The sequence below is a fragment of the Natrix helvetica genome, assembly GCF_964273705.1.
Source record: "Natrix helvetica genome assembly, chromosome: 6".
NCBI lineage: Eukaryota > Metazoa > Chordata > Lepidosauria > Squamata > Natricidae > Natrix > Natrix helvetica.
The window spans coordinates 17,255,172-17,316,119 of record NC_138553.1 but is presented as its reverse complement, the minus strand read 5'-3'; the positions used below and the strand labels follow the sequence as shown (position 1 = coordinate 17,316,119).

Here is a 60,948-nt window from a genome sequence, read left to right as displayed (position 1 = left end):
TGCCTTTCCCAGTGGGTGCCTTCCCATCACAACCTTGCCCCTGTCTGTTTTTCTATGTTACCAATATCACATAATTATAATACTCACAGTTAAAAGGAAGAGATTCAATCCGTATTGTTTGATTATATTAACTCGTGTCTCTGGGTCAACACGTATGCCAAAAATAAACAAAATAAACAAATTAAGAAATAGACTAAGAATGCTATAAATATTGTTACTGCAATGAGCCCCGATTATCGGGGTTTTTTTGGTCTTCAGTTTCGTTTCCACAATATTTATGAGTAATGGAAATGAGAAATGTAATTGTCTTATACAAGTAGCGCTCAACATACGACCACAATTAAGCACAAGATTTATGTTGTTAAGTGAAAAATTTGTTAAGTGAGTTTTGCCCCATTTTATGACTTTTCTTGCCACAGTTCTTAAGTGAATCATCAAAGTTGTTAAGTTAATAACACAGTTGTTAAGTGAATCTGGTTTCCCCATTTCCATTTTATTATATAAAGGCAGTTCATAGCTTAACTATTTAAATATCTGATCAACACTCCTATGCAACAGCAAAACATGTCTAGGTTTATGTAATGAATCAATTATGAGTTTGCAATAGCTTTATTCATTCAATATACTCTGTTTTAGGTATTTTTTTTTAATTCTTCAATTACACTGAATAAGATGGCATAAACTTTCTGACTTTTTGTTTACTGGTCTTTCAAAACACAGGGTGAGGTAAATTCTTCTTGATGTATAGGGATTTATTTGGAGATATAATAACTTTACTTAGCAAATCTTGAAATATCAATCTAAAACACAACAATGATCTCTTCATCCCACATCTCAACATTTATCTATAAGCAAATCCATAAAATAACATCATTTTAGTCTTGATGCCAAAAGTCTGTTAAGGGCTGCCAGAAACAATAAATTATCAAATGAATCAACTTTCTATTCCTTATTTTTATTTCTAACAATTTTAATTTTTAGACAATTTAAATAATAGAACTTGATTTCTTTTCTTTTTTATTTTAACCCATTCTCATAGGATTCCAAATGTTAACTAAATTATTTTGTGAATACAATATATAAGTATTATTCAGGTCACTCTCTTGATTTATTATTTGCAATTCCCTCTTGATTTTTAAAGCTTCAACCAATTTCTTTTGTTATGTCCAATGACACACCTTTTTCCATGTCATTTTGTAGATGTCATTTGTAGATCCACTTTTAATGTCAATTCTCTATCTTATCGGGTAAAATGTGTTGCTCTTCTTCCAAAGCAACTTTTTGACACATTCTATCCTTAGAAGCAAACTTCACTATTGATACCATTGATATTAATTTCTGATTCCATTTTTCAAAAGCATCCTTCAGTATTTCCAATGTTATATTATTTTGTATGAGTGGCTAACCAGGTTTGTGTATTCTTCTCCTTTAATTAAATATTTAGTTCCCTCTAGTGTCCAATTTTTAAAATTACTTATCTCTATTATGTCTTAGAAAAAGAAATGTTCAAAACAACTCTACTTTCCCATGGAAGAGATACTTTATGATTAATCCATTTATAACGTTCTAAAAATCAAAATCTTAACAAACCTTTTGCTGTTTGTTGCATTTTTAAAGCTCTTAAGCTTGTAGTTAATTTTTTCTTCGGTTGGGGATTAAAGGCAGATTCATTCGGTGTTTTCACACTTAATCCAACAATAACTAAATAATAACTGAAAAGTAGTTCACAAAACTTTTCTGAATAAGATTAGAAAAAGAAATTTGTGAACTTGGTGCCTTGTTAATGGCACCAACTGAAGATCAAGCAAGATGGCTCTTTTCCCATTTTTTTTTAAAGTAATACATAAAATGTTTATTAGTGTGCCACATTAAAATGACAAGTACAATTCAGTATTGACATTACATGCAATTAAGGACAGTCTCATTGTCTTCAGTATGAAAGATGTAATCCACAAGGAAATCTTTCATTGAATCCATTTGAAAAAAGTAAACATGATAGAAAAACACCATGCTCTTTCTTTTCCCATTTCTTATTGCTCAAAACCTACTGGAAAGTATTGCCCTGTGGTATCCTTGCAAAGAATAACTGGAGTACTTGTCGGTGATTTCCCTTCTTTTCTTTATCTGGGAAGATTTAAAGGGCTTTTGTACTCACCAGCTCTTCGTTCTTTATTACAAAAAGGGAAAATATATAAAGGAGTAATTTCCAACTTTCATCACAACATCTCGAAATAAATTGATCAACCCTTAAGGATTTCCAAAAAAAGAAATTGCAGATTGAAAAATGTGAGGTCCTTGGTGTTCTCTGAGTTGATGTTAGGTCTGCAAGAAAGCAATCTCGGAGAGCAATAAGGAACTCATAGTTCAACCCTGAGCCACCAATACATGGGGCTTCCCTTGAGATGCACCCAAGGACTGCAGTTGGTCCAGAACGCGGCCGCGCGGGCAGTGATGGGGAGTACGAGGTACTCCCATGTGACACCTCTCCTGCGCGAGCTGCACTGGCTCCCTGTAGTCTTTCGGGTGCGTTTCAAGGTCTTGATTACTATCTTTAAAGCGCTCCATGGCACAGGACCTAGCTACTTGCGGGATCGTATCCTGCCCCATACATCCCTGCAACCAATTCGCTCTCACAGGGAGGGACTTCTCCGGGTGCCATCCACCAAGCAATGCCAGAGGGCGGCACCGAGGGGCAGGGCCTTCTCTGTGATGGGCCCAGCCCTCTGGAATGACCTGCCCCCCCCGACATTAGGACAACAACCGATCTCCGCTCCTTCTGCACGAAACTCAAGACCCACCTGTTCCAACTAGCTGGCCTGGCCTGAATTATAGCTATTCTAATCCCTCTGGATAAAAATTTTAAATTAGGTTTGACTTTGGGTGTTTTAATTGTTTTTTAATTGCTTTTTGCTGTTTTTAATTAATTGATTATTTATTTATTATGTGTTGTATAATGCTTTTTGTATATCTCCTCCTTGTTATTTATTTGTTGTGTAGTAAATTGTACGCCACCCCGAGTCCCTTGGTGGAGAGGGTGCGGCATATAAAATGGATTAATAAATAATAAATAAATAAAATATTCTCTTCTTTCAATACAGGTAGTCCCCAACTTACAACAGTTGATTTATTGACTGTTCAAAGTTACAATAGCACTGAAAAAACTGACTTATGACCATTTTCACAACATTTGCAGCACCCCCATGGTCATGTGATCAAACTTCAGATGCCTGGCAACTGGTTCATGTTTATGACCATTGCTGTGTCCTAGCATCATGTGATCCCCTTTGGAGATTTTCTGACAAGCAAAGTCAATGGGGAAGCCAGATTCACTTAACAAATGGGTTACTAATGAAGGGGAATAGTAATAAGGATACAAACTTGTTGGTTTTAGTAGAAACATTTGTTTTCTGTAACACACATATATTATGCCTTGAATTTGTAAGGTATCTGGCAAATGTCAGATCCTTGCCATTTGAACTCTTATCAATCTGCAATCTTTGGGCATAGAACTTATCCCGGAATGGAGCTGTGAAGAGCTGTAAAACTGACACCTTTGATATGTCCCCCTTCTGCCTGAGAAAGTATCTCACCTTTGATCTGTGCCCTTCACAACAGGGGGCCAAATGGCCAATCCTGGGAACAGAGGAAAGAGATCATGCTGATAAGGCTAGTGAGGAGTATTGTAAAGCCAGGATGTTATTCTATGATGTCTCTAACTGTATAAAAAGGAGCTACACCTTCTCTGAAGGGTAGTTCTTCCCTGCATATCCTTGGGGTATGTTGGGAACAACTGACCATCATGTCTTTAAACTTTGTTCAAAGATTAAATGCTGATTGTTATTCAAGCCGCCGTTTAAGCCTTGTGTTTGGCTCATTGTGACTTGGATGTGTTCTCAAACTTCTGTGGGTCTCAACATATTCTCAAACCTTACATTATTATTACTTATGAGCTAGCCAGATCCTTTGGAAATGGAGCAACAGACACCAAGGTAATCAGTCAGATTTACCACTGGCTAATGCAAAATAAATAAATAAACTGTTGTAAAGAAAACCCAATTTAAAAATCAGAATTCTGCTAATGGCAATGGAAGGAAATGGCTCTTCTTTTCAGGTGCGTCATTTCCAAGCTGTGAAGAATCAAAGATACCAGAAGCGTAATGTAAAGTTTAGGAGGTAATTTATTTTGCCGATGAAGGATATCAGATTGCAGGTGCACAGAGCACTCCTTTGTTACCTCCTTTACTGGTTGTTGCTTCAAAAGCTTAAGCTAATAGGAACAATGCAGGCATAACAAACTACATTGTTTCGTTTGTTGACATTCCTTTAGAGTCACCACCTCATAGCAATAGCACTTAGACTTCCTGTTCAGAATGCCTGACTCCTACGATGATGGAGGAGATCCTGGTACCAAGTTGCTTAGGAATGTTTTTACTGCTAAGGGATGTGATTGATAAGACAGAGATCTTGACCTACCTTGTAACCTCTACCTGCAGTTACTATGACTACTGAAGATGTAGCAATAGCAATAGGACTTAGAAGACTCAACCACTTCACGGTGCTTAACAGCCCTCTCTAAGCGGTTTGCAAAGTCAGCCTATTGCTCCCAACAATTTGGGTCTTCGTTTTACCAACCTTGAGCCAGTGAGGATCAAATTGCTGACAGTCAGCATGCTGCTCTTGTGAGCACAAGGTAGCTGTTGCAAGTGTATTTCCTCTGCAACACTCCAGGAAATATTGGTGGTCAACTATAACGTCTAAAATGTCTGCAATAGCACCTGCAATTTCCAACAAAAAGCAGCACGTTTAGCTAACCACAACCTCAAGAGTGATATGATCAAGTAGGAACAAAATGTCTTAAAAAGAAGAGATCATCTAAGAAATTTGATTTCCAATCTTCTAGACTTTTTTCCCCCTTAAACTTTACCCTATCAGAATCTTAGGCTAAAGTAGAAACAATGGTTTTTGTTTAGAGTGAGTTTCATCTCTTGTAAGTCATTTCTCATATCCATTGTCTGTCCCGGTGTATAGTTTGGCTGTAATTTACTTGTGCCAAAAAAGGAAGTATATTCTTCGTTTAAGGATAAATGACTGTAGTAGTGGTAGGATTCACTTACCTTCCCTACCTGTTGGCAAATGTTGACAGTGCACGCACTGCATCTGTGCATGCGCACCACCTGCGCATGCGCAATGCTTGTGCATTACATCAGGGCGGGTGGGTGGAGCCTCCCGCAGCTGCCGCTACTGGCTCGCCTGAACCAGAGAGAACCAGCTGAATACCACCTCTGGACTGTAGAGAGACAAGGAGTAACCATTGCTATGCGGACTTTATTAGGCAGACTTTATTATCAGTGCATAAGGCTAGTGTGTGGTTAAAATAAATGAGTTGAACAGCTGAACGGCTTGTGAAACCCAGGGTGTGGTTAAACTGCAAAGCTTTGCTTCTTCGGTATGGAACTAGGGCAACCAGATCGAAGCTTAAAATGTCAACTGTGTTAACATAAGGGGAATTAGATCTCCTCTAGGCACCATCTGATAGGAAAAAGAAGCAAAACATCTGGTTTAGCAAACACCTACCTGGAAATCCCAAAACTACCCACAGAAGGTTGCCATAGCAATATTGATATTTTGTTAAGCATGCACAGAGAAGACTGTCATCGGAATTTCCTTGGTTGCTTAGAAACACAAGTACAGGAGGCCAAATATGGAGTACTGCATGTAACAGTCAGCGCGATGGAAACACCTGGCATTTAAACTGACAATAAAAACGTTATTGTGTGTGTGCTCCAGGTCTCGTTCTGTGTGCTTGACCAAATCTCTGCAGACTCTTCATATAAACATTTTGGAGACTTTCAAACCATGTCCCCAATAGGGGGAATAGTCCAGAATCTCATCACAGTGACCAAGAAGGGAGAAAGGTGCTCCTAAATTTAATCATAAATTAGCTGATAACCTGGTGTTGCCTGGGTATTTATCCTAATCCTGTATTAGACAGGAAAATCCCTGATTTTTGTTGAAAATGTCCGGACCAAACATAATTTCTAATGTTGGATTTTCTCCCTTACCAGAGGGAGCCCCCTTATTGAGTATTGTGAAGCTGTTACCATGGCAACTCAACTGTGCTATACAGTAGTAGTGGTGAGATTCAAATTTTTTTACTACCGGTTCTGTGAGCGTGGCTTTGTGGGCGTGGCAGAAGGATACTGCAAAATCCCCATTCCCTCCCCACTCTCAAAATTTCCGCTACCGGTTCTCCAGAACCTGGCTGACAATAAAACACCTCTGAGTAGAAACCATTTTACGGCAGTACAGTAGAAGCTATTTTAAGGTACAACAGGCTATATCTTAACAGAACACACACACACCGGAGGGGTGTTAGGAGGTGTCTTACCCCCACAGTATTTGTTTCCGGAGAGTAAGTCATCTGTGTACCAAGTTTGGTTGAGATTGCTCAAGGCATTCTAAAGTTATGCTGGAACACACACACACACACACACACACACACACACACACACACACAGATTAGTGAATACACTTCAAAAGTTGCCTGTACTATTCTTGCCACCATGATTAAATGAATCACTGCAGTTGTTTACGTTAGTAAGATGGTTGTTAATGATTTCCCCACTGAGTTCGCTTGTCAGGTGGTCACAAAAGCTGATCACGTGACCCCGGGACACTGCAACCGTCATAAATGAGTCAGTTGCCAAGCATCTGAATTTGGATCACATGACCATGGAAGTGCTGCAATGGTCGTGAATATGAAAAACGGTAACAGGTCACTTTTTTCAGTGCCGTCATTTTGAACTGTCACTAAATGAACTGTTGTAAGTTGAGGACTACCTGTACCACTTGTATCTGTGTGCATTCTTTGGCATATATGAGGCCAGCAAATCTTTATGAGTATTCACACTTGCACCACGAAGCTGGAGTACCGGTCCAGAGTGGGCAGCTGTGGCAGGAGAGGCCATACTGTTAACATACATCTCCACCTACAACAGGGGTGATTGTAAACATCATTCACAGCTCAGTTTATATGCTAATGCAAGTGCGCTTGCTTTGCAGCAAAGTTTCACTCTGTAAAGAATTGCAAAATAATGTTTAAAGAGCCCCCTTTTTTGTGCACTGGAGCAAACATGGAAATGTACATTATATCCATGTAATGATTGACATAGGATGACCATCTGTCTCTCTTTTATCTGCGGGAGAAATACAAAAATGCTCATTTATGTAGATGCTATAGGCAACCATTTGATTAGCATTGTAAAGAAAACATCTGTTTTAACAGGATATGAAAGTGTAGATCAGGATTGCAATGATCAAGATTCCTATATCGAAAAGGCTGAAATAAAAAACATACCTCCTGAGCGTGGGGAAGGAAGGATGATAGGAAACCAGAAAGGTTCTTAAAATAAAGCTTGCTCAAAATACTTATCGTTACAGGGTATCGGCACAGATATTTTAGTAACGTTTTTACTTTATCTACTTTCATACTGACAGCTGTGTTTCCTGTTTAGGTAACCAAGTGCTATATAACAGCACATTAAAGAAATCATTCGGAGTCTTTCTCAGTTTTATAGGACAGGAGTGTCAAACTCATGTCGTCACGGCGTCGTCACATGACGTATCGCCCCCTTCGCTAAACTGGGCATGGGCGTTGCCAGTGCGTGACACATGTGGCCTATGGGCCGTGAATTTCACAACCCTGTTATAGGACGACCAACCTTTGTCTATATCTCAACAAACGTGTGACTTAGAGAGAATTTGACTCAGTCTCTTTGTTTGTGCAGAGTCAGTACTCCTGACTAACAAAGGAAGGATTGTGCACCAGTGGAGCATGAGATATTCATGCTAAAGAGTATTGTAATAGGACAATGCATTCCATCCTTATTGATAATGATTGGCTAAATCTATAGGCCAGAAAACTATAAGGAGAGAGAGAGAGGTGCAGTCCCTGTCATCTAATGTTGCTTGATAAACTTGGGTTGAATAAATGTTTTTGCTTTGACTTTGTGAGATACAATATAATAAGTTGTCATTTTCCATTAATACTGTAATATATTTTACAATTTATACAAAGTTTGTCTTTTGTTCAAGATACTTGGAGTTAGCATTTTAACCAGAGGTGGTATTCAGCAGGTTCTGACCAGTTCTGGAGAACTGGTAGTGGAAATGTTGAGTAGTTTGGAGAACCGGTAAACACCACCTCTGACTGGCCCCGCCCCCATCTATTTTCTGCCTCCTGAGTCCCAGCTGATGGGGAGGGAATGAGGATTTTGCAGTAACCTTCCCCTGGAGTAGGGAGGGAATGGAGATTTTACAGTATCCTTCCCTTGTCACGCCCACCAAGCCACGCCACACCAACCAACCAAGCCACGCCCACAGAACTGGTAGTAAACTTTTTTGAATCCCACCACTGATTTTAACATATAGCCAGACTACTACATATACAAGGTTGTTGTGGCCCAGCCGGTGCCGCTGTCACCAGACTCCGAGAGTGATACTCCATACGAGTCAGCTACAGAAGAGATGTGCGATCCTGGACAGGATTCGGAGGCTGAGCAGGAATCCGAGAGTCTGGTCGGCCACCAGGTGGCGCCAGAGGCATGGAGCAGCGGTGAGAGCGAGAGGAGGAGGACTCCCGTTGCCCTGCCTTGGAGCAGCGGAGAGGATAGTGACTCAGCACTTAGTAGGGCGTTTCGGGATGCTCGTTTCCGGCGCGCCCACAAACGCAAGGAGCGTGGGCGTAATTATAGGCAGTAAAGAGCTCTCAGGTGCTGTTGGGAGACGCCCTTTTTAGGTTATAAAAGGGTTGACTCTGGACAGGCTCTGCGTAGCAATCAACAAAGGACTTTGGACAGCAACTCTAGTCTGGGATCCTGGCAAGCTGGATTGCTGCTTTTGTGTGTTCTGTCTTTGTGAGTTCTGTCTTGGTGGCTTGCTGCCACAAAGCCTCGTGTCTGTTGGTGTAATAAACCTTGTTCCCTTGTATTGTTCCGGAGTGTGTGTACTGTGTGGGCAACGGAGGAAGGGGGGGTCAGAACACAAGGTATAACCATTATTACATTCACTTTTCAATGGTATTGCTGATTTAATACATTGTAGATACCAATTTATTTTTAGCTGTTCTTAAGTTTCCACGAACAAAGAAAATAAAGTTAAGTCTAACCTTGGGAGGACTGAGAATGTATCTAACGCAAATCTACTTTGATGTTTTTCCTTCTCAAATGTTTCTTTCACTTGGGCAATGTTCTTTTCTATGGCTATGTTGCAATTCTTGTGAAACAAGAGAACTGATAAGGGAATTTCGAAGAAGTGAGACATGAGAGGGATGAGTGCTTAGCAAGTTTGGGTGACAATAAGGGCTTGACTAACTTTAAACATTTAGGGGAGATAATAGATTATAGGTGGTCGGAAAGCCATGTGATAGAACTGGGCCTATCAACCAGGCCTGGCAAAGAAGAAGTGGCTGGTGATAGAAATGTGTAAAATATGCTGAGGTCTGTAACAGGGTGTGGATTTCGGTTGCTGTGCCAAACAGAAGTTCCACCAGCGTTTTGTAAGTAGCTTTTAATAAATGTTACTTCTGGTTGACCCAAGTATTGTGTGAATTTGTTATATACAGAGAGGCAAAAGACAACGGATAAAGTAGGGACCTATGGATTGTTCTCCTCCCCTCTTATTAATACTGATTGGAACCGGTGGGAGATAGAAAGAGAACCAACATAGCCCAGTGCCTCACACCCCTAACTCCAAGAGCTGATCCAGAAAGATACTAAGAACACACAAACACAGGCATGAACTGCAATTCTTACTAATTTAGTACATGCATACCACATAAACACACTTTCGCCTCTTGATTTTCAATTTTTTTTCCTCGCCGCTTGCTTAGGCTTGGAAGTTCTTTTTTAGAATTCTTGTACTTAATCAGATGGTAATAATCTCAACCAGTTTCGATGCTCTGTCCGCGAACTGCTCCAACACAAATCTTACAGTCTGTTGTCCCAGCTTTGTGACTGCCAAAAATGGCCATCGTCCCTGCTGCCATTCGGGAGAGCTTGCTTTGGACCTAACGAGGAAATTGCAAGTTCTTCCTGGTCAACAAAGTGCCTCTCCTTCCTTCACTGCCCCTACAAGGCAGCTATGACTCCATGGGTCTCCCAACAGCAGTTACCAGCTGGATTTCGCAAGGCACGGCTGAGTCCACTATTTTCCAGCTGTTCTCACCGCGACATCAACCAAAAGTCTCCCTTTGTTTTCTTCTATCTTATCTTCTACTGGGCCCTTTGATGCTGGAGGGAATGGGACTGAGTGCTTAGCAACACAGGTCAGAAGTGTAAACCAGAGCTGGGGTCAAAAGTGTAGCAGAGCACCCCATATGTTCCCGATGTGTGAACTCTGACAGGCAATGATATATGCAGCTTCTGAGGTATGCACAAGGCATTGGATTGCACAGAAAAACAAGATTTAGATTGATGGCAGAAACACACGTTTTACAGATGCCAAAAGTTTTACAAAGGCCAAATGCTTTATAGAGACCAAATGCAGGTTAAATTAATTCCACTACTAGCAGAAGCAATTCTTACAGAAGCAAATAGCAAGTTAACCTCCTCCTCCTCATTATTATTTCCCTTAACCTAGGTAATTCCATTATTATGTCCCTTCAGCATGATGCCTTGTGAGATTTAAAATTCTCAGTCTGAATCAACAGGAGACACTGTGAACAATATGAGAACTTTATTATTAGAACTTTTGCAAAAGCTGGCCTTCTATGCTCATGTGGGTAGAGTCACAGAAGAGCAATGATACATATGAATACAAGTTTTAAATCCAGTTTCAAAAAAATACCCACGCCATCAACGCCCCTTATCATTATTGGTCAGTTTACATCAGATAAGTATTGGCTGTACAATCCTAACAGCTAGTTTCCCAGACATGCTATCCCCCTGATAGTTGCTACATCTTGATCATTACAACACTATTAATTTGAGCATGGCAGCTGCTTTCCTGCCAATGGTAGTTTGGCCTGGCCTGGAATGTACTAATCAAATCAACAGCCTTGTTATTTCCTGAAACCTCATATTCTTACATAATTCCGAAGCTACTGTCCCAAAACTGGTGTCTTAACTTATATAGAGGATAAATATGGCGTTATTCTTCCTCTTTTCTTTACAGGAATAATTCTCATTTCTCTCATGCTCTCTGAGGGGTTGCATATTATGTAGATTGCTTAAGTTGCTAAAAATGTAAGAATCTAGCAAGGAACATTAGGAAACTGCCACAAGAAAAAGGAAGTGAGAGTCTGGGAAACTGCTGGCACATGCTGAATTAGTAATGTCTAGGCGAATTTTGACTAGAATTAGGTTAACTCTTTCCTTCTTTCAAGGGTGGTTAAATGAAGACCCAGATTGTTGGGGGCAATATGCTGACTTTGTAAATCGCTTAGAGGGTTGTAAAGCACTATGAAGCAATATATAAGTCTAAGTGTTATTTTTATAAATGAGCCAACAGGGAAGGTTGCTTCAATTGCCTGAAGATGAAAACCTACCATAAAACCTATCATAAAAGCCATAAACAGCTCTCTCTACATATCTTGCATTCTTCCTTCTGCGCAGTATTTCAATGAAAGTTAACTCACATCTATGATTATGGTCTCCCATTCACTAAAAGGGTCTGGGGAATTTTCCCCAACAAAGACAATTTGGCTGCCACATTCTGTAGCAGCTTCAGCTTCTAGATTAGGGGTATCCAAACTTGGGAACTTTAAGGCTTGTGGACTTCAACTCCAGCGGCTGGGGAATTCTGGGAGTTGAAGTCCACAAGTCTTAAAGTTCCCAAGTTTGGAACTTTGGGTCTCTTACCTGCTTAGGAGAACAGAACCTAAACAATCGCTTGTCCAAATATTATACTTTCTGTTAGTCCCCTCTCCAAACCCACTTTAAAACAAGCCTGTACACATACACGAGTTGCGACATAATCCAACGCCTTTGGGTTGCCGGGACGACGAAAACTGAAAGCAGCCCTCCCCCCTCTCCAACCCACCGGGGATCTCAGAGATCGTTCGACCGAGGCCGAATCCTTAGAATCCTTGAGGGAGTCTCGCGGCGCTCGACAACACTACATTACCCAAAGTGCTTTGCTGTCACCCAGAGACGCTCTGGGAATTCCAAGCGGTCCTCCGCCGGCCGGCCTGGCGGATGAGGTCCGCGGCCTTTGGAAGGGCTGGGAGGGGCTGAGGGTGCCCATATTCTGAGGGAATGAAGGAGCGACGGTTTCTGAGGCGGGTGCGGAGGCCCCGGCCTGGCCTGTGAGGAAAAGGAGGCGAGCGACCCAGGCTCCGCGATGAGTTGTCGCTACGGAGGCGGAGGGATGGTTAGCTCCCTCCTCGAACTGTAAGTGGCCGATCCTCTCCGAGCCTCCCGTCACCGAGGAGATTTCTCTCCCGAGCCTCGAACTCCCCTTCCCTCCTTCCTTTTTCATCCAGCCTCCTTCCGTCTCTCCCCTGGTTGTTCTGCGGTTTATTTCTTCGTTGCTCGGCTAAATAACGGGAGCAGCGCCCGCGGCCCCTCAGGAATCTTTATTATTATTATTATTATTATTATTAATAATAATAATAATATTACTACTAATATATTACTATGATTATTACTATCATCATCATCATCATCATGAATCTTAATATTTATTATTATTATCATCATCACCAGGAATCTTAATATATTATTATTATCATCATCACCAGGAATCTTAATATTTATTATTATTATCATCACCAGGAATCTTAATATATTATTATTATTATTATTATTATCATCATCATCAGGAATCTTAATATTTATTATTATTATCATAATCAGGAATCTTAATATTTATTATTATCATCATCATCATCATCATCATCATCATCACCACCACCACCACCAACATCATCATTATTACTATTTTAAACAAATAGTACAAACATTACATATACATCTGAATACAAATAAAGAAAGACAAAAGGAAAAGGGAAAAAAACCACATATTACAGTGTACCCCTACCCCCTGAAGACTCCTCCCCACCTTATATTTCTTAGATATACAATATATTCCAATTGTGCCCTCATAACCTCCAAAACAACAAATATTCTTGCATAGGTTTATTCCCTTTGCCTTCCACCAACACTGCTTTTATAAAATCGCCCCATATTTCATTATCATTATTTACTTTAATCATCCCTTTTTAAAGTTTAATTTCGGTTGTTAATTTACCATTTGTGGCCATACTCCAAATTCCATTATACCACTCATTTCTTTGAATATTATTTCGTCCCCAATATTTAGCCATCACTAATTTAGCTGCCATTATCGAATTTACAATAAATTCCTTTTTAATTTCATTTATATCCTGTTTTTTCCACCAGTAACAGTAATGCAATCCTGACATATCTAGATTTACATTCAACAGCGCTCTTAATATTTTAGGGGAGCGCTGGTAGTGTCAAAATCTGCAAGATGCATCCAGGTAGTATCATTTTTGTACATACCTGTGTCCTCCATCTCTCAGATTTCCTCCCTCCCCACCATCAAATTTTCTCTAAGGAAAACTGGGATACTCAAAAGAGTTTGCCACACTTTATTATTATTATTGCAAAATCCTAAAAGAAATGGTCAGAGGGGGAACTTTCTTTTTAAAAGAAAAAAGGAACTTCCTTTTTAAAAGGAAGATCTGGGAAACCACAGATTAACTGGTCTAACATCAAAACCTCTGGAGTTATCATTAAGCAATTGATACTTAAGAGTCTTGAGAATAATTTAAATATTAAGTTATCATGGGCTTATCTTGCACAAGTAACTTATCTCATATTTCAGTAAAATAAGTAACCACTACTGGTACATTGAGAGTTATCACTAAACCAATGAGAAATAAATATACTCCATATGGTTACCTGTAAGAGATTGAAACTGATAGCTTTGATTTAGATCACACATCATAAGCCATACTTGGCCTAATCATGGATTTTTGAATGAATTGCTATTCATTTGGTTCACACATGTTTCTTTCTGGTTTATTGCAAAATATAAAACTAATCACCTGTTACTGAGAAATCTCTAATACATGTGTGAATATCTTCAAAAGTCTTCAGAGCAGAGTTTGAAGTTTAGCAATTATGTAATTTATCTCACTATAATCCAATCAGCACCCATGCGCAGCATGTTTGTGACTAGAACATGTTTAAAATTATTGTATTTCATTTGTTCACATTCCTGTTTGTGACTACTATACTTTGTGCATGTCTATAATGAAGTACCCTAATAGTTTTTTTAATGCTTGTTTTTGTGCTTATCTTTATATTTATAAAAAAGCTATGTGTATTCCTGAATAAGACAGTATGATTTTATATCTGATACTGCAGCCATTACAAAATATTATCAACAAATAACTGTTTTACTTTTTCCTCCTCAGATGCCTTAATTGTTTAAGAAGAAACATATCCAAATATGGTGCAGATATTAAGTCTTTGCCTCCCAACATAAAAGATAAGCTGATTAAATCCTTGAGTATTGAAGGATCGATAACAGATGCAAATATTAGCATGGTAAGATTCCATTTAGATCATGGTCTTTGCTACTTTTTCAGCATTGTGACTTACAATGGAGGGTTCATCTGTAAAGTGATATGCAGAAGATGCTAAACATGAGAGATAAATTGTGGCTCTCTTGAAGGGTTTGAATTGCTATTAAACTTACCCTTGCTCATACTTTCGGGTGAAGAAGTAGATGTTATTGCTTGATATAAATGGAGTTGTTATAGAGCATGATTCTTGCTGGATGAAGGGACATATTAGAAAAGATACAGTATATGAAAGAACAATAAATGTGATGAGAAAAAGCCCAAAAGAAATATTTAGGTGGCTGATAGGTGAGGCAAATTGTTCTAAATTATTCTGTTTACAGGATGTCACATACCCCAGAATGCTTAAACTGAAAGCAGTGCACTAAGTCTCTTTAACCACTATTTTATGCCAAAATAGGTTGACATCTAATTGTTTAGCAATAGTATTCTGGACTGTATGAAAGGTATGTGTGTAACCAATGACAAATGAATCTTAGAAACTATATATATATATGCTGAGTTTTGTTGCCTCAGCATGAAGACCCTTTCAGACTCTTCTTTGAAGATTGTGTCTTCTACTGCAATGCTTGAGCAGTAAACTTCTTTGTTCTGCCAATGAAACAGAGTATGAAAACTGATACTTCTTCCACCCTGGGGATGATGAGAGTTGCAGTTCGGAAGCGTTTAAAATATGTGCTTGTATATTTTTAGTTTAGTATGCTGTGTGAATCTAGCTACTGTAGATGATTTGTAAATAATTTATAGCTTAGCATATTATGGGAATCTAGTAAATTGGGGATTATCTCTTGTTAAAACATGGACTAGAACAGTATATAAACTAGTTACATTTTTTAAAGTAAGTTGAATGACTTTTTACTTTCAGTGAGTGTTAAACTGTTGATGAATAGTTTTGATTAAAAAGCTAAGGTTTCAGCATCCTCCCATAGCATACTTTCTATTTCATCATCTTCAATAATTAAGGCCAATGGCTGGGATGGGTTTCACATAGTGCACTAATATTAAGTCCTGATTTGCTAAACCCCAAATGGCTGCATTGTATTAAAACCAAGGCCACAAAAATCATGTTGCAACATAGTATTATATGTGTCCCCTGTGGATGAGCTGTCTCAGGCCAGATATATACCTTCTTTGAAGAGTAGTTATCTAGAATTTATTAAATGTAAGTAATGACAGATAGGGCATGAAGTCCTAATTCCTAGAGAGTTTGCCTGCAATGAGTTCCAAAAGCCAAAGTGGGAGGCAGAAATATAGTTAAGTCATGGTCCAAAAGTCCAAACACGGGTCATCAGCAAGTCTAGGTTCTAAGGAATAGAATATACATTGATAACAGGCTTAAGACACCCATTTTGTTTTCCTTTATTTACATTTTTTAAAAGTAAAATCTGATTGAAATACTTTCCATTTGTAGGTTCTTCACCCTGCAGTGGAGGCACTGGATCTTCGAGACTGTGATATTTCAGACTGTGCCTTGCAACAGCTTTGTAACTGCAGGCATCTTAAAAAGATAAATGTAAATGTTTGGAAAAACAACAGGCTGACCATAACTTCTGAAGGTACACTTTCTGCACAATGGTTATTTAAAAGAGCACTGGGAGATACAAGTGATGTCTGTATGGGTTTTTTGTTATGTTCTATTTTAATTGATATGCCTTACAGATTGTTTTAATTAAGTAATTTAAGAAGCAAAGATAGGAACAGAAACTTTTTAAATAGAAGTTAGGAGATCCCATTATGAGTGCTAGATCATTTATGAGTACTAGGCACAGTGTATCTATACTGACCTATATTTTAATACAACTTAATTATGTACTTGGAAAGCATAGCCTACATTTTTCCAATAAAATGTTTCAATTTTTCTTACTTTGTTCTAAAAGGGCAGTCTGTACTGATAATAATGTATACATAAATATATTAAACCCTATTAGTATTTAAATCAGACTATCCATTCAGGAAATCTGAAACTAAAACTATAATAAACTAAGTAAGACTTATCAGTGAGAATGGCAGCAAATACATTTAATAAATAGATAAACAATCAGTACAATTTATTTAAAATATGTTTGTAATCACCTTAATACTCAGTCACAAAAATCAACAGTGATTTGATGACAAAGACAGAGATTTCAAATTGTTAATTTCTTAATAGTCTAAAGATTAATACCATAAGCATGCATTCTCAACCACACTATCACCCAAATCCTAAAAGAAACATTGTGATGTTGCTCTGGCATTTTGTGATATCACACACAAGAATGTAAGGGGCTAAATCTTCATTAGAATTATGTTTGTCCTTCTATTACAAGATCAAGGTATGTCTGGAAAAACCTGGTTATGAACATAGCTGCACTTAATAACAATTGAACAAACAACACAACACAAAAACTCTCACTTTAGAATTCAGAGGTTTATTAGAATTTAGAGCATAATAAACATAAAGTACTTACATTAATCACATTGCAATGAAAGTCAATCACCTCCCATTCTTCACTCTTTTTTATATACCTTAACTCCACAAAGGCATATGACTTTCAGGATTCTGCCACCTTGCCATAGCAATAGGGCTGTTGCTCATTTCTTCAGCCTAAATGTCACAAGTCCATCACACAGGTACCACTGACTTTTCATAAGTTAATCAGTGTTCTGTGTGCTGGGTCCACGACCTCCAATACGTTCACAGATACAACTATTCCTTGATTATAATATATGATACAATATGTTAAAGCAGGTTTTAATATTCCTTAAGTATTGCAGGTAATTTCACATTAATGCTGGACCTAGTCCAAGTTCCCTGAGATAACAGCAACCCAGAGAACTGGATCAGAGTCTGCATCAGTAGTACTTAGGTATGGGCCCCCTGTTTGCAAGCTTCCCGCAGATGAGGTTTTAAGATATTGAATGAAAGACTGCAAAGAAATATTTAAGCCATAAAATCCCCCTTTCCCCATCCTGCTCAGTGTAGCAATCCAAATAAAATGCCGGTAATCCCAGACAAATGTTGTCTAACTTCTGCTTAAGCAGATCCAGTGAAGAGGAAACTAGTACTTTTGGAATCCTGGAGTTCTGGGGAGCATGGTTTGAATAACAGCTCTACAGCAACACGCTGGGAGTACTCTAGGATTTCTTTCAAAGGTCTTTTCCAGTTATCTGCCTTATAATTCAGATGTAATACCTGAGAAATGAATGGGAAATTTGAAAAACAAATGAAGTTAACATACACACATATGAATCGTTGTGGACCCATTATCCTATGATGATAGATTTTTTTAATAAAGTATTGAAGAATGGTATACTGATAATGAACAGATGGTCCAATCTTGGTCCAATTACTCACTTAAGACACTTCCCAATTATTGGGTTATCATAAAGTTCAGAAAAGGAAATAATTAAAAATCAACAAAACAAAATCCTTTTTATTCATTATGCAAACTAAAACTCAATGAAATCAAACTTTTATGTTTAAATGGATGGTAATAGAATTCTATCTACAGGAGAATAACCTGCCTTCCATCTCCAACAGGAGTTGCAGCACTGGCCTTATCATGCCCCTGTCTGCGGGAAGCCTCCTTTAAGAGATGCAGCAACGTAACAGACAGTGGAATCCTTGCTCTTGCCCTCAACTGCCCCCTTTTACAAATAGTCAACATAGGTGGATGCTCCAACATCACAGACACATCTTTACAAGCCCTTGGACAGAACTGTAGATCCCTGCACAGTGTTGATTTCTCATCAACCCAAGTAAGAGTGAAAAGCATTATTACAATAGCATTTTTAATATATTTTTTATTTATATATATTTATATAAAATATAATATATTTTAAATATATTTTAAATAAATATACTTACAATATTTATATATTTTTCTTAACATATATAAGTATTTAGTAAGCAGTGTATTGTCTGAGTCATTTTATATATACATAATTCTAGTAACAATAATATTCTTTACTATATTATAGTATATATTTACTATATTATATAATAGTATCCTTCCAGTATTCTGTATCTTCTTTATCCTTTATCTTTAACGTTACCCTATCAATTTCCGCACAGTCTAGTATTTTTTTGATTATATTTTCATCTGTAGGAGTTTTCTCATTTTTCCAGTATTTTGCAAATACAATTCTTGCTGCTGTCAAAACATGCAATATTAAATATACATTCGGTTTCTCATAATTTTCTGGTAGTATACCCAGCAAAAATATTTCTGGCTTTAAATCAATGTTGTTTTTATCATTTTCTCTAACCATGTATGTATTTTCATCCAGATTTTTTTTTGCTTTTGAACATGTCCACCACATTTGATAGTACGAACCTGGTATCTGGTTGCATTTCCAACATTTGGTGGACATATCTTTAAACAACTTTGCTAGCCTTGCTTTGGTATCAGAACTGGGATTCTAAAATCAAGAGGGGTCAAATGGCTGTCTTAAGAATTGGAGATACAAGAGTCTAGACTGTTCTTTGTTTGGTTTTGGTAGGCATTAGATTCTGGGTTCTCAATGTGATGCCCAAGAAAAGGAATGTGCTCCATTGACATTTCAATTAAAGTCTGTGGAGGTTTAATGATAGGTATAATGCTGAGCGTGCTTTAAACATGAGTAAAATTATGAAAGTAAAAAGCAGGCAGCTAGCACTGTGACCCTGGAAAAGAGACAAAAAATAACAGAAACTAGATGGTTGTCTTTGTGTTGTGTGAAAGGAGGCGTTATATAGGCACAATACACTGTTTATGGTAATGCTAATATCTAAGGTAGGAAGATTTGTTTAGAAAAATGGAGGGATATTGTAATAAGGTCATCCCCTAAGTACTATCAGAGACAGTTTAATGGTAGAGGTCATAGTATGATTTGTTTTATTTTCTTTATTGTTTCTATGTAACAAGCCAAAGAGATATAACATGTAGCCTTTTCAATGCTCTGCATTGTTCCTTAGTAATCATTTCAATTGTTTCCAAACACTTTGGTTTCTTATTGAAGTGGGCAGAAATGAAACTCCCTGTCTAATATGACTCAATTCAATCAATTCAATTATCAATTTAAATTTATTAGCCGCTCCCTTTCCGAATAGGACTCGGGGCGGCGTACAATGGAGTAAAAAACATATAACATTTACATAAACCCATGACATACATAAATACAAAAACACACATGTACGGAGGAGGTTAACAGATACAATACATAGACAATTAAAAACCATTAAAATACCCTAATTATAAAACCCCATGTACAATCCAAATTCAAAATGTTAAAAACAGACAGTCAGGAGGGGTACGAGAAAATTACGGTTGAGCCAGGCCAGATAGTTGAAAGAGGTGGGTCTTCAGTTGTACACGGAAGGAGCGGAGATCGGAAGTAATCCTGATGTCACGAGGGAGGTCATTCCACAGGGCTGGGCCCATCACAGAGAAGGCTCTGCTCCTGGGTGTCGCCCCCCGGCACTGTTTGGCGGACGGCACCCGGAGAAGTCCCTCTCTGTGAGAGCGGATTGGTCGTAGGGATGTGTGGGGCAGGATGCGATCCTGCATGTAACTAGGCCCTGTGCCATGAAGCGCTTTAAAGATCATAATCAAGACCTTGAAACGCACTCGGTAGACCACAGGAAGCCAGTGCAGCTCGCGCAGGAGAGGTGTTACAGGGGAGAATCTAGTCCTCCCCATGATCACCTGCGCGGCCGCGTTCTGGACCAACTGTAGTCTCCGAGTGCATCTCAAAGGAAGCCCCATGTAGAGAGCATTGCAGTAGTCCAGGCGAGACGTCACCAGCGCATGGGTGACTGTGCGTAGGGCATCCCGGTCCAATAAGGGGCGCAATTGGCGCATCAGGCGAACCTGATGGAACGCCCCCCTTGCCACGGCTGTTACATGGTCATCCATGGACAGCCGGGCATCCAGGAGGACGCCCAAATTGCGCACCTGTTCCATAGGGGCTAATTGCACGCCCCCAATGGCCAGAGATGGAAGCACCTGGTTGAACCGGGGCGCCGGAAGCCACAGCCACTCCGTCTTGGAAGGGTTGAGTTTCAGTCGGTTGCCATCCATCCAGATCCGTACGGCCTCCAAACACCGGGACATCACTTCGATGGCCTCATTGGGGTGGTTCGGGGTGGAGATGTATAGCTGAGTGTCATCAGCATACAGATGATATCCCACCCCAAATCCACGGATGATCTCGCCCAGCGGTTTCATGTATGTGTTGAACAGGAGAGGCGAGAGTACCGAACCCTGTGGCACTCCACATGTGAGAGGCCTCCGGGTCGATCTCTGCTCCCCTGCCAACACACGTTGCGTCCGGTCAGTGAGGTAGGAGCCAAACCACCGTAAAACGGTGCCCCTGACTCCCAGCCCCTCCAGCCGGTGCAACAGGATACCATGGTCGATGGTATCGAAAGCCGCCGAGAGGTCTAATAGGACCAGGATAGAGGAACAACCCCTATCTCTGGCCCGCCAGAGATCATCCACCAATGCGACCAAGGCCGTCTCCGTGCTGTGCCCGGGTCGGAAGCCGGACTGGCGCGGGTCTAGATAATCATTTTCCTCCAGGTGGCGTGGGAACTGCTGTACCACCACACTCTCTACAACCTTCGCTAGAAAAGGAAGGTTGGAGACTGGACGGTAATTGACTAGGTCCGTCGGGTCCAGGGAAGGCTTCTTGAGCAGGGGTCTCACCACCGCCTCTTTCAAGGCGGCTGGTAGAGACCCCTCACCCAACGAAGTGTTCACTAGGACCAGGAGCCAGTCACGTGTAACCTCCCAGGATGCCAGTACAAGCCAGGAGGGACACGGGTCCAATAAACATGTGGTGGGTCGCAGACGTCCACGCAACCTGTCCAAATCCTCGATGGCAACCGAATCAAACTCCTCCCAAAGCGGACCCTCAAGACTCGCCACGGGCGTCTCTACTGAACCACTGAAGGGGGCCCATCCCATCCGGATTTGAGCGACTTTGTCATGTAGATATTTCCCAAACTCCTCTGCTCTACCCTGTAAAGGGGCTTCCCGCGGCCTCTCAAACAAGAGGGAGCGAGTCACCCGAAACAAGGCGGCAGGGCGGTTATCTGCAGACGCAATAAGGGCGGCGCAATGTTGACGTTTGGCCGCTCTTAATGCCACAAGGTACGTCCTCAAGTAGGCTCGTGCCTGTGCTCGGTCAGATTCGGAACGAGAGGATCTCCAACGACTCTCTAGGCGTCTCCTTTGGCGTTTCATCACCCTTAGCTCCTCGGTAAACCAGGGAGCCAGGGTGGTTCGTCGCCGCAGGAGAGGCCGCAAAGGCGCCACCCGGTCCAGGGCCCCGGTAGTCGCACTATTCCATGCGTCTACCAGGTCCTCCACTCGGGGGCGGGTCAAATCCACAGGAGGTGGCCCAAGCTCCGTCTGGAACCTATCTGGAACCTTTAAACTGCCATTTAAAGCAGCACATTGTTAAAAATCTCTGGGTGTTCAAAGTAGATGTGTCCTTTTGAAGTTAAAGTAGATCTGCTCATTGGACCTGCAAGCCATCCAACTGGTTTTGATGTTGCATATAAGTATCCACACTCCAAGACAGTAAGCAGAATGCAGGATAAAACTCACATTTGATTTTTGGATTCATACCTTAATTAAAATTAATTATTCAATTAATATATTGAAGCTAATATAACTGGTCCCCATGTATTTAATAAGTGCCGTCTGGCAAAACTGGATGAAGGCCATCTGGCCAGTCCCATCTAGGTTGCCAAAAAGTGTCCCAGCTCAATACTAGGTCATATTGCTCAGTATGTCCTTTACTCAGTAAAGGACATACTCAGTATGTCCTTTACCCAAATTGAATGTACTGAGGTGGAGATTGTAAAATAAGCTTCATTCTGCAGAAGAAAGCACAGGAAGATCTCTCTGAAAGCCTAAGACATCCCCCACCCCCACCCCCCCAAAAAAAACAACTGGTGGGGGTTTTGCAGCATTTTATTACAAGCTGCAGCATGCTTAATATCACAGGATCACAAGTTGTTTTCCTGTTCTTTTATAGTAATGTCTTTACCTTATTAGTGTAAATGAAGCAAACATCTGCCCTGCTTGAAGATAGGTTAACCACAAAATTACCATAACCGTCAATTCAGCAGTACCATAGCATATTTTGCACCAATGTACTTCCTGTTTAACAATATACTTCTTTTTTCAGCGATATATTTTTAGTTATAATATGTGCAAAGGTTTGCTGTTTATCCTTTATGCCTTGTCCCATAATGCACTGGGGATTACAGTTTAGCAAGCTAAAACTGAAACTAAATGTTTATTGATATTTGAGTCTTCCCTACCACATCTACCTCTTTCAATCTCTCTTCATATGGCTTTCCAATCCTGTATTCATCTTTATTCTCTGTTGCTGAACTTTTGGTGCTCAAAAGTGGACAAAGTGCCTCATTTTGTGATCTGACCCCAAAGCAGAGTAATATGGAATAATAATTTCACATGATTTGAAAAATAAAAATCTGTTGATTCAGCCTAAAATTGCACACATCTGCTTTACAGTCACATCATCCTTCCAAGATTTGTTCATTTTCTGTTTGCTATCAACCACAATTCCAAGATTTGTTTCTACAAGTGTTATTAAGGCAGGTATCCCTCATATCATACCTAAGCACTCCATCTTTGTACTCTAAGCTTCAAACTTGTTTAAATTTCAGAGGTTTTTTCCAAGCTTTTACTTACTGGTTTAGATAATAAAAGCTTTTACTTTCCTTTCTAATTAAAAAACCATTATTCTGGCCTTGTCATTTACTGTACTTCTGTTTTTAATGCAAGTTACTTTGAAAACACAGATTGTAGATAGATTTCCATTATTGGAAGAGAAGGAATAATATTTTGGCTTCTATTTGATAAAAGATCCTTTTTTCCATTTAGGTCACTGATGATGGTGTAATAGCACTTGTTAGTGGAATGTGTTCAAAAAATTTAAAGGTAACATTTGGATATGTTTAATTAAAGTTGCTATTAGCAAGTTACGTATGTGGGGGTGGGGGTGGAGAAAATTGCCACACCAACACAAAGATAATTTTTATCAAGATTCAAGGGTACTTTTTAAAATGACAGCTGTTGGGCAAACTCCACAGAGAAGTGTGCCAAAATTAATGTAACTGATATCACCTTTCATACATATTGCTTATATATTACATAAGATAAAATCTTGTTTATGTAAAATCTTAAAATGAGTATTATCGGCTACTAAACATGGTATGTTGTTTTTCAGCCCCTCCAGTTTCTGTTTCTTGTTCTTCATTCTGTTACCTCATTTTCTCCACCTTTCCTGAATTGGATATTGTGGCTTGTGGGATAAGGTGTCCAAAAGAGAATAGCACTCATTTGGGATAGTGGAGAACAGATTCATACAGTTGCATGAGCTGCAGTCTACAAGATCTTTTTTGAAATACAAATGCACTACTGCAAGAGACTAAACCATAGATAGAAACAAATCCCTACTACCGTGTTTCCCTGAAAATAAGACAGGGTCTTATTTTATTTTGACCCACGAAATATGGCCTTGGTCTTATTATCGGCGGTGGGATGGGGTCTTATTTGCACCGGCCGAGCGACTGGCCGGCACTGCTCTGATGTGTCCTGTTACCGCCCTGCGTCGGGTTGGGCTTTCTTTGCGAGGGGGACAATCTGGGGGGAGAGAGAGTTAGGAAGCCTGGGTTGGCGTGGGGCAGTTTCTCCAGTGAAGCGTCTGGTTCATTCCCAGGGGTGAGCGTTTTGCCTCCTCTATGCCCCGGCTTGGAAGCTGCAGAGGAAGCCTGCCATGCCGGGCAAGGGTGGAGAAGGGACGATAAGAGAAGCCATGTCTCACTCCACACGTCTCACTTCTCCTCCACCCCACCTGCCACCCCTCTCGCTAAAGAGACGGTGGGGAAGGGAAGCAGACTGGATTCTGTTAGCATTGGGGTGGGGTGGGAGGAGTTGGGCTGCGAGAGACCCGTCCTACCCAAGAGTTGCAGCTCCGTCGTGTTTCTCGCTGTTTTGTCCAGGGAAGCACCCTGAAAAAAAAATCTCGCCAGTTCAACTTCCCTGGACAAAACAGCGAGGAACACGATGGAGCTGCAAGTCTCGGGCAGGACGCATGTCTCGCAGCCCAACTCCTCCCACCCCGTCCCAATGCTAACAGAATCCAGGCTGCTTCCTTTCCCCACCATCTTTTTAGCGAGACGGGTGGCAGGTGGGGTGGGGGAGAAGCGAGAGGTGTGGAGCGAGACGTGGCTCCTCTTGCTGTCACTTCTCCCCTCCTCACTGGGCATAGCAGGCTTCCTCTGCAGCTTCTAAGCCAGGGCAGAGAAATGACGAAGGGTGAAACGTTCAGCCCTGGGGATGAATCAGATGCTTCACTGGAGAAACAGACCCACGCCAGCCCAGGCTTCCTAAATCTCTTGCTCCCCAGATTGTCTGCCTTGCAAAGAAAACCCAACCCGATGCAAACGCCACCTCCAGCCACCTCTTCATCCTGGTGAAACTACGTTTTGAAAGGATGATCTGCAGGGGGGGGATTTCCTGCACATTGGCAGCGGTGTCTCCTCACAGGGCTTCTCCCGATGTCCCAGGTGCGAAGCAACATCCCGTAAAGGAAGGCATGGAAATCCATACAACTGGGGATGTCAGAAGAAGCCTTGTGAGAAGACGCTGCTGCCAATGTGCAGGAAATCTCCTCCCCCTCCCCCTTCAGATAGTCTTGTGGGCTGGCCGGAGAAGTCTTCAATGAACTTCGCTCTGTCTGTGTCTCTGCAGGCAGCAGTGTCGGCAGCATCTCCTCGCAGGTCTCATTCTTCCCTCTGTTTGGCCGATTCTCATATATTTTCAAGCAAAACACTGCCAAGAGAGGGAAGTATCTCTTCTCCCTTCCTTGCCAAACTTTGCGTGTAGACGTAATGTTTCACAAAGCTCCTTAATCCGTGGCTGCTGGCTCCCTTGCTTTGTGTTTTTTATACACATATCGACACACCCACCCTTCCCTTCCTGGGAATGCCGTTTCCCACTCCCAAGATTCCGTTTCCAAGGAAAGAAGAGCGCTGGGGCCGCACTGGACATTCCCCCCTGCCCTGACTCCTGTCAGCCTCAACTTTGCTCCTGAAACCCTGCGGGCCACTTCTCTGCTTGAGCTCAGCCGAAAGGGGGGGGGGGCTGAGAGCAAGGGCGAGATGAAGCTGATTGCTTCCCCTTTGCCTCCTCTCCCAAAAGCAGTCTCGGGCACAGTCACTTTTGCAGCAGGAGACTCAAGCCGGCCTTCTGAAGGGTACTGTAGCGGCAGCTATCCACAATTTTTTTATCCTTATTTTGTCCCGATCCACCTGGCTCACTGGGCCATGAGGGTTGGCACGAAATAATGATAAAAACATTGTGGATAACTGCTGCTACAGTACCCTTCGGAAGGCCGGTGCGAGGCGCGTAGGGTGCCTCACTTGGCCTCCTGCTGCTTTTGTGGCCGTAATTGATGGCAAAAGCAGCCGCACCTGCTGGAGGCCATGGCCTGAGCAGCACCCACAAATCAGCTGTTTTTTGAATGGCAGCCGGATCAGCTCAACTGATCCGATTAAGGAGCCGAGAAGCGCTGAGGTGACCAGGGAAGGGAAGGGCTTCCTCCTGTACTTGCCACGGCACCCTTTCACTAGCCTTATTTTTGGGGGGAGGGCATATATTTACACCCACCTCAAAAGCCAGGCAAAAACCAGGCCTGGGCTTATTAGCAGGACATGTCGTATTTTTGGGGAAACACGGTAAAGCAATCAAAGCTGTTTGTAAAATCAGTTTTCCCAGGTTTCAAAAATTCAGCCAGCCCAAAAGTATATCTTATCACTACTTTCTGAATCTAAAATTAAGGTAGAGGTGAGATTTTTCTCGTAACTCGTGCTGCTTTCTTCATGTCATGATATACTTAATATATTACTGAAATACAGAAAAAAGAATACCTTTATCACCTTTGTTTTTATTTTTGTTTTGGAAGTAATGAACAGATATATTATTAGGAAGAAACTGGTAAATTTCAATGTACTCTTGCATATGAGATTCAAATTACTCCAGAGTAATTTATTAGGAATACCCATGGCTTTATGAAATTATTTGAGGCATTAGTCTCTTCTGTAATTTCTCTTCTTAATACCCTTATTGTTTCAACATATTTTGCAAAATAGAGACTTTATTGAATGAATGATAACTACTAATGGCATTATTCTTTATCCTTAATAGGAGATCCATATGGAACATTGTGTTAATTTGACGGATATAGCTGTGGAAGCTGTTCTCACATATTGCCCTATGATATATATTCTGTTGTTTCATGGATGCCCACTCATAACAGGTGACTTGAAATCTTGACTAGAGTAGATTTTCCTAGATGTTCACTGAAAACCACATCAAGTGGCATCAAAATTGCATGCATCATGAACATTAGCTGCAGAATATCATCATGTGCATTACATAACTTGGCTTTGAAAGAAAACATTTCTAACTTCTTTAAACAATATATTTAAAAATGGAAGTCAGTAAAGCAGGACGAAGCATTAAATGCAAAATATCCTTAGTATTTTAGAACTACTATTACGCTATCTAAAAGCCAGAGTGAGGTTAAAACAAGAGCCCTATGATTATAAAACCAGTTTCCAAGAATAGGAAATCCCTAGTTAATCTCTTTAAATATTTAAAGATATTAACAGACTCATACTTAAAAGATATTAACAAAAGTCAGAGCTTTGCTGAGCTTTCAAAGGAAAATTTGCAAAAAGCAACCCACCTTAGAAGGAATAAGGGAAAGTTGGAAAAGGCATCACACAAGCCAAGACTTATTGTCTTTTGCATACACTCTAATTATAATTTGGTGGTATGTTTAAATATCGCCATGAAGAGTATTTTCTAGAGATATTGGTGCTAATTCATTGGCAGGAGATATAATTATTACATTTATTTATTTTACTTTATAACCCACCTTTTGTACAGTAGCTCAAAGCAATGTACATACTGCTCCTTCCTCCTAATTTTCCCCACAACAACCCTGTGAGGGAGGTTGGGCTGAGAGAGAACAAATGATCCACTTCCCACTCTGAGCTGCCATGGCTAAGGGTGGAACTAGAATCTGAGATAGCCCATTAAGTACTATATCACACTGATTCTCTTATTTTATTATCTGATATTTATCTTTAGTTACCTTACTACTGGCTGCTATTGCAGTTTTAACATGCAAACAAGTAAGAAACAAGATTGGTCTCCGTTTCCAATAGTTGTTTCTTTGATTTCCATGGATGAGGATGTAATATAATCATTAGCATTTATATAGTGAAAGGACCTACTGTAGAAATTAATTTAAGAATGTAATAATAGGGACAGATTATTTCGTGAAACAAAAATGTGTCATAAAAAACTGTTTTGTGAGGTTCTCCATGTCAGGAATGATCTAAGTTAGTGTTTTTCAACATGGCTGGCTGGGGAATTCTAGGAGTTGAAGTCCATCCATCTTCAAGTGGCCAAGGTTGAAAAACATTGATCTAAGCTGTGATTTCTAAAGGTTTGAACAACACAACTAGGAATTACATCTTGACTTTAAGTTCAGATATGAAAACTATTTTAAAGAGTTGATGGTCTGAGTTCAGGAAAAGATGGCATAGAATTTACTGTCCACTCTTGCTTCAAAGTTTGTGCATTCTCTATTATCCTTTCACCATTGTAGCACTTTGGCCTTTTTTCACACCTTCTAGAACATGAGTGTCAAACTCGCCACGTCATGTTGCTGTGACATTTTTTGCATTCGTTGAGCTGGGGTGGGCGTGGTCTGCACATCAGGCCCGCTGGCCGCCAGTTTGACACCCCTGTTCTAGAACTATTCATTGAAAATTAAAGCTTGTTTTCATTCTTTGAATTCCTGCTCTGGGGAACTCCTGCCATTAAGAAAGCCATAACATGCTTGTAAAATATGGAGATGAACACTTTGTAAAATCCAGCAAAATATCTAGTAAATATAATAAACCAACATATTGAAGTGGATTTTGGTTATTTACACACTGGTCTGGTAGGAAAATAGCTTGAAGCCCCTTCCTTCCCACTACTGTTTGTTTAATCTTGTTCCCTGTCATAAACATTTCCTTAACTTTAAAAACAAAAACTAAATATACTTTATTTGCAGATCGCTCCCGAGAAGCACTGGAGCAGCTGGTTGGACCCAAAAAGTTCAAGCAGGTTTCATGGACTGTTTATTGATTTTTGTTTGAAATCACAAGGCATTACTTCTTTAATTTTCACACACACACACACACACACACAAAAGGACCATTTCTGTGAGTCTTCTGATTAATCTGTACATTTGCTGTTGATACTGTAGTCTCAAGTTGGAGAAGAGCAAACATGCTGCTCATGTTTCTTTTTCTCCAAGTTAGTGTTCTGTAGTTATCAGTGTTTTGCATTTTTGTGTTCATGGAAGTTCATGAAGATGGATTTAGGGCTCTGCTTCTTTTAAAAAAAAAAAACCATGACACTTTTACCAATAAAGGACCAATAGTAAATAAGGAAATGCAAAAAGCAGAGAGAACACCAGTAAGCTAATGGAGCAAATGTCATGGAAGCATCTTCTTGTGCTGCCTGTTCTGCTGTCATTTAGGTGGAGACCAGTTCTATTTCTAGTTGTCTCTTGTAACAGGAGCCATGATTTGTTTGTATCTGAATAAAACCTCCAAGTTGTACAGTGCATGAATTTCATTTAATTCTATTAATAACCAGGCATAGAATGTGTTTGTAGAACTCAACATTGTTGTTTTCAAGGCAAAAAGCTAATGTGGGGCTTTGCTGATACTGGAGAACGGGATGCCATATATTCCATTCTAATTAAGGAGTTTTTATTTATTTGGTTTGTAACCCCTTCCTTCTTCTCAACTACCTATTAAAGGCAACATAGTAACATTCACTGTAGCTTTATTTTTGAAATCTTTTGCCAAAATAAACATGTTAGTGTGTAAGCTGATGCAGGACTCTTAATTACTTTTGCTACAGAAAACTAACATGAATACTTTTGGGAAATTATCCCACTAAGGCAGCGGTTCTCAACCTGTGGGTCAGGACCACTTTGGGGGTCGAACAACCCTTTCACAGGGGTTGCCTAAAACCATCGGCAACACATATTTTTGATGGTTTTAGGAACCGAGACACCAATTTGATGGTTGGGGGGTCACCACAACATGAGGAACTGTATTAAAGGGTCGCGGCATTGGGAAGGTTGAGACCCACTGCACTAAGACATTAACATTCTCTTTAGTAATAAGAAGAACATTGACCAGCATGGGTTTTGACATTCTCTAGATAGATATAGTAATGTTCTACTCTTTCCTTTTATTATGCATTACTACTAATTATTGTTGAATAGGGATTTTGACATTCTTCCTAATCAAATAATGTAGCACAACTTTTAAGAATTCCCACCCAGCATTCTTTAGGACAGTATGTGGAGTAAAGTGAGACGAAACACATAAAATACAAAGCTTGATCAAACCTATGTGAATAGTTGTGTTGAAGCAGAAAGCAGCCTTTGTGAACATATTCAGTAATTGCTTCTGTACGACAATAATTAGCTTAATAGAAGTCATGCCAGAATGGATAAGACGATATTCCATTTCAGACCAGGATGTTACATCAAATATGTGCTAGAATGGCTGACCAGACATGATAGATAAGAACCAACAATCGAAGATCAAACGTTTATCCTCATACTGGTAGATGCGCGTTATAGAATAGTATGAAAAAAAGACAATGTTCTGGAGATCAAAATACAGCAAACTGTCCCAAGGTTTTCCCCCCTTCCTAGATGGGTCATCCACTGACTACCCAGTACCAACAACTGAATTTAGAAGTTTCATTAGATATAAAACTGCTGTTGATAGGCCACCCTCTACAAATAAAATTTATTTTAATTCGCATAAGCAGTACTGTGTATATTTTTTAAACAGTGCATTCTCAACCACAGCCAAAGTTTTTTGTACTGTCCTCTCTAATACGGCTGCAAATAAAGTGTTTTAAACCTATTGGAATATACATAGTGATAGAGGTTAAAATCTCAGTGCGTGAGAACTGTTATTCAAGAGATTCAAAGTAATGTCAACTGATTTAATATTTCCAAGACCTCTGAAAAATTAAGGCTGATAATTCCAGATAATAGTTTTGGTTGAACCGTTGTATTCTTCCGGTGATGATTTAGGGAGAGCATATTCACTAACTTTGTGCAACATTCTCTGAATTTTGTTGGTCACAAAATAGGGTCTGCCAGGATCTCCGATCAGCAATTCAGTCTTATCATCCTGGATGCACTTCTTCAACCAATCAGAGAGGCTGTCTGCAAGTTCTTCACTGTAAAACATGTCGCCTAAGACAATAAGATCCCACTTGCCTATATCTGTACCAATCAGGTTCTCTGTTAAGACAGGGATGGGATCTATGTTGTTCAGTTCACAGTTAAGCACCATGGCAGCAGCTGCAACTGAGACACCAAGAAAATAAAAGGGCAATGTCAACATTATTTCTCTCAAAATCCAAGATTAACAAATAACTTTGTACAATTAAAACATTGGGTAATGTTTTTTTCTTTTTCAATTGCTGTAGAAAAGGGTGCAGGAAAGAGCTAACAATTGTGACTTGAAATTTTGACATAACCTTGTAAAATGTAAATTTTAGGTTACATTTCCTGGAGAAAATCTGATGCAAGGTTGGTTCTTGTTTTCTAGTTTAAAAAAACTGCTTATTACTTGCCTTCCCACTTCATTAAGTCAAACACATCCTCCTACATATAATTTTGCCATCTCTGATTATTAGTTACTGTAAGTTTTTTAATGAAAGACTTCAAAATAAGACCAACTGGTAGGTTTCCTATGGAGAACACCATAGTACCATTGCCTCAAGTACCTGCAGATGGGAGAATAAGGTATTTGAAAGCCATTCTTTATATATGAGTTTTTAAATGTTGGCAACTTTGATGTGTGGATTTCAATTTCCCAGGATTCCCAAGCCAGCTAGGAGTTGAAGTCCACACCTCTTAAAAGCTGCCAAGGTTGGAAAACACTGCTTTGTATAGAACACATGTTCCAGAACCTGCCAGGTATAGACACACCTGCATTTCTAGTACTCTATCATGGGAGAGTCAAAAAATAAACATTTGCAGAAGGAGATGAGCTGTTTTCTTATTTTAAAGGCACTTACGATGTATAAAATTAAACCATCATCTGGCCTGTTAACTTTTAGCTTGGTTTGAGATATGAATTCTATCATAACTCAGCGTTGTCTCTCTTTTCTTTTTACCCACTTCCCATTATGATTATAATTCTATTATGTGTGAGCTTGTTGAACAAATCATAGTTTAAGAAACCTGAGTTACCGTTATGTGTAAAATCTATGTAGACTTCAAAACTTGGATTTCGAAACATGCTTGACACTGTTAGGTTTATCCTAGTGAATTTAGCTTGGTAGAAAATAGCTTACCAGGATCGATATCATTTGCAACAACTTGTGATGCTCCACTTAGTGTAGCTGCAATAGCTGTTGCTCCACAACCACTTCCTAGATCCAGAACTTTCTTCTTCTGGACCACTTTTGGATTATCAAGAAGGTATCTGAAAATGAAGAATAGTAAAAAAAAAATCTTGTAAAGTCTATTATGGTAATCAGCTCATTTCAAATTGCCTTAACTCAATTTGATCTGAAGTTTACATCTATCAGCAAAATGCTAAAAACTTTATCTTTTAATATCAAAGTGCTTCATCATCAACTAGGTTGAAATTGTATGAGAGTGACCAAGAGAAATTACAGTTGTTACAAATTGTTATTTTTACAAACCACACGTCAAGCTGAACTTCAAGCGAGTGAGCGTCTCATCCTGCAACAAAAATCATATCCATTGGATATCATGGAAAATTCAGGAGCTTGATTAATCCTAAGAGATCGTGAAGGCCACCTCTGGAATTCATAAGTGGAAGGATGTCTTAATATATAATAGGGAAAAGGTTCCCTTCACACATATGTGCTAGTCGTTCCTGACTCTAGGGGGTGGTGCTTATCTCCGTTACAAAGCTGAAGAGCCAGCTCTGAAGACGTCTCCGTGGTCATGTGGTTGGCATGATTAACACTAGGTTGGCAGAAGCTGGGACAAGTAACGGGAGCTCAGTCCGTTATGCGGCACTAGGGATTCGAACCGTTGAACTGCCAACCTTTCTGATCAACAAGCTCAGCATCTTAGCCACTGAGCCACCATGTTCCACCTTAATATATAATATAGTGTATTAAGCCATATTTATTTTAATTATTATTTAATAAATAAATAATAATTGATCTGCTTCCATGAATTGTGCTACCTCAGAAACTATGAGACACAAAAGCTAGGCTTACAGCCAATAAAAGCTTGAGCTGTATCAACACAACTAATAAACATGAAATACTACAGTGGTCATCCCAATATACTCAGAATACTCGATGTAGTTCTGGTCAATATAATACAAGCCAGACACTGAGGAATTGGAAAGAGTGAAGGCTAACAAAGATGATGAGCGGCTTAAAAACTGAATCATGTGAAAAACAGTTAAAGGAACTAAAATACATTTAATCTAAAAAAAAAAAAGATGGCTACAAAGAGAAACGATAGTCAACTTCCATTGTTTAAATGTCACAGAGAAAAGGGTGTGGATTTTAATACCTGAGAGCGGATTGGATTTCATGGCTGAAATCCAAATTGAAAAGCAACAATTTCCTGACCATGTGAAGCTACTAAGCCTCCTTCCTGGAGTGACGGATGCTTCAATGGTGGGGGTTTTCAAGCTAAGGTTGGACAGCAATTTCACTGAGATGGTCTCAGTATCTCTATCCTGGGCAGGAGGTCCAAGGTCACCTCTTTTCCAAACTCACGATTCTCTTGAGATAATCAATCGTGGTGCTTTACCTACAATGATCACCAGGGGCAGTGTTAACTGGCTTCAGCTTGTAAATCCTAAATAGGACAAAACCAGTCACATTCTGCCATCTGGTGGTCAATATAAGTAAAAGCCAAGCACAGGGTGTAGAATGCATATATAAAAATAGAGAAATTGTAAAAAGAGAAAGAAAACCCTTTAAAAGGAGTTGTGGTATAAACACTTGTATGTGATGGCATGACATTTGTAATCCACATCTCTCTGATATGAGAGCTTAAGATGAGGGAAGTAGATCATATATACTTAAAGTTGCCAAGGTTGGAGACCCCTTTTCAGTATGCTATTATAGCATCATTCAGTCTACTTCCTATTAAACTGATTGCACAGCAGGTAACTCTCAACCTTCAGGTGTTCTATACCTGGATAATCCCTGGCCTCCTGGCCAGTACATTGCCCAGTAGGGCTCCCCATAGGGCCACAAAGCAGCTTTGTCATGCCAAAACCTGCAATTAGGAGTCAGAAGACGTAATCTGATCTCCGGGGTCAGGTTCCCAGTGTCAATGATTTCGGTATTCTCCTCTAGAAACATTCTCAACTCGGGGTCTACATGAAGTCTTCCTGATGTTCTTCCATGGTAATACCTCCAAGACAAACAGCCTCTCTGTCTCTGCTTCAAGTCTTTTCTAAAGCTGGCCCTACCATAAAAGTGCAGCAATCTTCTCCAGCCGAGGAAAACCATGTGTGCCTTCCCCCACCCCCTCTTCCAGGCCAATGTCTTCCCAGCTTCAATATAGATCTTTAAAAAGATTTGCCTGGAGCATGTCAAGATTCTCTAATGTCAGCTTGGGAATGAGGAGATCTCATAATACTGGCTTTTCAGAAAGAATGGGCAATGTTCCTGGAAACAGAAGAACAGATTTTTGGTTCCTGAAAAGAAAAGAACAGATGTTTACTACACAGATTGTCATAGGTTAACTACTTAAATAAAAATTAATGCAGGCTGTGCTTTTGTATATATTTTGTATTATTCTTTTATTTAATGATCCCTCTCTGAATTGTTTTATGAATAGGGATAGAGGCTTTTGTTAAGGCCACTAAGGTAAAGATAAAGGTTCCCCTCGCACATACTTGCTAGTCGTTCCCGACTCTAGGGGGCAGTGCTCATCTCCGTTTCAGCCGAAGAGCCAGCACTGTCCAAAGACGTCTCTGTGGTCATATGGCTGGCATGACTAAACGCCGAAAGCGCACGGAACGCTGTTACCTTCCCACCAAAGGTGGTCCCTATTTTTCTACTTGCATTTTTACATGCTTTCAAACTGCTAGGTTGGCAGAAACTGGGATAAGCAATGGGCCTGTTTTTTGTGAAAACGCGCCCCCCCCCTTTTTTTTTTTTCAAAAAAAAGGGCATGAATAGCCCTTAGAAGGCTTGTAGAGTGCTCCTGAGGGGGGCATAAATGAGCAAAAAACAGGCCTGTTTTTTCAAAAAAAGGGTGGGCATGGGTAGCCTTTAGGAAGCTTATAGAGTGATCCTGGGGGCTGCGGGGGGCAAAATTGAGAAAAAACAGCCTGTTTTTTGCTCATTTCTGCCCTGCTTAGCCCCCAGGAGTTCTCTGAAAGCCTTCTAAAAGCTATGCACAGCCATTTTGGTGAAGGGGGCAGAGTTTCAGGAGGCCAAAAATGCTGTATTCAGTATATAAGACGTGCCCAGATTTTCAGCCTCTTTTTTGAGGGAAAAAGGTCCGTCTTATACTCCAAAAATATGGTATATCAGAGGTGCCAAACTGGTGGCCTGCGGGCCGGATACATCACATGCTGGCCACGCCCACACCTCAGTTTAGTGAAGGAGGAAAAAGACACGGTATGTCGTATGACGATGCAAGTTTGACACCCCCAATCTACGTGGTTGCTAGGAGTCAAAAATGATGTCATTTCCTGGGAACAACTGATGGAGATTTGCAAAAGCAGAGGGATCTTTCCGAGGCTTATACAAAGGTCACTCCCAACAGTAACCTGTTTCCCGGAAAATAAGACCTCCCCGGATAATAAGCCCAATTGGGCTATTGAGAGCATGCACTATAATAACCCCCCCCCCCCAAAAAAAATATTGCAACACAGCAGAAGCCACAAGGTGACCACGCTCACCACCTCCTACACCCCAAGAAATAAGCCAAGTGCTTATTTTGGGGGGTCAAAAGAAAACAAGACCCTGTCTTATTTTCAGGGAAACACTGTACAGTTAGTCCTCAACTTGCGACCACAATTGAGCCCAAAATGTATGTTGTTAAGTGAAAATGTTGTTAAGTGAATTTGTCCCATTTGTCCCACAACTTTTCCTGCCACATTTGCTAAGTGGATCATTGCAGTTGTTAAATTAGTAACATGGCGGTTAAGCGAATGGGTTCTCCATTGACTTAGCTTGTGAGAAGGTCGCAAAATGAGATCACATCACCCTAGGACACTGCAACCGTCATAAATATGAGTCAGTTGTCCAGCACCTGAATGTAAATCACATGACCATGGGGGATGCTGCAAGGGTCATCAGTGTGAAAAATGGTAGTAAGTCACTATTTTCAGCGCCATCGAATTGTCACTAAATGAATTGTTGTAAATCAAGGACTATTTGTACAATCCACCTAAAGCCCAACTTAAGCCAGCTCCTCTCAGATCGTCTTATGACCTTATCAAGGTTTATTAATATTGCTTACCTTGCATTTGCAATGTCTAGCAATCATCAGCACATCTGCCCCTAATTTCCAGTAACAAGTAGCACAGCAACCCCCCCTCCCCTTCAAAAGTTCCCCTTTTCACACAGCATAGCATTACTTTTACATATTCAACAAAAAACATTTATATTTTAGCACAATCATCTAGTTCAAAATGTATTTTAAGCAGAGATTTGAGAGTCACAATAGCCCTGGAGATACTATCTAGTTTGGGTAATAAAACATCTGCAAGAAAACAAGCAAATTCAGAGAGCACCAAGGACCCCTCGTATCAACCCTAAGCTACAAATATTCTCCTTTATTAGTACCCCAGATTTCCTGTTCACGCCTTGTCCCGTGTCTACATTTGGGGTCCTGTCTCAGCAAGCATTTGCTAGGGATTTAGCTAGCGAAATTGTTTCTATTCCTCTCTATGCAAGAACTATTAGCTAACTTCAATGCCGCGATGGTTGTACCCACGTAAAGGCCAAAGAAGCCAAAGTTAGGAGAGGGCCCTAGAATACAGAGATTTCTAATCTTTCCTCCACATCTTCAATCAACAAGCATTTCTTCTCCTAGTGATGGATGTACAAGCATACAAGCCAGGCTAATCTTCTACATTCATGGCTTCCATTCCATTCCAGAATTCACCAGACACAGCTACCATCAGAAGGAAGGAGGGCTAAATTATACATCGTACCCAGCTGTAAATATGAATTAGCTTCTTTCAAGCTTCTATAAGACTTGAAAATTTTGGGCTTGGGCAATCTGGAATGGCAGCACCTGCGGTATGATCTAAGCACGGTGTACAAAATTGTCTGCTACCACGTCTTACCTGTCAATGAGAGTTCTTCAGTCTCAACCTCAATAATACACCGGCAAACAATCAATACAAACTCAAGGTAAACCGCTTCAAACTTGATTGCTGAAAATATGACTTCAGCAACAGTGGTTAATGCCTGGAATGCTCTACCTGACTCCGTTGTTACAGCTTCAAACCTTCACAGCTTCAACCTTAAACTGTCTACCGTAGACCTCACCTCATTCCTAAGAGATCCGTAAAGGGGGCATGCATAAGTGCACCGGCTTGCCTACCGTCCCTTGTCCTACTGTCCCCACCTATTTGTATTCATTTCTTTTGTTCATATCCATGTTTATATTTATACCTGCTTTCTTGTACATGTTTGACAAACTAATAAATACAAATACTTGTCTCTTTGGGTTGAAACAGCTGCCTCTCAGAAAGACCAGGAGGAGGACAAAACAGGAGATTAACCCCATTAGGTCCCCCTTATATGGAATTCAAACGCTGTTTTTCTGTATTCCGTGACAAAATGCTCAAGAGTGGTTTATAGACCATCCTGTGCATTAAATTCACATGTAAAATGCAAAGCGTCGGTAACATTAAGCAAATAATTTCTAATCTCTCTAATAATGCAACACACACACACACACACACCCCAACAATCCCATTTCGTGTTAATCCGGAGTTATAAAATATGAAGGTAAAAATGGACCTGGCTGGATTCTGAGATTGGTTAAACGCCGCAGGTATCAGAAAAGATCCGTGCTCCTCCCTCGTTTTGTGACTTAGATCTGTGTTTCTCGAGCCCAGGACGCGCGGACTTCAACTCCCAGAATTCCCCAGCCAGCATGTTCGTTAGTTTGGCTGGCTAGGGAACTCTGGGAGTTGAAGTTCACATTTCTTGAAACGTGCGGGTGACGAAGGCAAGCGAAGGCCGGTTCTCCATTGAAGGAGCCGCCTTCCGCGGACAGGCCGACCAAGCGATTGGGAGCTCCCTCCACTGCAATCCCGACGGCGCCTTGCTTTTCCAAAGGCCTCAGGTTCAATTGGGAACCGGAAGGGTTAGGTTTGCGTTCCTGCCTATTATTTCAGAGGTCTTTCAAATTCGGCAACTTTAAGACTTGTGGACTTCAACTCCCAGAATTCTCCAGCCAGCTATGCTGGCTGGAGAATTCTGGGAGTTGAAGTCCATAAGTCTTAAAGTTGTCTATTTGGGGACCCCTGTATTAGCTGCTCTTGGTCCCTTGGTCTAGATTCGACCCATCTATTTTCTTCTAAGCAGTGCCCCACTCCCCCTGCGTGAGTTCCCTGCATAGGATTGGGATTATAAATCTGTAGAGATTCCCAGTGAGAAAAAGAGCATTTAAAAAATATATATATATACATTGCAAAGCCCCAAAACTACACCATCATGTTTGCTAAGATGCAAAGATCCAGAGGGCAATTTCTAAGGGGGAGGGGGAAGGGTGTGCCCTGCAGACAATCCTCGATTTATAACCTTTTTTTTAAAGCAACTATTGGAAGTTACAACAGCATTTGAACTCATCGCCCGCCCTCCAGTCAGAGCCGAAGAAGCTTCTTGGATGAGAAGCCAAACATCTTCTTGTGGGAGCTTCATCACTGGAGGCTTTCAAGGGAAGATTGGACTGCCATTTGTCGTGGATGGTGTAGAGCAGGGGTGTCCAAACTTGGGAACTTTAAGACTTGTGGACTTCAATTCCCAGAATTCCCCAGCCAGCATGGCTGGCTGGGGAATTCTGGGAGTTGAAGTCCACAAGTCTTAAAGTTCCCAAGTTTGGACACCCCTGGTGTAGAGTCTCCTGCTTGAGCGGGAGGGTTGGACTAGATGACCTACAAGGTCCTTTCCAACTCTGCTAATCTAGCTATTAATACTGTCCCAAAGGTGCTTTTTCAGGAGGCAACTGGACTTTCTTGTTTTTTTTCTTTTTGAAGATATTTCGCTTCTCATCCAAGAAGCTTCTTCAGCTCTGGTTCCCCACTATCCTGTCAGAGCTGAAGAAGCTCTGTTGAAGATAACCCCCAAACTTCAGTCACAGAAACCTATAGAGATCCATCCACTCATTCAACCATTTGGTCAGATGCCCCAGAATCACAAACCCTTCATCAAATAGAATCTTTCTTTTCTATCAACCTTCAGGTTATTTCCTGTGTCTTCCTCTCAGCTTGGAACTGAACCAGATGGATTTTTCTTCCAACACCCATTATACAGATAAACAACAATGAGATTGAGGTAAAGGTAAAGGTTCCCCTTGCACATATATGCTTGTCGTTCCCGACTCTAGGGGGCGGTGCTCATCTCCGTTTCAAAGCCGAAGAGCCAGCGCTAACCGAAGACGTCTCTGTGGTCATGTGGCCAGCATGACTAAATGCTGAAAGCGCACGGAATGCTGTTACCTTCCCACCAAAGGTGGTCCCTATTTTTCTACTTGCATTTTTACGTGCTTTCGAACTGCTAGGTTGGCAGAAGCTGGGAGAAGTAACAAGAGCTCACTCCATTACGCGGCGCTAGGGATTCAAATGGACAAACTGCTGATCTTTCTGATCGACAATCTCAGCGTCTTAGCCACTGAGCCACTGCGTCCCCTAGGAGATTGAGAGACAATGATGGATGGAAGGGCAGCCATAAATTCTTCCATTTAAAATTTTGATATTGTAAAAAAGAAAAAGAAAAACTTAGAATCCAGTTACTGAAAATTACTCGAAATCCTCTATCTCACCAATAAAGCCTGTCTACTACTACCCAAGCATGTTGTAACAATTATATCCTCATTGAGACCAGGAAAACTTGAATCCACACCTCCAGATGTGAAGCTTTATTAGACGGACTTGGGGCTGTAGCTCTGACTTAGGCCAATCCACTTCCCAAGACTATTGTGAAAATAAAAAGGATTTAAGGAAACATTAAACGTTGCTGTCTTTTGGGTGGGGAGAGATACAGTTAAAGACAAAAGGTGACCATTTACCTAATTTGAGTCTGTTTGTCTGTATGGCTAGCCTTTTTGCCATCGTTTGCCAAAAGTGTGGGGGGGAGCGCAGGGAGGTCGTGCGTGGGTGTCCCACACACCCATAATTTTATGCATGTAAAACACACACACACCCGTGCGTGCACATGCCCCAATCCCCCTCTGCTTTTGGCACGGGATGGCACGACGGACACATTTTTCGCCTTCCCAGGCTCCAGAGGCTTTCTAGGAGCCTGGGGAGAGTGAAAATGGCCTCCCTGCCTCTCCCCAGAGGCCCTCCAGAGGGCAAAAAAAGGCCCAATGCGCAAACTGGAAGTCTGTTTCCGAACTTCCAGTTTGCGCATTGGGTTGTTTTTCGCCCTCCGGAGGCTTCAGGGAAGGCGTTGGAGGGCAAAAAACAGCTGAAAATGAAGACCAGCTGGCCAGCATCATGGATCTAATCTATGGATTCAACTAGGCATTCTTATATAGAGATGACTATGACTTCGAGCAATAGAGAGGTCTTGGATCTAATATAGCCATGATGTAATGCACAAAAACAAGTAAAGAGAAAACAACCTGAATCCCAACCTGTATGAAAAGACTTGTTCCTACTTTACACAATGAGTTGTCCATCACCAAGGTAACTGGCAACCTATGTTCTGGAACTTTCTTCTGTGACATCTGTGCAGAGGGAGAATTTAATTTTTTTTTAAAGTTTAGCACCTTGTGTCCGGGGTTCACACATTGTGCTCTTCGGCTTGTTTTACAGGTAGTTCTCCACTTAACAGCAGTTCACTTAGTGACCATTTGAAGTTACGACGGCATTGAAAAAAGTGACTTAGCATTTTTCACACTTACGACCGTTACAGCGTCCCCATGGTTATGTGATTTACATTTGGATGCTTGACAACTAGTTCATATTTACGACGGTTGCTGTGTCCTGCGGTCATGTGGATCATCTTTTGCGACCTCCTGACGGGGGAAGCCAGCTTCACTTAACAACCGTGTTACTAATTTAACAATTGCAGGGGTTCATTTAACAAATGTGGCAAGAAAAGTCGTAAAATGCAGCAAAGCTCACTAAACAAATTTTTCACTTAAATTCTGGGCTCCGCTGTGGTTATAATTTGAGGACTACCTGTAATTACATTCACACAACATAAACTATGGCTAACAAACTGCAGGTGGCCCTTGTTGTGGGAAGAGAGCCACCGTAGCTTAGGACAGCTTAGTTTCTCAGTCTCAGCAGTATTCATAGGCATGGAGATCAATTCCTAGGACAGCGATGGCGAACCTTTTTTGGCTCGCGTGCCACAAGTGGGGAGCGCAGGGGAGTCGTGTGCGGGCGTGCTGCACCCATAATACAACGCGCGACACCCCCCAGTGTGCATGCACGCACAACGCATGACCCCATTTTTACATGCTTTTTTCGCCCTCCCCAGGCTCCAGAGGCTTTATAGGAGCCTGGGGAGGGCGAAAAGAGCCTCCCCCGTCCCCCCCGGAGGCCCTCCAGAGGCTTCAGGGACCGTCCGGAGGCTTCCCTGATGCCTTCGGAGCGCTTAAAACCACCCTCCGAGCAAACCGGAAGTGACTTCCGGGTTGCTTGGAGGGTCATCTTAAGCGCTCCGAAGGCGTCAGGGAAGCCTCCGGATGGTCCCTGAAGCCTTCGGAACGCTTAAAACCACCCTCCGACCAAACTGGAAGTGATTTCCGGTTTGCTTGGAGGGTGGTTTTAAGCGTTCCGAAGGCTTCAGGGAAGCCTCCGGACGGTCCCTGAAGTCTCCGGAGGGCCTCCGGGGGGGCGGGGGAGGCTCTTTTCACCCTCCCCAGGCTCCTATAAAGCCTCTGGAGCCTGGGGAAGGCGAAAAATAGCTTTTATAAAGGTGAACTCAGCTGGCCAGCACCTCGTGTGCCCTAACAAATGGCTCCGCGTGCCACTTGTGGCACGCGTGCCATAGGTTCGCCATCACTGTCCTAGGATTTCCCAGCCTGCATGCTGGGTACAGTCCGTATATCTTAAAAGTTGCTGAGGTTAGCAAACACTGATTTAGGATAACCAAAAATCAGAGACTAATAGCACCTTTCCAACAAATGTTAATAAAAGGCATAACTTCTGTGAGTTGCATTTCATCATAACTGGTGCTACTAGCTTTTTATTCTAGGAGCGTCTCTCAGTATAGAACAGTGTTTCTCAAACTTGGCGACTTTAAGTCCTGTGGACTTCAACTCCCAGAATCCCCCAGCCAGCATAGCTGGCTGGGGAATTCTGGGAGTTGAAGTCCACAGGACTTAAAGTCGCCAAGTTTGAGAAACACTGGTATAGAACTTCAGTTAGGTTTCTTTAATTGCTGAAGTGATAAGGACATCTAGTGATCATCGATATTAATACAATTTCATTCAAATTCTTAATTACATAGTGGGGATTTTTACCAGTGGTGGGATTCCAAAATGTTAGCAACCGGTTCTCTGCCTGGTTGCTGGGTGGGCGTGGCCGGGGTGGGTGTGGCCTACTCCATGGTGTACACGGCAGGAGCTGAGGGTGTTCGCCCTACCCAGGCTCTGGAGGTTTCCCCGAAAGTTAGCATCCAGTTCACTCGAACTGGCTGAATCCCACCCCTGATTTTTACCAGGATTAGATCAGAAGTTCTCTAACAAAGGTATAAATCATTGGGGGGTTGCAGGCGGTACGATCCGGTACAGGTGTACCGGATCCTGCCCAGAGCACTGGGTACCATTCCGGGACTGTGCTCCGGAGGGCCCACCTGCCCGCCCGAGCTCCTTACCTGTGCTTTAAGCCTTTGGCGCTTCCGCACATGCGCATGGCACGTACGGCGCCTGAGCAATCATCCGCCAAGCAGCTGGAGCGTCGCGGAGGCTTGCGAAAGCGTCACAGGCAAGTATGATGCATGCGCGCACCGCTCGCATCCATGTGGGTGACACCGGGGCCATTCCAACCGTACCGGTTGGAACAGAATCCGGAACCCACCACTGGTATAAATAAATGTTAACATTTCTACCACCAAAAAGTCATAGAAAGGTATAGAAAGGATGAACGTATTTATAGACAGTTTGGCTGGAATTGATTAACAGCAGAAGAGGAAAATAGCAAAAATTCATTGTATAATTGCAATTAGTGAAATCTTCTGGTTTTTATTTAAGTACCTTAATAAACATATCTTTTTTTTTCTGCTAATGACATGTACTGTGTAACTCTAATGACATATATTGTGCAACGTATATTGTGCCAAAATAATATTAGTTTCTGTATGACTTCAATAACAGGATGGTGCAGTTACAAAAATGTTGTAAACCATTAATCAAAAATGGCCACAGGTAGACCTGTAGATTTCTTTCTTGCAATAGGTATCTAAGACAGCACTCAATAAAAGAATGTGAAAAGACAATCATATAATTTTTAAAAAAAACTAATTTATGTCTGGTGAAATTATGTGGCATATCTATGGTCCTGTCCTTAGATCCAGGGTGGGGAACCTGTTGTTCTTCAGAAGCCATGATGTAAAAATAGATGTTGAGACTCTGGAAAGAGTGCAGAGAAGAGCAACAAAGATGATTAGGGGACTGGAGGCTAAACCATATGAAGAAAGGTTGCAAGAACTGAGTATGTCTAGTTTAATCGAAAGAAGGACTAGGGGAGACATGATAGCAGTGTTCCAATATCTCAGGGGTTGCCACAAAGAAAAGGGAGTCAAACTGTTCTCCAAAGCACCTGAAGACAGGACAAAAAGCAATGGGTGGAAACTAATCAAGGAGAGAAGCAACTTAGAACTGAGGAGAAATTTTCTGACAGTTAGAACAATTAATTAGTGGAACAGCTTGCCTCCAGAAGTTGTGAATGCCCCAACACTGGAAGTTTTTAAGAAGATGTTGGATAACCATTTGTCTGAAGTGGTGTAGGGTTTCCTCCCTAAGCAGCGGGTTGGACTAGAAGACCTCCAGGGTCCCTTCCAACTCTGTTATTCTGTTCTGTTCTGTTTCTTAACTACCAGCATGATTCAGGATGCAAAGTGTTTAGAGGCTGGGTTGTTTTGACCCTGATAACTTTCGCTACAACTCTGACACAGCTCACCCTTAACTGGAAATCAATCGTTTTTATTTTTATTTTGGTAAAGTAGGGCAACGAGATTGAAGTGGCCGTTTGAAGGTTGAAATGAGAGATTGGAATTTTACAACTGAAATGTGTGCTGATAAAAGGTGCCCTCTTCATACAAGTGTGAGCTGCATTCACTACCCAACCTCTGAGAAATCACCCCCCCCCCATATAAACTATTTAACATGTCCGTGTGAAAAAGACATTATTTTCACAGAAAGCTGAATTGACCCTGAGTGGCAACAAGAAGGAGACTCGGTCAGGAACATGTGGTCCCAGAAACCAAACTGTCTCTGTTCATCAACCACAATTCAGAGATAAGTGTGGCTAGCATGCTGATCTAGAAGGAAGGAATGCATCATAATAAGGTCACCCGAATAGATTTATCAAAAACATTGCAACGTCATGCTGTAATTTCCACTGTCTCTTTGCAATGTAGTAGGTGAAAGGTACATAAGCTCTGGTTTTGCCTTTGCTCAGGGTGCTTGATGAAGTGTTAAGCCTTTGCTGGGACCACAGTATATAACCCATGCATATTAATACAAATAGGAAAAGCACTTAGACTTATATACCGCTTCACAGTGCTTTTACAGCCCTCTCTAAGCGGTTTACAGAGTCAGCCTATTGCCCCCAACAATCTGGGTCCTCCTTTTACCCACCTCGGAAGGATGGAAGGCTGAGTCAACCTTGAGCCTGGTGAGATTCGAACTGCCAAATTGCAGTCAGCTGGCAGTCAGCAGAAGTAGCTTGCAGTACTGCCCTCTAACCACTGCGCCACCGAGGCTCTAAATACAGCTATAGGCAATCCTCGACTAACAACCACAATTGAGTCCAACATTTCCATTGCTAAGCAAGGCATGAAGTGAGTTTTGCCCCATTTTATGACATTTTTTTGCCACAGCTGTTAAGCAAATTGCTGCTGTTGTTCAGTGAGTCATGTTGTCATTAAGTGAATCTGCCCTCCCCCATTGGCTTTGCTTGTCAGAAACCAGCTGGGAAGGTTAAAATGGTGATCATGTGATCCCAGGACACATAACCGCCATAAATACATGCCAGTTGCCAAGAGACTGGATTTTGATCACGTGACCATACTATAGTCCTAAGTGTGAAAACCAGTCAGAAGTCAGTTTTTTCAAAGCCGTTGTAACTTCAAATGGTCACTAAATGAAGGCAAAGACTACCTGTATGTTACATTTACCTTCAAAGGGATTTGGTTGCTTTAACCAAGAGCCAGGGTTAGGCCATAGCCCCGTGATGGCGAACCTATGGCATGCGTGCCACAGGTGGCAAGCAGAGCCATTTGTCAGGGCATGCGAGGCTGGCCAGCTGACTTCAGCCTTCTTTTGACGCCATTTTTTGCCCTCCAGAGGCTTCAGAAGCTTCCCTAAAGCCTCCAGAATGCGAAAAGTCGGCCCTATGGGCAAACCCGAAATTTGGGAATAGACTTCCGGTTTGCTCGTAGGGCTGGTTTTAGCCCTCTGGAGCCTTCAGAGGCCTCCAGGCGGCTTCCCTGAAGGTTCCAGAGGGCAACAAAATGACACTACGAGCAAACCAGAACTTCCAGTTTGCCCGTAGGGCCGGTTTTTCGTGCTCCAAAGGGCCTCGGCAGGGGGAGGGGCTCCTATAAAGCCTATGGAATGGCAAAAAAAGCACGCCAAAAATGTGAGAAAGCGCTGGTTGTGCGTGCATGCGTGCTATGGTCATGCACATAGCATTATGGGTGTGGCACGCCCGTGCATGACCCCTCTGCGCTCCCCCCACTTTTGGCACGCGAGTCCAAAAAGGTTTGCCATCACTGCCATAGCTTGTTACTAACTTCGTCTTTCCATTGGCCATGCTGGTTGGGAAGCTGCAAGACGAGAATTCTGCAACCTCTGAACAGGTTTTCCACTTTGGATAGAGCATCAATTAAGATTATAGTTCTCTACTTGTATGACCGTGTTCCTTTTCACTGGAGTTCTCTCCTTTAGGCATCTATACATATTTGTGAGGGGTTCTTGGTGGTCTCTGAGCTTACTTGCTTTCTTGCAGACGTTTCATTACCCTAACTAGGTAACATCATCAGTGCTAGTAAGGAGTGAGATAAACTGTCAGTTTATCTTCTGGTGTCTCGCTCTGTCAGTGTTGGTGGGAGTGGTCTTAGAGAGTCTTCGGTGGGACTGTTTACTGTTGGCTCTATGGCAATTTCTTGATTGGGGTATTGTTTACTTGATTGTTGGTCTGAGTTTACATATATACCGTATTTCTCAGAGTATAAGACGCACCTTTTTCACTCAGAAAAGAGGGTGAAAATCTGGGGGTTTAGCCTCCCGAAACCCTGCCCCTGCGCATCTCGTTTTCCTCAAACGTTGGATGCGCTGAGGGTTTGGGAGGCCTGCAAAGTGCTCCTGGGGGCTGGGGAGAGCATAAGCGAACAAATTTGCTCGTTCCCCCCCCCCCAGCCTCCCAGGAGCACTCTACAAGTCTCCCAAAGCCTATGCATGCCCTGTCTTTGTTTGTTTGTTTGTTTTTGCAAAAAACAGGGCGTGCACAGGGTTTGGGAGGGCTGCAGAGTGCAAAATCTTTTTTTCAAAATTTACCTCTTCAAAATTTTGCTGCGTTTTATATTCCGATGCATCTTATAGTCCGAAAAATACAGTACTTGTTAAATAATAACATTAAAGTGTGTTTCTGACTGCAGGCAGTCCTCAACTTACAACAGTTTGCTTAGTGACCGTTCAAAGCCACACTAGCACTAAAAAAAGGGACTTATGATCATTTTGACATGGCTTGGGCAGCATTCCCATGGTCAAGTGATCAAAATTCAGATGCTTGGCAACTGATTCATATTGATGACGATTGCAGCATCCCAAGGTTCTCTGGTCCCTTTCGGTAACTTCCTCATAAGCAAAGTCAATGGAGAAGCCAGATTCACTTAACAACCGTGTGACTAATTTAACAAGTACAGTGGTTCACTTAGCAACTGTGGCAAGAAAGGTCATAAAATGGGGCAAAACTCACTTAACGGATGCCTCACTTAGCAATAGAAATTTTGGGCTCACTTGTGGCTTGAGGGCTACCTGCAAAGAGGGCTAAATAGCACTGGATATTTGGCTCCTGAGAGAAGCCGATCTCCTCTTTCCTTTAGGGCCGTGATAGCGGACCTATGGCACGTGTGCCACAGGTGGCACGCGGAGTCCCCTCTGTAGGCACGCGAGCCATCACCCAGCTCAGCTCTACCGCGCATGCACCTCCCGCTGGCCAGATGATTTTTGGGTCTCTGATTTTCGGGAGGCACACGCACATATGCAGGGGTGTGTGCATGTGCATGCAGTAAGGGGAACATGTGGGGGTGCAGCGCCCCCTCCCTGTCCCCATTTTTGGTTTCAGGAGGCTTCAGGGAGTCCTGTAGGTCCCCCAAAAGGCACCGGGGGGGTTGTGTGCAAGTGCAGAGGGAGGACAGGGGGTCGTGCGCATGCATGGGGGGGTCGTACACAGATGCGCAGGGGATGGGGCACATTGCATTATGGGTGTGGGCACGTACATGTGTGCTGTTGCGCACATGCAATTTCGGCACACAAGGAGAAGAAGGTTAGGCATCACTGCTTTAGGAGATCAGTGAGATAGAATAGGAATCAGTTTGTATTGCAATGTTGACGAGGGAAATTTTTCACAGCAGGGAGATAAATGGAAAACGGTGACATGTTTGACAAGCAATAAATGTAGGAACCAAATGTATTTGCTTGCTTAATGTGTGCTAAAGTACAGCAATCTGCCCAGCCATCATTATGGCTTCAGATTATCTCACTTTTGTTATCACAGAGCTGAGGCAGGAAATCTGATATTCTACAGGTAGATGCCCATCACTTCCATTATCTTTGACCATTGGCTGTGCTGATTAGGTTTTATGGGAGTTGTAGTCCAAATGTTGACAGAGCATCAGGATGCCTCCCTGTATCATGGAGGGAAATCCTATAGATTGCTGTGCTGGGGTTTTTTTTCATAGTTGCTTTGTTGTGCATTTTGGGAAGAATAGATTAATTAGTTTCCGCGGTATCAAAGATGATTACTTTCTGACTACTGATGGTGTTGTTTTAGGATGACAAAATTTCCTCTACTAGTTAGTGGGTTTTTAAGGATATGCAGCCATCTACTGTGGTTTATTTTCACCTTCCTTGAGTGTTTAATACAGGAATAATTTTGAGATATTTTAATTGATTATGGAGAAATATTTGCCCATGTATGTACTTCCATAAGGAAATATATGAAGTTTGTCCTTCCAAGTGAGGACAACATCATACCTTTTGAAGGCACATTTTATTTCTCTGTTATAGTGAGATGTACATGCAGACCAGAGGTGGGCTGCTGGGGGCTCGCAGGGGTTCGGGAGGACCTCTAGCTAAGATTCTGTGCAGTTCTGAGAACCCCCAAATCCCACTCCTGGATGGCCGCTCACACTCAGCCTCTCCTCTCCCAGGAGTCCCCACACGGCCCATTTTGGATTCAGGTAAGTGCAGGGCATGCACGGAGGCTCAAGGAGGGTGAAAACAGGCCTACCGGAAGTTCAGGAAGGCCTCCTGAGCCTGGGGAGGCCGCTTTTGCCCTACCGTAGGCTCTAGGAAAGCCTCCGGACCCAGGGAGAGCAAACCCTTCCCCCATGATGCAGGTGACTGACTAGGCATGCCCACCATGGCTGCGTCCACCCATCAACCAGCTAGAGAACCCCTTGCTAAAATTTTTGAAGCCCACCCCTGATACAGACCAGAGGTGCTTTCCTGCTGGTTCACACCTCTTTGGGCGTACCGGTTCCAGAAATTTGCTGTACTTTCGCATACCTGTTCCACGGAGGCGTGGCCACGCCCCCATACCGGTAAGTTCCCCTGCCCTGAAGCCCATTTGCAAGGCGCTTCTCAAAGAGAAGGAAGTGAGGGCGGGGCTTCTTCAGAGGATCTGAGGCAAGAGCAGCATTGAAGCCCTCTCTAAAGCAGCTGGAAAAGGTACGTGTGGGTCGGAGGGAGGGGGAGGAATTCAAACTTCATCCTCCTGGTGCTGTGCGGGACTTTGGCCAAAGGCTGGAGGGAAGGACCTGGCTCGTATTCTCTCTCCCCAAGTGTAGTTTGATTGTAGGCGGAGCCACGTTGTCTTTTCAAACTTGTAATCAGTGAAGCTGAGCTGGATTTTTACAAAGCGGATCCGAGCCTTCCGGGGCTGGGGGAAAGTGTGTGTGCTACAGCATGGCTCTTTGCCTGGCTTCCTGCCTCCTCCTGTGGTCTCAGTGCTCGCTCATGCTCTCTCTCCCCAAGTGTAGTGACTTCCTCCCCAGACCCCCATCCATTTCTCCCACACATACACACAGCTGGATAAAGCTGTGTAAAAATCCAGCCCAGCTTCACTAATTACAAGTTTGTATAGGCAACGTGACTCACTTGGGGAGGGAGAGCACAAGCAAGCACTGAGACCACAGGAGGAGGCAGGAAGCCAGGCAAAGAGCCATGCTGTAGCACACATACGTTCCCCCAGCCCCTTTCTTTTGGAAGGCTCGGATCGGCTGCCCTCCGGCTTCTCTGCCTCTCCTCTCACCCCAGCCTGCCAGCAGGAGGTGAGTGGGTGAGCTTTATTGCGTTCCAGGCATTTCCCACCCAGACAGCAGGCTGCATTTGCAGTGGGGGAGGTGTTTGGAGAAGGCAGCGGGGGAATGGGGGGATGGTAGAGGAGCTGCTTCCAAGCCATTGGAAAAGATATCCAATCCAACTTTATGTGTGTGTGTGTTTGAGAGAGAGTGAGTGAGAGAGGGAAGTGAGTAGGAGAGATAATCCAATCCAACTTCTGTGTGTGTGTGAGAGAGAGGGGGGGAGGGAGGGAGAGAGGAAGGAGGGGAAGGGAGAAGAAAAAGAAAAAGAAAAAGAAAGAAGGAAACTTCTTTCGCAAAGGAAAAAAAATGCTGTCGCTTTAAATTGGAACTGAGCATGCCTGGCTATAGAATTCTGGCAGTTGAAGTCCACAAGCCTTAATAACTTTAAATTGAAAAGGTGCAGGAAAGAACAAATATGGTTATAGTTATATGGTTTTATGTTTTTGAAGTTTTGGGGTTTGTGCAATATGAGCATTGTGTTTCTAAAAGTGTTTGGATGATTCCCTGCTTGTGAATGGAGCCAAACTTTCTCTAGGGTCATTATCTCATTATCTCTATATGGCAGGCATGTGGAATGAGTCTCAGTCAGGTTTCTTTGTTAGCAGAAAGAAAGAAAAACAGCACAGCAATTTAGGGCTAGAAGGCTACCAGGAGGTCATCTAGTCCAACCCCTGCTGCAGCAGGAAACCTTACATTGTATGGATCATTTTGGTGCCTCTAATAGAGAGGGAAATTGCCAGAAAGGAGAAATAGTTTACTAGGACAAAGCTGGCACGCAGAGGAAGGCAGAGATAGTCCTTGACTTAAAACTACAATTGAGCCCAAAATTTTGGTTGCTAAGCAAGAGCGTTGTTAAGTGAGCTTCACCACATTTTACCCAATCCATTACATCTCCTGGTGAGTGAAATCAAGTTGGCTACTCCCACCCAGTCACATGACTGCCAAGCCACTGCCACAAAACAGGCCACAACTACAGAATAGGTTCTAAAAAAATTTGAACCCCACCACTGATACAGACATATACTAATCACACACACTCACAATATGTGTAAATGTACACAGATACTCCAACTACAGAAGCTGAGCATACAACCCCAGAAGGAAGGCTGATTTGAATCTATCTTCCCGTACTTCATGAAAAAGTTAAGGGAACAGAGTAATTAAGCTATTTTTGCCTCCCTTCTCCTAATACTCTTCTAAACAAAGACACAAAACCACAAAAACAAAGACATGAAATTCTAGGACTCTAAAAGTGTTTCCAGGACTCTTTTGTTCAAGGCTTGAAGGTAATTAAATCTAACTCAAAGGTGGACAAAAAACAGCATTTCCAAGATGACTCTGGATTCATGGAATTCTTTGTTGCAGGACTCAACAAGTTTTCCTCCTTAGCACGTCCTTGTTCCCAAGTAATCTTTTGAAAAGCAACCAACAACATGTAGAGGCCTTGTAGTAAGACATCTAAAAGCCTTATGTATAATGGCTGATGTGCTAACATGGCTATGCCTTGCTAATGTGACTATAGTTTCTTCAAGGCTATTTTCTCTTGTTTCCATAAAAGCCTGAACCATGAAGGGTGGTTTTGTGCTAGATATGATGTTCTAGAATAGGGGTGTCAAACTCAAGGCCCAGGGGCCGAATTTGGCCCTTGGAGTGCTTAGATCTGGCTTGTGGGGCTGCCCTGGAAACAGCAAAGGACCAGCCCGCAGTGCCTCTGCCAGCGAAAATGGAGCTCTCGAGGGTCACGGGTGGCCTGCCCGAGCTCCGTTTTTAGCGGCAGAGGTTGCAGAAGGCTGTCGCAGCTGAAAATGGAGCTCGAGAGCCTGTTTTCACTGTCAAGAGTGTTTGGGCCGCCACAAGCGCCCCCAACACGAGTGATGTGGAGTCGGCCACGCCCATCCCAACCCCCCAAGGTCAAACACAACCTGCCCTCAATGAAATCGAGTTTGACACCCCCTGTTCTAGAATATGATCAACTAATCTGTAGCTCAGCATGTTGAGTGATCAAATCTATCCTGTGTCACTAGTTCTTCTGATCCCTTGTTGATAAGGTCCCTGTTAGATTGGGTAGCCACCCATTCTTCGATCTCCCTGTTCATGTTAGGCCACCACACGTAATTCCTAGCCAAAGACTTCATCCTGACAATTCCAGTGATTCCCTATCTATAAAGCCTCTAATACTGCAATGCGCAGTTTGGGTGGAACAACAACCCAGTCCCCCCACAGTAGACAGCCATTTACAACTGATAACTCATCACGTTTGGCAAAATACATTTTGAAACCAACAGGCCCCTTGGGCCACCCCCTCCACACCCAGTTCAAAATATGCTTGACAGTGGAGTCCTTTGCAGAGTGACGGGCAATGTCACTGGACGAGACAGCTCAGTCTCCAGGCAGTCAGTGAAGAGGACTGGCGTCTCGTGGGTAGGGTCAGCTAGAAGTTCAGGCAGCGGGCAGCGGCTGAGAGCGTCAGCGTGCCCCAAAGTGGAGCTTGGTTGGTGGATGAGATGGTAGGAGTAGGCAGCTAGGAAGATGGTCCATCTGGTCATGCGGGGTGATAATGACACTGTGGTAGGTTGGTCCCCAGCCAGTAAGCCCAACAACGGCTTGTGGTCCATGACCAGTTCGAAGTCCCGGCCATACAGATACTCATGGAACTTCTTTACTCTGGCCACTGCAGCCAAAGCCTCACGGTCCAGCTGGCTATAGTTCCGCTCTGCGGCACACAAGGTCCTGGAGTAAAATGCAATAGGGCTTCGGTGCCGTTGGGCACACGGTGGCTGAGGACAGTGCCGACGCTGAATGGGGAAGCATCGCAGGTCAGCACCAACGGTAGGCTCTGACTGTATTATACCATAGTAGGTCCTCAGCGTCTGCTGAAGCACGGACCAGGTAGCTGATTGTAGCGGAGTCGGCTCAGAGAGGTCTTTCGCCACCTCGAACACTTCCCAGTCACAGTACCCGAGGAACATGTTCTTCTTGTGGCCTTCAGAAAGGCCCATGAGGTCATTTGCCTCGAGGAAGCAGTCAAATCGTAGCATGTACAAGTCCAGTGCTCAGTGACTGGATCATATGGAGTCGGTGGGGTGTGCATGGCCATTTTGTGTTCAGAGGGCGTTTTGAGTGGCTCAAAACTGGCTGCTTGAAGCCGCGCTGAGCTCTGGGCTGGATGTACTTGCTGGATTGCTACGCTCTTTTCGGTTCGCCTAGTTGCCTTCCAATCCCACTTTCGTTGCCAGTGTTAGATTGGGTAATGGATAGGCACACAGAGGCTTAACGGTAACAACAGCTCTTTATTAAGCACAACAAGTGAGAACAATCCAGCGAAAGTTGAGTCTGACAGCCGCACTTTTATAGGGAGCTGTCAGACCCTTCGACCAATAGGATTAAACCTCTGTTCCCGCCGGAACAGAGGACCTTGGTGGAAACCACTGTAGTTAGAACAAATATCTAACAGTCCCGATCTTGGAATTCTGTGGACCCCACAGACTTGGAACCCTTGGCCTGCATATCACCTCATAGTACCCATCGGGGGCCCTTGAGGCATCCCCAGAGCATGCCACTAAAATCCATTGGCAGAAGTGCTTATGTGGGGAAGATAAATCTGCCTTATTTCACCCATCCTCTTACACATAAGGCCTGGGGAACCCAGAGCAGGATGGAGCCCATTAAATGGCTCGTGATCTGCTGTTACATGAGGTAGCGGGGAGGGGTGGGGTGATTTTGTTATATTGTGGTTTTTATTCTGTAAACTGCCTTGAGTTGCCATGGGCGAATAGGCAGCAATATAAATTCAATCAATCAATCAATCAATCCATCCATCCATCCATCATTGGTCCTGATCCTTCATGTGTATTTTGTACTTTAATAAAGTAAGTGGAATGTTTTTGGCCATGCCATCTGGTGATGCCAATGGACTGCCACCCCAATAGCTTTCAGAGGTTGAAAACAAGCCTGATCCACATCACCTCAAACCAGGGGTGGGTTCCTGCCAGTTCTAACCACTTCTATAGAAGAGGTTCCACAAATCTACAGTGCCGTTTAGAACTGGTTCCAGCTCCCTCCCCCCACCCATCCGCACATCATCAAGATGAAGAGCGAGAGGAGGAATTCTGGGAGTTGAAGTCCGCAAGTCTTAAAGCTGTCAAGTTTGAATACCCTGGGGTTTTTTTTCCTAAAGGGTTAGGGGTGGAAGGGTCTTGTAACTTGACAGCTTTAAGACGTACGTGCTTCAAATGCCAGAGTTTCTGAGCCAACATTTTGGTTGCTAAGCAAGAGTGTTGTTAAGTGAGTTTCACCACATTTTACAAGTTGGCCACGCCCACCATCACATGACTGGCAAACCACTCCTACCCGGTCACATGGCTGGCAAGCCACTCCCACAAATCAGGCCACACCTACAGAATAGGTTCTTTAAAAAATTGAAACCCACCACTGTCCCAAACCTATATTTATGGTTTGTTTGAATTTAGAGTTTTAGACAAATTAACTGAATTAATTAAATTGTGAAATACTGAGATGTATAAAGCACTCTGTGTCTCTTAATCACTGTTTAGTTTGGTCAACTTCTGCCTTAGTTTTATTGATGACCTTTGGATAGTCTAGGGTAACTAATGATAATCTACAATCTACTCTGTGGACTTTTGCCCTTTTCTGTGTGACAACACTTCAGATTAAAGGTACATTTGGGAAAGTTTGAGGTCTGCAGTTTATCTAGGTAGCAAATTAAATATGGGAAGAGAGATTTGAAGTTTACAGGAGCATTTGAAAACCCCTGTTCTTCTGTTCTTTCTTTTCCTTGTTAGCTTTAGCCAATTTCAGCTTTCCGGCTACTGGGAGGCATTTATGGTTTTAAAAAATGTATGTGTCAGCATGGTGTTGAAAGTTGTGTTAAGTGTTTAAATAAGTTCCCCTGCCTCTTCAGAATCCTTTCTGGCTTTCTGTTTACCTTGCTTAGTACAGGTAGTCCTCAACTTACCACCACAATTGAGCCCTAAATTTCTGTTGCTAAGTGAAACATTTGTCAAGTGAAGCTTGCCCTATTTTACAACGTTTCTTGCCACATTTGTTTGGGTTTTTTTCAGTTTTTTTAAATTTTTTATTACATGTAAAATTCCATTTCTAAATAAACAGTGTGTTGTGTGCATACAAATAATTTTGAGAAATAATAATCATGTTGTTGTTAATTGCGAAGCTGTGTCTGACCCATTGCGACCCCATGGGCCACGTTCCTCCAGGACTTGCTGTCCTCTACCATCCTCTGGAGTCCATTTAAGCTCATGCCTACTGCTTCGGTGATTCCATCCAGCCACCTCATTCTCTGTCGTCCCCTTCTTCTTCTGTCCTCAATTGTTCCCAGCACTAGGCTCTTCTCCAGTGAGTCCTTCCTTCTCATTTGGTGGCCAAAGTATTTGAGTTTCATCTTCAGGATCTGGCCTTCTAAAGAGCAGTCAGGGTTGATCTCCTCTAGCACTATAATAATCATAATGTTCATTACATTGGTATTAGTCGCATAATAATAATATTTGGTCTTGCCACAGTTGTGAAGTGAATCACTGCATTTGTTAAGTTAGTGACATGGTTGTTAAATGAAACTGGCTTCCCAATTGACTTTGGGAAGGTCACAAAAGAGGATCACATGTCCCTGGGACACTACAACCGTCATTAATATGAGTAGGTTGCCAACCATCTGAATTTTGATCACGTCACCATGGGGATGCTGCAACGGCCGTAAGTGTGAAAAATGGTCATAAGTCACCTTTTTCAGTGCTGTTGTAACTTCAAACGTTCACTAGATGAATTGGTAAGTCGAGGGTTACCTGTAGTCACTCAATATTCCTTACTGGCTTTTAAAAAAAAATCTTTAGTTGGGCTTTTGCTTTCTTCATTTCATTTTCAATATTTGCATTAATATTTCCCACATTAGCTAGAAATGTCTCTCTCTCTCTCTTATATAAAGATGGTAATATTCTGGCCACATCAGAACCCATCACTGGACTTTGGAAGCAGGAGGAGTTAATTAGCCAAGGCCACAGCAACACAGAGGGAAGCAATGAATTCCCTTTCCCCCTTTCACCTACAGTTCTATAAATAGAGCCTCCATACAAAGGTAAAGGTTCCCATCGCACATATGTGCTTCTCGTTCCCAACTCTAGGGGGCGGTACTCATCTCCGTTTCAAAGCTGAAGAGCCAGCACTGTCCGAAGACGTCTCCGTGGTCATGTGGCCAGCATGACTAAATGCCAGAGGCGCACAGAATGCTGTTACCTTCCCACCAAAGGTGGTCCCTATTTTTCTACTTGCATTTTTACATGCTTTTGAACTGCTAGATTGTCAGAAGCTGGGACAAGTAACTGGAGCTCACGCCGTTATGCGGCACTAGGGATTCGAACCGCCGAACTTTCGATCAACAAGAATAGCGTCTTAGCCACTCAGCCACCACGTCCCTTACAGCCTCCATATATATTTTACTAAATGCCGGTCCTCGAAAAAATGCAGTGACATTTTTGTAGCGATATACTTGGAATTTTCATATTCGTTTAATATGTACAGGTAGTCCTCGATTAACAACAGTTCATTTAATAACTGCTCAAAGTTACAACAGCGCTGAAAAAAAATGACTTATGATAATTTTTCACACTTATGACCTTTGCAGCATCCCCATAGTCAGGTGATTTACATTCAGTGATAACCGACTCACATTTATGACAATCGCACTGTTCGCCTGAACTGGTAGTAAAAAATGCTACTGGTTCAGACAAACCAGTAGTTCCGATGATCAGCTATGCAACTATCAACTGTGCCGCACAATTTCTAATTGCACACATTTTTTTACTACCAGTTCACTTGAACTGATAGCATTTTTTTTACTACCAGTTTGGGCAAACTGGTCCAAACCGGTAGCATTTCATTCCTGAGCCATGTGTTTTGTTTGTTTATTGGATTTATTGGATTGGATTGTGCTTCTTGCATTATCATCGTACCTTTTTCATAAGTCATTTGAGATATTTATGGAGGTAAACCAGAATAATCAACTCAATGACTTGTGTTGCAGATAATCCTCAACCTGTGATCATGATTGAGCCCAGAATTACGGTTGTTAGTTGTGCGTGTCATTAAGCAAGTAACCACATGACTGTTCCTGATTTTACTACCTTTTTGTGGTGGTCATTAAGTGAACCCCCTTGGTGACTAAGCGAATGTGGCAATCATTATCCCCAATGGGCGTTTTTGGAGAGAAACTTGACGTAAATACTGCAGACTGACTGTCTATGAGAAATGGACTAATTATTGGCTCTGCTCCTACCCATCCTCTGATGTAGTTTCTGAATATTCCTCAAATAGCAGAAGTATTGCACTTGCTGCTTAATTGAAACCATATTCTCTGGTTTGTTTTTAATCTTATTTTGAGAAGATCTCCTGGCACATATCTGCAAAATGTGACCCTTTAGCCTAGCACAGCTGGTCTCGTGCAGCAAGATGAAAGCATGACAATCAAGTTTGTGGTTTGGTGTGTGAAACAAACCTAAAAAATGTAATTAATTTGCAGTTCAGTGTGTTGTGTACTTCCAGGTCACTGAGTTAATTCAATGAAACCATGGTTCATATCAGTCCAGGGAAACATAGCCATGGATCCTGACTTGCTGGCTAAATGTTCTTGAGGGTAATTGAATTTTCTACCTATTTCATATTATCTGCAGAATTATCCCAACAGAGAAGAGAGAGGAGTAGATCCATTTTGGAATAACAAGATACGGGCCCACGCCACATCCAGCTATTGCCCTGCAGAAAAGTGTTGCAGCTGCCACAAAGTTGAACTTTTAAGAGGCATTTTCTTGGCAAGTGTGACAAGGTTAAAAGTGTTTTTCTTGAAACTGTTCTCTTCATGCATCACTGCACTGTACGGTATTACCATTTGAAACTATGAATTTCAGAAGCTGCACGCAATCTAGGCCAGGGGCCAGCTGTGTCCAAAATAATTTTTTAAAAAAATCATGCTAGTTTAGTGTTTGGATGACATTAAGGAAACTTAAGAAATCACACATCAGCTCAGAACGGTTCCACAAGGACATTAAAAGAACATCCACAGAAGCACATTAAAAGCCAACCGGTTTAAGGCAAAAGTACTTCATCTAGAGTCCCAGAGTTGTTTGGGGCAAGTCCCCCTTCCCCCCTTCCCCCCAGCTCTTTTGCAACTGATCAATGCCACTATATTAGATGGAGCAAAAGTGGAGTAACCAGTTTGGTTCTTGTCCTGTTCCCCCCTTCCCCCCCCCCCCCGAGCACTGAGGGACGGAAAGATAGAGTTTAAGAAAACCTAATGATCATCATGCTTTAAATTCCTTATTCTTAATTCTGCCTTTAATTAAAACTAGAGGCTGCTCTTCATTTGGATCCTCCAGTTCATATGGAATTAGTCTAATTAAGACAGTGTTTAGCAAAAGGTGCTCTCCAGATATGTTGTACCACATCTATCTTGATCCCCGGCAGTGACGTGCAGTCAGGTGAGGAAAGGGAGGCACAGCCTCACCACTCTCATCATGAAAAGAAAAAAAAATGTAAAAGGAAAAAGGCGAGAGCTGAGGTCAGGCTGAACTAGTTGCTGCCTCACCATGGATGACTCTGCTTAACTATTTAAAAAAGCCTCTAAAAAGCGCCCTCTACTATGAGGCAGGAGAACTGCATGCCTTATCTAGTCTGACTTTAGGCGTTTTATGATCACTCGAGCAGAGTTAAGCAAGGGTTAAAAGCCTAAAAATTCCTAACGTAGGTGAGGCACGCAGTTCTCCTGCCTCATAGTAGAGGGCGCAAAGGAGAAAAACAAATGCTGTCGCTTTAAATCAGAACTGAGCATGCCTGGCTGTGGAATTCTGGGAGTTGAAGTCCACAAGTTAAAAAAATTTGAAACCCACCACTGTGTCAGTGCCTCACCAGCCATAAACCTCACTGCACGTCACTGATCCCCGGGTATCATGGCAGTCGATCATGCTGACTGTGGTTGATGGGAGCTGTGGCCCTCTGTTCCTCTAGAGCAGGGCTGTCAAACTCGCAGCCCGCAGGCCAGATGCATCATGCACATCTGGGGAGCAATAGGTAACAGATGTCCATTGGGATCAATTAATCTTTTGCAGTAGAACTCAGTGCCCCGTTGATTGGCTAACAGTGAGAGAGCGTTACCCAGGATTGGATGGTCAGCCTCCTATGAAAACAGTCATATTATTAGTGTTAGTTATTCATCCTGCTATAAATTAAAGTAGGACAGCCAGTTTGGCATAGTGGTTAAGGCATCAAGGTAAAAATCAGTGCCACCTTAATCCTAAAACCAGCTGAGTGACCTTGGACCATTCACTCTTTCTCAGCCCTAGGAAGAAGGCAACAGCAAACCACCATGGGGGAAAACCTTGCCAAGAAAACCAGCAGGGAATTGTCCAAAAACAAAGGCATGAGCACACACAAACACACACAAATGAGTAAGGTAAAGGTTCCCCTTGCACATATGTGCTAGTCGTTCCCAACTCTAGGGGGCGGTGCTCATCTCAGTTCCAAAGCTGGAGCCAGCGCTGCCCGAAGACGTCTCCATGGTCATGTGGCCGGCATGACTAAATGCTGTGAACAGACACAGCTAAAGTATTATTTCTCATACAATACAGGTAATCATCAACTTAATGACCACAATTGAGCCCAAAATGTATGTTGCTAAGTGAAACACTTAGGTGAGTTGTGCCCCTTTTTGCAACTTCCCTTGCCACAATTGTCAAGTGAACCGTTGCAGTTATTAAATTAGTAACCTGGCTTCCCCATTGACTTTGCTTGTCAGAAGTTCGCAAAAGATGATCGCATCATGACACCCACCCACCCCCAATACTGCAACCATCATAAATCTGAACGAGTTACTAAGAAGCTGGATTTTGATCACATGACCATGGGGATACTGCAATGGTTGTAAGTGTGAAAAGTAGCAATAGCACTTAGACTGACATCCTGCTTCACAGCCCTCTCTAAGCGGTTTACAAAGTCAACGGTTTTAAATCACCATGGTAACTTTGAATAATCACTAAATAAACTGTTGTAAGTCAAGGACTACCTATAAATGTTTGGGGAGGGTGTCAATGAACAATTTGAAACTTCATGAAGGGGGTTGATGAATGGAAAAGTGTGAGGACCACCGCCCGAAACAGCCTTTACCCAGCTTGTTGTTCACATTTGTATTCACTTAATTATCTGGGTTACACCGGAGCATAAAACTCTCGGCGCCAGATGGCTTCCCCACAGCGTTCGAGCCTCAAATTGAGATGGGGTCAACAGATAATAGATTAATAAGAGTTGGAAGGGATTTTATAGGTCATCTAGTCCAACCCCCCAACCTCCCCCCCCCCCCCCGCTCAAGCAGGAGACCCTACACCATTTCTGACAAATGGCAGTCCAATCTCTTTTTGAAAGCCTCCAGTGATGAAGCTCTCACAACTTCAGAAGGCAAAAACTGTTCCATTGGTTGATTGTTCTCACTGTCAGAACGTTCTTCCTTATTTCCAGGTTGAATCTCTCCTTGGTCAGTTTCCATCTATTATTCCTTGTCTGACCTTTGGGTGCCTTGGAAAATGCAGCAGCCCCTCAAATATTGGAAGACCGATATCATGTCTCCCCTAGTCCTTCTTTTCATTAAACTAGACATACCCAGTTCCTGCAGCCCTTCTTCATATGTTTTAGCCTCCAGTCCCCTAATCATCCTGGTTGCTCTTCTCTGCCCTCTTTCTAGAGGAGGGGTGTCCAAACTTGGGAACTTTTAAGACTTGTGGACTTCAACTCCCAAAGTTCCCAAGTTTAGACACCCCTGCTCTAGAGTCTCAACATCTTTTTTATATGGGGTGACCAAAACTGGATGCAGCATTCCAAGTGTGTCCTTACTAAGGCTTTACGCGCCCCAGTAAGTTCCAAAACCCACCTCCCCGCTGGCTTTGCCGCAGCTGCGCTTCTCGGGGGGGGCGGAGAAGCGATTTAAATGTCCCGCCGGAGAGGCGGAGCGGAAGCGGCTGGCGGGCCTCCTTTCTCCTCTCGCGGCTCCGATTGGCGGCGGCGGCGGCGGCGCTTAGCGGGCGAGGCGGGGGCGCAGGACGGTGCCTGCCTGGCTTGGGGCACCGCTGCAGCCTCAGCTGACCGTGGGGCGCCCGCACCGCCGCCAGCCGCGCCGACGCAGCCCCCGTGGCCAGGGAGGCCGCCAGCCGGGCCCGGGCGGGCTTTGCGCCATGAAAGAAGAAGCGC

General features: G+C 42.5%; 3 protein-coding genes and 1 long non-coding RNA gene across 7 annotated transcripts in view; 2 read left to right on the top strand and 2 right to left on the bottom strand.

Moving 5' to 3' along the window:
• Window positions 1–10,717: 10,717 nt before the first annotated feature.
• Window positions 10,718–12,037, bottom strand: LOC309393993. Its single transcript, XR_014175674.1, has 2 exons — window positions 11,845–12,037; window positions 10,718–11,750 (listed from the first exon to the last, which is right to left on the bottom strand). It is a non-coding gene; the product is annotated as an uncharacterized lncRNA (long non-coding RNA).
• A 159-nt stretch (window positions 12,038–12,196) lies between these two features.
• On the top strand, window positions 12,197–29,519 carry AMN1 (antagonist of mitotic exit network 1 homolog). Its single transcript, XM_081956638.1, has 7 exons — window positions 12,197–12,389; window positions 14,444–14,576; window positions 16,023–16,167; window positions 18,132–18,349; window positions 23,494–23,550; window positions 26,821–26,932; window positions 28,748–29,519. The coding sequence occupies exons 1-7, from the start codon at window positions 12,340–12,342 to the stop codon at window positions 28,819–28,821; spliced, it is 789 nt and encodes a 262-aa protein (XP_081812764.1). The 5' UTR covers window positions 12,197–12,339; the 3' UTR covers window positions 28,822–29,519.
• Window positions 29,520–30,484: 965 nt separating this feature from the next.
• ETFBKMT (electron transfer flavoprotein subunit beta lysine methyltransferase) lies at window positions 30,485–37,866 on the bottom strand. Of its 3 annotated transcripts, none has more exons than XM_081956634.1 (4): window positions 37,720–37,866; window positions 33,920–34,427; window positions 32,080–32,210; window positions 30,485–31,084 (listed from the first exon to the last, which is right to left on the bottom strand). In XM_081956634.1, the coding sequence occupies exons 2-4, from the start codon at window positions 34,237–34,239 to the stop codon at window positions 30,741–30,743; spliced, it is 795 nt and encodes a 264-aa protein (XP_081812760.1). In that variant the 5' UTR covers window positions 34,240–34,427; window positions 37,720–37,866; the 3' UTR covers window positions 30,485–30,740. The 3 variants fall into 3 exon arrangements, with proteins under 3 accessions (XP_081812760.1, XP_081812762.1, XP_081812761.1); XM_081956636.1 differs by lacking the exon at window positions 37,720–37,866 and adding an exon at window positions 37,412–37,436; XM_081956635.1 differs by lacking the exon at window positions 37,720–37,866 and adding an exon at window positions 37,038–37,218.
• A 22,869-nt stretch (window positions 37,867–60,735) lies between these two features.
• The window catches only part of DENND5B (DENN domain containing 5B), a 149,548-nt gene continuing 149,335 nt past the window's right edge, over window positions 60,736–60,948 (top strand). For both annotated transcript variants that reach the window (XM_081957390.1, XM_081957389.1), the window contains exon 1: window positions 60,736–60,948. This exon is cut by the window's right edge and continues 211 nt beyond it. The gene's annotated coding sequence lies outside the window, so the exon portion shown is untranslated.

Bases quoted from the DNA above. Each gene is read 5' to 3' on its own strand.
- AMN1 (XM_081956638.1), top strand. From the start codon at position 12,340: ATGAGTTGTCGCTACGGAGGCGGAGGGATGGTTAGCTCCCTCCTCGAA. The intron at 14,577-16,022 runs GTAAGATTCCAT...TTCCATTTGTAG, and splicing joins CAGATGCAAATATTAGCATG to GTTCTTCACCCTGCAGTGGA. The intron at 18,350-23,493 runs GTAAGAGTGAAA...TTTTCCATTTAG, and splicing joins TTGATTTCTCATCAACCCAA to GTCACTGATGATGGTGTAAT.
- ETFBKMT (XM_081956634.1), bottom strand. From the start codon at position 34,239: ATGGTTTTCCTCGGCTGGAGAAGATTGCTGCACTTTTATGGTAGGGCC. The intron at 32,211-33,919 runs GTATAGAACACC...CTTCATTTTCAG, and splicing joins GGAGGCCAGGGATTATCCAG to ATACCTTCTTGATAATCCAA. The intron at 31,085-32,079 runs GTAAGCTATTTT...TTGGTGTCTCAG, and splicing joins TGCAAATGATATCGATCCTG to TTGCAGCTGCTGCCATGGTG.